Source organism: Dama dama, chromosome 5 (genome assembly GCF_033118175.1).
Source record: "Dama dama isolate Ldn47 chromosome 5, ASM3311817v1, whole genome shotgun sequence".
Taxonomy (NCBI): Eukaryota; Metazoa; Chordata; class Mammalia; order Artiodactyla; family Cervidae; genus Dama; species Dama dama.
Window position 1 is genome coordinate 18,218,641 of NC_083685.1, and position 72,089 is coordinate 18,290,729.

Below are 72,089 nucleotides of genomic sequence, written 5' to 3' on the forward strand. Positions count from 1 at the left end.
TCCAGAGGCCTTCTAGGTCCAGCTCTGAGACTTCAGGTCAGGCCAAAAAATATCTCCAGGTCTCAGAGCCCTGCCTCCCACCCGGTGAACCTAGGAGTCTGCTGGCCAGGGGCAGAGAGAAGTCTGGCAGGGACTAAAAGATATCAGGCTCCTGGGCGAGATTTGAAAACAAAAATTGTCTTTACCTTCATCAGAAAACTGTGCAGTCACAATAAAGAATGAGGATGCTCTTTATCTCTTAGAATGGTCTCTAAGAGATATTGTTGAGTATGAAAAGATGAATTTTTAAAGGATTTTTAAAAAAGCACGTACATGTGTCTGCTCATATATCTAGTCACTATCTCTGGAAGGATGCTGATGGTTACTGAGGTTACTGATTGGGACATCCTTGGTGGTCCAGGGGCTGACTCCACTCTCTCAATGCAGGGGGCTTGGGTTCAAACCCTGGTCAGGGAACTAGATCCCACATGCCACAACTAAAGATCCCACATGCCATAATTAAGACTCAACACAGCCAAATAAATAAGTTAGTGGTGATCATTTTCTCTCCAGAGCGGAAATGAGGGCTTCAGGGGTGTGAAGGAAGGAAATCTTTTCACTAAAATGTTCTTTGCCTCTTTTGAATATTGAATTACTTGAGTACTGAATCACTATCTATTCAAAAATAAATGCTTAATATTTGAGAAGGAAAATGGTTTACCCCTCCTCTTCCATCAAAGGGAGTAAGGGATACCATACTTTTTTCAGAATGATCTATCTAAAAACTAAAGCCAGTTCCATTGCTCCTCTTTATAACCCTTCTCTGTTTAAATCCCTTCAGTGACACATAGTTAAACATATTGTACAACCTCAAAATAAGAATATTTGTTGAATGAGTGAGTAAGTGAATAAATGCATGAATAAAACAAATGCTTTCTCCCTTTATCTTTATGTACTGATACAGAAAAATGTCCACATTAAGTGAAAAAAGAAAGTCACAGAATATTTAGTCAAGAATGATCCTATTTTTGATAATTATACGTAAATGAATTCTACTGCAGTCATATTTACATAAATTATTATATATGTCTGTGCTATAAGTACATATATATTTATATACACATAAAATTATATTGCGTATTAGCATATTCATTTATATATCATATACATTAGTATATACACATATATATATATATAGTTATTAGCCAATAAACAGAAAAAATCTAGAAAGACTCCAAATTTGCTGGTTCGGTATCTTGATCTTAGTGATGATCGGTATGAAGATGGGTAAAAACTCACTAATCTGTACTTAAGAATTGTACGTATTCCTGTATATAGCTATATCTCAATCTTTTAAAAGGAAAAAAAAGACATATGCCCAAATATTATTAGATATCATCTCCTGGAATGGTTGGGATTATGCGGGCTTTGATTTCTAACATATATCTGAATATTTTACAGCAAACACACAATTATAAATCTCTTCAAAATATATATACCTTTAAATTCATATTTTATTTCCAACTCTTTAGTTTAGCACACAAACCCTTTCACTTCTTTAACTGCCTCCGCCCTTCCTTCCAACCACATCAAACTGCTTAAGCTCCCCAGTGCGTCATTCTGTTTCTCACCTTCAGGACTTTACTTTCCTGTTCTCTCTTCCTGAGTTGCCCTCTCCCACGTCCTCAACTCCTCCCACATACCTACCTAAGTTCTTCTAGCCATTTAAGTCTCAACTGAAATGTCACTTCCTCCAGGAAGCCTCCCTTTACCTCACCAGGCTGGGTCAAATTCTCTAGAAACACTTTAGAGTTGCCTCTGTCAGTCTTGACTCACCTGTCCATTTCACTCATCCAACCGTGAGCTCCTTGAGGCAGAGACTGGAGTGATGCGGCCACAATCCCAGGGTGCCTTGGCACACAATTTGAAAATTGCTGCTCTAAACCAGAAACTAAGAGACAGAGGCCAAAACTGCTCAAGAAGCAGTGGCAAGGGTTTGGTGTTTCCATGCTGGCTGAAGCACACTGACAAACATTCAGAGAAAACCTATTTGCAAAGAGAAGAAAAAGAATTAAAATATAGAAAAGAAGTTAAAAGGCCCCACCAGGAGCAAAACAAGAAAGGGCAACCACCTGATGCAGTATTGCCGGTAATTGGACTCCATCATCTCACCCCAGAATTCATGTCTGACATTGAACTCCTCATCTGTTGCCCTAAACCAGTTCCTTCCACGGTCTAACCTGCACTCAGGGACTGGTGGCAGCTCCATCCTTCTAATTGCTCAGGCCAAAACTTTGCATCATCCTTGATGTTCTCGTTCTTTCAAATCCCAAATCCAATTAGTTAGCAAATTCTGTCATCGTTTGCCTTCAACAGATGTCCAGAACTTGAGCATTTCTCCACATCTCCACGCTACTGGCCCAGCCACCATCCTCTCTCCCCCACACTAGGCCACGGCCACCTCACTGGTACCTCTGCTTCTACCTGGTCTGTTCTCAACTCCATAGCCAAAGGGAACGTCTTATAAGTCTGTTCTGGACGCTGAACTCTAATGGCCCCCATCTTGCTCAGAGCCAAAGCCAAAGCCCAAGCCCTTAACATTGCCATGAGGCCCTCTGACTACAAAACCCATTCCTCTGGGTCTTCACGTCACTCCAAGCACAACAATTTCCTCATTGTTCCTCAGATGTGCCAGGCACAGTCCTGTCTCTGAATCTTTGCATTGGCTCTTCTCACTGCCTGAAATATAGTCCCTCAGATAACCTGATGACTGGCTCCCTTACTTCCCTCAGTCATGGTTCAAATGTCACTTGCCAGCATGCTCATAAAACAGAAGCAGTGCCTGCCTCCTCCTAGCATTTCTGGGCCCTTCACTTTTGGGAGGAATCACTGACTCAATGCGCTCATGTACAAAAACGTATATTTAAAGAATTAATTCCATTTATCACCAAATATTTACTGAGCATGTACTATGTCCCAGAATTGAATTGGGCAATGAGGACAGTTTAAAGCTGGCTTTAAAGCTGTGACAACGTTGGCCCAGGAAGGAATTCAGCTCCTTCAGTCTGTGGGCTGCCACGGAAATCCCAGGGGCTGGGCTGCCAGGGCCATGAGCAGGAACGTAGGACGGGATATGGAGGCAACTTGATTTCTTTTTACTTTTTTCCTTCCTTTTTTCTTCTTTTTTTGGTGGGAAGGCTCCTTCATACACTCCCTCAAGTCAGGATTTCCTCACACTCTCCCTCTGCCAGGGCTTCTCACACCCTCCTTCAGTCAGAGCTCCTCACACCCGCCCTCAATCAGGGCTCCCTCACACGCTCCCTCAGCCAGGACTCCTCACACCCACCTCCCTCAGTCAGAGCTCCTCACCCAGGGCTCCCACACACCCTCCCTCAGCCAGGGCTCCTCAGTCTTCCTTCACCTTTATATATAAATTTAGTTAGTCATTTTGGGTTGCGTTGGGTCTTAATTGCCAGCAGGGGCTCTTCCTCGGGCTATTCGCAGGGCACATGTTTAATGGCTGTGGCGCTTCAGACTCGGTGGGCGTGGCGTGTGCGCATGTGCAGTGCGGGCTTGGTCGCCCCGCGGTATGTGCCGTGTTAGTTCCCGAACCTGTAACAGCGCCCGAGTCCCCTGCATGGGAAGACAGATTCTTAACCAGGGCTTCCCTGCGGATGGTGAAGAATCTGCCTGCAATGCAGGAGACCTGGGTTCGATCCCTAGGTAGGGAAGATCCCCTGGAGAAGGGAGTGGCAACCCATTCCGGTATTCTTGCCTGGGGAATCCCATGGATCGAGGAGCCTGGAGGGCTACAGTCCAAGGGGTCGCAAAGAGCAACTAACACACACAGAGAGACCACTAGGGAAGTCCCTTCCCTCACCGTTTTCTAACCTTTAATGTACTTAGACATATGGTTTTCGGGTTTCCCCTTGTACTCTTATCCCAGACTGTGCCAGTGTTCCAGGCAAGGACTAGATTTCGGTAAAGAAATAGCAAATATGGCAAACGCCACCTGGACTGCCCCTCCCTAACGGTGGCAGACTTCAGTATTAGATTACAGTGTTCTTTCTCCCTGAGACCTGGCCTCAGAACTGCTTTTTACACAGCCGTCTGGGAAGCCACTATATGAGAGTTGCAAGGGGACTTCCTTCCCTGTTCTAAAACTTTCTACATGGCAGTCTGCTCTGCACCCCACAGCACTCATCAAGTCTCATTCTTGTCTGGAAACTTTCTTTTTTCTCTTGTTAAGAAGAAACTGCTGATGCTAGATGTTTGTGGAAAGTAGATAAACCCTCAAATGCTGTTTTTGGTGCTCCTAAGAACGTTCTAATGTTATTAAGAGAAAAGAAAAAAAATTAATAAAATAACTCCCCTTTGGGAGAGCAATTATTTATATCAAAAACATTTTTTAATGCCCACTCTTTCCTCTGAAAAGATTAATGTTTTGCAGTAAATCCTAACACAACACACTCTGACTCCCAGCATTTTTTGGCAGAACAGAAAATCCTGATGGCTCTTTTTGTCTGAATGGTTTATTTTCTTTCTCTGCATGGATCTCAGTTTCTCTGCCTTCTTCTTTCTGTTTCTCTCCTGTTCTCAGTCTCTTTATATTCCCAGCTCTGTGTGTATTTGTCTCTCAGTCTCAATCTCCCTGTCTCTCTTTACCTCTGTCCCCCTCTTTCCCAGTGGACTGGCAGCCCATCTCTTATGGGAACATGTCTCTGAATATTTCTCTGTGTGTGTGTACACATGCATGTGTTTGTCTATGTCTATGTTTCTTCCTCTCTATCTCTGTATGTGGACTTACTGCTTTTAGTCCGTCAATTTCTCCATCTTACTCTGTGTGTTTGTGTCAGGCTTTCTCTACCTGAGTCTATCTTATCTTTCGTTCTACCACTTCCTTTGTTTGTGTCTCCATCTCTATGTGAATTTCTCTTTCCCCATCACTCTCTCTTTTTATCTCTCTCCATCTCCTTATTTGAGCTTCCTCTTCCTTTTTCTCTCTTCCTCCCACTGCCCATCTATCTGTCCATCTTTCTCTCTTTCTGTCTTTGTATGTTTGTGTCTGTCTCTAAGCAAATCTCTCTCTCTCTCTCTCTCTCTCTCTCTCTGCTTTTCCCTCTCACCCACTCCTTGCCTCCAGTCCACCCTCAAAGTCTCTGTTTGTCTTTGTCCTTCAATCTCCCTCTCTCTGTCTCTGTGCTTTTTGTTCTCGCCAACCCCTTGCCTCCAATCCACCCGTTTCTCTTTTTCTCCTTCCCCTTTCCCCCTAGAGCCCTGACCTTGGGTGCAGACAACAAGACAGTGAATATAAACTGAAAAGTCACCCAGAGGTTTCCAGGCCACCAGATGTGCACCATATTTAGACAGAACAGCTGGATAATTTAACGACTTCCTTGTTTTCCCCGGAACATGGGCCGCCAGGGCGTTTCAGACAGTGAGTCTGTGTGAGGACGCACAAGTGTATGCACCGTGTGTTCCCTTTGGGACCTTGTGCACACGTCACCATTCTCTAAAAGTTCCCACTCATATCCTTTAGTGTAATCCGAGTCATATTTCTTTCCCCACAACGTCCCTCTTTTTCCTCTTCCTGTGCCATCTGGCTTAGAGACCTGGAGCTGTTTAAGCATCTCAGAGACCTCTCACCTCCATCCTGTGATCCTCATCATGGTCTCGTGAGTGAGGTGTCTGGAAAGAGAAAAGAAAATGAGGTAGGAAGATCTAGAAGAAGAACTAAGGAGAAAGCTCAAAAGAAAACCCTCAAAGGCAGGGCACTGTGTTATTCTTGGTTCCATTTTACAGATGAAAAAGTGGGTAGGCCAACTCTGTAGCCCCAAAGTTCATCAGAACCACTTCTCTAACCCAGAACTGTTAGCTCCCAGCAAACAACTCAACTCCCAGCGTCACAGTCCAGCAAAGCAGGAGAAGACTTAACTGAGGCAGGAGGTGCAGTGGGCATCGGCTCAGGTCTGCTTGCGCGTTGCTCCACTGGAACACAGAAGCTGTGTGGCCTTGGGCAAGCTGCTACAGTTCTGGAAGGCTTCTGTTTTCTCACCTGGAGAAGGGAAATACTAATAGTATCTACCTCAGAGGGATGTTCTGAAGTCTGATGAAATCTAACATGTAAAGTTCCTGAGTGATAGGAAGTACTCAAAAAATGTACATTGCTGTTGTTAGTAACAGTATTAGTATAAAACTGAGGCCCAGGTTCACACAAATTAGTTGATGGTAGACCCAAACTTAGCATCCAGATCCCCCAGCTTTCACACCAGTGTATTTTCACGAAGAGTTTCCTGCTACCTCCCCCCAATTAGAAATCTCAAAAACGTTTTCTGAGCGCTTTCTATGTGCCACACAATACCTTTCACACATTCACTCATTTAATCCTCAGAACAACCAGGGTTCCGTTATCCCCATTTTTATTTATTTTTTAAAATATTTTTTATGTGGACCATTTATAAAATCTTTGTTTAATTTGTTACAATATTGCTTCTGTTGTTTATGTTCTGGTTTCTTGACTTCGAGGCATATGGGATCTTAGCTCCCTGACCAAGCATCGAACCCGCACCCGCTGCATTGGAAGGGCAACTCTTAACCACCGGACTGCCAGGGAAATCCCTCATCCCTGTTTTAAAGATAAAGAGGCTGATTCATGTCAATGTGTGATAGGAGCCACTGCAATATTGTAGAGTAATTAGCCTCCAACTAATAAAAATAAATGAAAAAAAAAAAAAACATTAAAAAAAATAATAAATAAAGATAAAGAAACTGAGGCCCAAAGAGCATTAGGAACTTACCGAAGGTGACACAACTAGTAGATGGTGAGGATACATTCCATCTACTCACCCACCTTCAATCCCCTACATTCACCCTGTTTTCTGTTCAAACTGTTGGAGATGTACTTCAAATCATGCTTGCTTTTCTTTGCTTCTCTCTCTCTCTCTGTCTCTCCTTCTTTCGGCTTTTACTTATGTAAGTAACACATGAACACATTCTCAGGTAGGAAAAATTAGTATTATAGATAAAAGCCAAAGTTTGCTTTGATGTTATCCCTAATTTCCATTGTTGACAATTTGGTGAAAAGACTTCTGGACTTTTTCCTACAGATTTACATACACATTTTACTGCTACCTTTCAGACCTTCCCCACTGGGTCTCTAATACAGTAATTGAGGCAACAAACCTGAGGGTGAAGGAGGCTGAGTTGGGGCTGGAGATAGTCTCACCTTGTGTTTTCTGAAGATCTGTTACATACAAATACGCTGAAAGTTTCTGTCAGATGGTTTCAGCCAAGGTCCCAGAGAACTGGTTGCATAATAACCTTTGTTTGGCTTACACAGAGACCAGAGAAGTATGGCTTATCATTTACGTCATTCACATGGCAGTCATTCCTGACCTGTGGTTCTGAGACCTTGCTATTGCTGGTCCAAACGGAAATGTGCTGTCAATGTAAAACACACACTGGATTTTGTAGCCTTGTTGTTGTGACCCCGTGAAGTACAACATGCCAGGCTCCTCTGTCTTCCACTATCTCCTGGAGTTTGCTCAAATTCATGTTCAGTGAGTTGGTGATGCTATCTAACCATCTCGTTCTCTGCTGTCCACTTCTCCTCCTTCCCTCAATCTTTCCCAGCATCAGGGTCTTTTCCAATGAGTCAGCTCTTCCCTTCAGGTGGCCAAAGTATTGGAGCTTCAGTTTCAGCATCAATCCTTCCAATGAATATTCAGGATTGATTTCCTTTAGGATTGACTGATTTGATCTCCTTGCAGTCCAAGGGACTCTCAAGAGTCTTGTCCAGCACCGCAATACAAAAACATCAATTCTTCGGTACCTAGCCTTCTTTATGGACCAACTCTAAGATCGGTACATGACTACTGAAAAAACCATAGCTTTGACTATACGAACCTTTGTTGGCAAAGTGACGTCTCTGCTTTTCAATACACTGTCTATCTACGTTTGCCATAGCTTTCCTTCCAAGAAGCAACCACCCCTAATTTCATGGCTGTAGTCACTGTCTGCTGTGATTTTAGATCCCAAGAAAATAAAATCTATCACTGCTTTGTTCCTCTTCACTTTCTCCTGTTAGCCTGTTAGAGTGGTATCTTCTGCATATCTGAGGTTGTTAATATTTCTCCCAGCAATCTTGATTTCAACTTGTGATTCATCAGCTTGGCATTTCTCATGATGTTCTCTGCATAGAAGTTAAATAAGCATGGTGACAATATACAGCCTTGATGTAATCCTTTCCCAGTTTTGAATCAGTCCCTTGTTTCATGTCCGGTTCTAACTGTTGCTTCTTGACCTGCATGCAGGTTTCTCAGGAGACAGGTAAGGTGGTCTGGTACTCCTGTCTCTTTAAGAATTTTCCACTGTTTGTTGTGATTCACATAGTCAAGGTTTTAGAGTAGTCAATGAAGAAGTAGATATTTTTCTGGAATTCCTTTGCTTTCTCCATGATCCAGCAAATGTTGCCAATTTAATCTCTGGTCCCTCTGCCTATTCTAAATCCAGCTTGAACATCTGGAAATTCTCAATTCACATACTGCTGAAACCTAGCTTGAAGGATTTTGAGCACAACCTTGCTAGCATATGAAATGAGTGTAACTGTATAGTAGTTTGAACATTCTTTGGGATTGGAATGAAACTGATGTTTTCCAGTCCTGTGGTCATTGCTCAGTTTTCCAAATTTGTTGACATATTGAATGCAGCACTTTAACAGCATCATCTTTTAGGATTTTAAATAGCTCAGCTGGAATTCCATCACCTACACTACAGTAATGCTTCCTAAGGCCCACTTGACTTCACACTCCAGGATGTCTGGCACTAGGCAAGTGACCATACCATCGTGGTTATCCAGGTCATTAAGACCTTTTTTGTATAGTTCTTCTGTGTATTCTTGCCACCTCTTCTTAATCTCTTCTGCTTCTGTTAGATCCTTAACATTTCTGTCCTTTATCATGCTCATCCTTGCTTGAAATATTCCCTTGATCTCTCCAATTTTCTTGAAGAGATCTCTAGTCTTGCCCATTCTGTTGTTTTCCTCTATTTCTTTGCATTTGTTCATTTAAGAAGGCCTTCTTATCTCTCCTTGCTAGTCTCTGGAACTCTGCATTCAGTTGAGTATACCTTTCCCATTCTCCTTTGCCTTTTCACTTCTTTTCTTTCCTCAGCTATTTGTAAAACCTCCTCAGACAACCACTTTGCCTTCTTGCATTTCTTTTTCTTTGGGATGGTTTTGGTTACCACCTCCTGTACAATGTATGAACCTCTGTCCTTAGTTCTTCAGACACTCTGTCTACCAGATTAATCCCATGAATCTGCTGGTCGCCTCCACTGTATAATCAAAAGGGATTTGATTTAGGTCATACCAGAATGGCCTAGTGGTTTTCTCTACTTTCTTCAATTTAAGCCTGCATTTTGCAATAAGGAGCTCATAATCTGAGCCATAGTCAGATCCAGGTCTTGTTTTTGCTGAGTATATAGAGCTTCTCCATCTTCAGCTGCAAAGAACATAATCAATCTGATTTCAGTACTGACCATCTGGTGATGTCCACGTGTAGAGTTGTCTCTTGGATTATTGGGAAAGGGTGTTGCTATGACTAGCATGTTCTCTTGGCAAAACCCTGTTAGGCTTTGCCCTGCTTCATTTTGTACTCCAAGGCCAAACTTGCCTGTTATTCTGGGTCATAACTTTTGCATTCCAACCCTCTATTATGAAAAGGACATCTTTTTTTGGTGTTACTTCTAAAATGTGTTGCAGGTCTTCATAGAACTGGTCAACTTCAGCTTCTTCAACATAATTGGCTGAGATACAGACTTGGATTAGTGTAATGTTGAATGGCTTGCCTTAGAAACAAACTGAGATCATTCTGTCGGTTTTGCAGTTGCACCCAAGCTCTGCATTTCAGACTCTTGTTGACTATGACGGCTCCATTTCTTCTAAAGGATTCTCGCCCACAGTAGTAGATATAATGGTCATCTGAATTAAATTAAATTCACCCATTCCCGTCCATTTTAGTTTACTGATTCCTAAGATGTTAATGTTCAGTCTTGCCATCTGCTGCTTGACCATGGCTTCCCTGATAGCTCAGTTGGTAAAGAATTCGCGGGCAATGTAGGAGACCCTGGTTTGATTCCTGGGTTGGGAAGATCTGCTGGAGAAGGGATAGGCTACCCACTCCAGTATTCTTGGGCTTCCCTTGTGACTCAGCTGGTAAAGAATCTGCCTGCAATGTGAGAGACCTGCGTTCGATCCCTGGGTTGGAAAGATCCCCTGGAGAAGGGAACAGCTACCCACTCCAGTATTCTGGCCTGGAGAATTCCATGGACTGTATAGTCCATGGGGTCGCAAAGAGTTGGACATGACTGAGCAACTTTTACTTACTTACTTAGCTAAGATGTTGATGTTCACTCTTGCCATCTCCTGCTTGACCACATCCAGTTTACCTTGATTCATGGCCCTAACATTCCAGGCTCCTATGCAATATTGTTCTTTACAGCATCAGACTTTACTTTCACCACCAGACACATTCACAACTGAACATCATTTCTGCTTTAGCCCAGCTGCTTCATTCTTTCTGGAGATGTTAGTAATTGCCCTCCACTCTTCCCCAGTACCATATTGGACAACTTCCCACCTGGGAGGCTCATCTTCTGGTGTCATATATTTTTGCCTTTTCATACTGTTCGTGGGGTTCTTGTAGCAGGAATACCGGAGTGATTTGCCATTCCCTCCTCCAGTGGGCCACATTTTGTCAGAACTCTTCACTGTGACCTGTACATCTTGGGTAGCCCTGCACAGCATGGCTCATGGCTGCACTGAGTTACACAAACCCCTTTACCACAGTAAGACTGTGAACTGAAGGGGTTTGTATCCTTAATGCTCTAAAAAGAGTATATAATATTTCAAGAACACTTTATTTGATTACATGTTGAAATGACAATATTTTAGATATATTGAGTTAAATCAGATATACAATTAAAATTAATTTCACCTGTTCTTTTTTAGTTTTTTAATATGACTAATGGAAAAATTTTAAGTTCCATATTGGCTCATATTTTATTTCTAATGGCTAGTATCCTTCTAAACAGTTGCTCAAGGAGACACTCTATTTTTGAGTTTGATTTTTTTAAATTATTTTTTTAGAGTGTAGTTGATTTACAATGTTGTGCTAATCTCTGATGTACAGAAAAGTGACTCAGTTATACACATATATACATTCTTTTTAAAATATTCTTTTCCATTATGGTTTATCCTGGGAGATTTTATATAGTTCTCTGTGCCACACAGTAGGACCTTGTTGTTTATCCATTCTAAATGTAATAGTTTGAATCTATGAACCCCAGATTCCCAGTCCATTCCTCTCCCTCCCCACTCTCCCTTGGCAGTCACAAGTCTTATTTCTATGAGACACTCTATTTTTAAAATTTCATGGAGAATAGTAATAATAGTTCAACTATATCAAGTGCTCATGGGCCAGACTGAACGCGTCCCATCTGTGACTGCATCTCCCCCCTCACAATAGTTCTACAAGGTAAGCACTGTTCTTACCTCCATTTCACAGAGGAAGGAACTGAAGTTCAGAGAGGTGAAGTCATTTGCCCAGGGTCACACAGCCAGGAAGCAGCAGAATAGCAATCTGAACATGTCATTCATGGGGCTAACCCCACACAATGACAGATCCCTTCTGGGAAGGGCTGAGGGTTTGGGAGGAAAACAGACTTTGGCTCAAATCCCAGCTCTGCCAAGTGTCTAATGCTGGGTGACCTTGAAGAAACCATTTCACTCCTTGGGGCCCCATCTTCCGCATCTGTGAAATGCGACAATAATAGCACTTACATTTTATGTTGGGAGAAATTAAAAGGAGAGAACAAAGTCTAAGGCACAGTCTTTTCTTGGAGGTGGAAGGACCAGTTCCACTGACGTTTCAGATCCCAGGCCTGACCATGGCCTGATCCTAGACCTACAACTGGGCTTGTAACCCGAGTCAGACTTTGACAAAGTACCAATAAATATAATCTGGCAAAAATATATGTAGAGTGTAGGTTGACAAGAATCCCACAGCAGCCTCAATCTAAGTTGCATAAGCTTCTTTTCTCCAACCTCTCTTCCCAGTCTCGGGCCTCTGAAACAAACCCTCCCCCATCAAAACTCCACAAGAACAGAAAACCCACAGTTCTAAGTCCTCTGGCTAGAACTCTGAAAAGTCACGACATTTCTGCTTATCTTATCTAGATGCTCCTCCTTGTTAGGCTGTTTGGAAAGAGAAATTGATGCACTCTTCAAAGTCTGCCTGCTCTTGGCTGGACTGGATGACATTTTTAAGGCAAGGAGTCCATCTGACTCCTTGCACACATACATGCATGCACATACGACAACATACACACTTGTGAACAAAGATTGGTTTAGCCAGTTCCCTGCCTAGGTACCCTCCAGGTATTTTCTAAGTTGCTAGTTTCGCTTTCACTTAAAAATAACGTTGATATGTGTAGGCAGTCTGTGTAGTGGTTGGGACTTTAGGCTCTACTTAGTTTGAGTTCCCCACAAAAGAGATTCAGAGGCAAAGATTCTACTGAAAATTGTTTGAGAGGTGGTTCCAGGAAATATCAGGAAGAAAGCAAGGAAGTTCAGTTCAGTCACTCAGTTGTGTCTGACTCATGGACTGCAGCATGCCAGGCATCCCTGTCCATCACCAGCTCCCAGAACCTACTCAAACTCATGTCCATCAAGTCAGTGATGTCATTCAGTCATCTCATCCTCTGTCGCCCCCTTCTCCTGCTTTCAATCTTTCCCAGCATTGGGGTCTTTTCCAATGAGTCAGTTCTTTGCATCAGGTGGCCAAAGTATTGAAGTTTCAGCTTCAGCATCAGTCTTTCCAATGAATATTCAGGACTGATTTCCTTTAGGGTTGGCTGATTTGATCTCCTTGCTGTCCAAGGGACTCTCGAGAGTCTTCTCCAACACCGCAGTTCAGAAGCATCAATTATTCGGCACTCAGCTTTCTTCATGGTCCAACTCTCACATCTATACATGACTACTGGAAAAACCACAGCTGTGACTAGACGGACCTTTGTTGGCAAAGTGATGTCTCTGCTTTTTAATATGCTATCTAGGTTTGTCATAGCTTTTCTTCCAAGGAGCAAGCGTCTTTTGATTTCATGGCTGCAGTCACCATCTGCAGTGATTTTTGAGCCCAAGAAAATAAAGTCTATCACTGTTTCCATTGTTTCTCCATCTATTTGCCATGAAGTGATGGGGCGACCAGATGCCATGATCTTTGTCTTTTGAATGTTGAATTTTAAGCCAGTTTTTTCACTCTTCTCTTTCACTTTCATCAAGAGGCTCTTCAGTTTCTCTTCTCTTTCTGCCATGAGGGTGGTGTCATCAGGGTATCTGAGGTCATTGATATTTCTTGCAGCAGTCTTGATTCAAGCTTGTGTTTCATTCAGCCCGGCATTTTGCATGATGTACTCTGCATATCAGTTAAATAAGCAGGGTGACAGTATACAGCCTTGATGTACTCCTTTCCCAATTTGGAACCAGTCAGTTGTTCCGTGTCCAGTTTTAAGGGTTGCTTCTTGACCTGCATATAGATTTCTCAGGAGGCAAGTGAGGTGGTCTGGTACACAGAATAAGAGGGTACAGAGTCCCACTGTGAGCAGCCAAGGCTCTGGGGGAACACTTGGGACTATGTAGAACACACCTCAGCATGATTCCACCTGATGGGCAGGAGCTGGGGTATCTATCCTCCAACTCCTGTCAGTCATTGGTTGAGGGATGCTCCCCAGGGAATGTTAACTTCCTGGCACTTCTGATTTGCCCCCATACTTGCCCCCATACTGGTGGATGGAGTCAAGTCCAGGTCCTGGCAGTCTGCAGGTCCAGGACCAGAGGGAAATTAATGACTTGCCCAGATTGCAAATTTTAAGGTAATGATCACTCTCAGGGCTGTTCAGGTGCAGGGTGGGAAGTATGAACCAACAGACTGGCTTGCACAGAAAGGATATTAAGAAGACTCAGACAGTATCTGGTACAGGTTGGGAGTCAGACTGCCTGGGTTTGAATCCTAGCTCTGCCACTCAAGGACTACTCATTTAACTTCTCTGTGACTCAGCTTCCACATCTGTAAACTGGGATAATTATAGTACTTACGTCATAGGATTGTGCTTGAGGATTACATGAGTTGATTCACATAAAATGCTTAGAACAAAGTTGGGCACAAAATAAGCCTCCCATAAACATTCACTCTGATGACATTGCAATGAGGGTTATAGCACTGACCTTTTCTGAAAACCAAGGAAACAAGTTTACCTAATAGCTAAGAAAAGATCCTCTGGAGTCAGGCATAGGAGTGTTCAAGTCCCCCATCCACCACTTACTGTGTGATCTTGGGCCAGTCACTTAACATCTCTGGGCCTCAGATGCTTGATGTTTAAAATTATTATTAAATAATAAGATACTTTGCAACTGGAAAAAAGGGTGCATGCAAGATGTTTCTCTAAGCAGTGTGCCTGACTTGAAGTGAAATTGCAATAAATGCTTCATGTTCAACTTTCCATACCAGCAGGGGGTTGCTGCTGTGTTGGAGCAGCCAGGAAGACATAATTATCTTGGCAATATTTACTACACACCTGCAAGTTGCAGGACACTAAGATAGGAAGTGAGGACTCTTAAAAAGAAGTGTTAACACTTGACCCTTCAGGGGGACTGGAGTTCCCTCATCCCTCCCTCAATAGAATCACACATTCACGCCCTTGCTTTGCTCCTCCCTCGAGTCGACAGAGTAAGTTTTCCAGCAGCCTTGAGATCATAAGCCAATTCAAAAGAAAGCAGAGGGCAAAGTTAGAAAAATTTGGTCTTTGATGATTCTGTGGCAACACAAGCCCTGAGCTGCCCACCCATGAACTTACTTTAACGTGAGAGAAAACTGAATATGGGCTGAGTTTCTGGTATATGCAGCCAATATTAATTCTCTGATGTATATCTTTCTTTGTATTTTATTATTTTTTATGCTCTGGGCATGGCAAGGAGGGAGAATTGTGTGATCTGGCAGTTGCCCAGGAAAGTCCTCAAGTCCTGCAGAAAGGAAATAACAATTTCCAGGCTGACTCCTACAGAGTTTTGCTGCCTTGTTCCCAGCCTGGAGTCTAGCCCTCCTCTTATCTCTGTCAGCTGTCAAAGGGATCCAACCAGGTGACTCCTGCTTTCTCTAAAGACGCAAAAGGAGACATCCATCAGCGTCAGATCATGCCTGAAAGGATGAAGCTGCCCTGAAACCACATCAGCCTTCTTCCTTTTCCCCTCTACCCTGACCTCAATGGGCGTTTATTCTATTCACAGTACATCTGTCTATCTTCCTTCCAGGCCCATTAATTAAACAACGGGGCCTCATATCCGGCCTGATTTTTTTTTTTTTTTTTTTTTTTTAGCAAAACACACCAGAACTGCCGGACAATTTTCAGAAATAATCTTCTGACTCAGCCAAAGATAGATGGGTTGGAACTTTGGAGAAAGGAGGCCAACTATTCCTTTCAAGTTTGGCTGCCACCTACTGACTGCCTACTCTGTTTCTCTACCCCTACTTTTTCACCCTTCTTCAAAGAACAACACCTCGATTTTACTCATGACATCCCCTCCCCCCCACTGATGGTTCCTTTGGTCTCAGTTCAGATCAGTTCAGTCGCTCAGTCGTGTCCATCTCTTTGTGACCCCATGGACTGTAGCATGCCAGGCTTCCTTGTCCATCACCAACTCCCAGATCTTGCTCAAGCTCATGTCCATCAAGTCAGTGGTGCCATCCAACCATTTCATCTTCTGTCGCTCCTTTCTCCTCCTGCCTTCAATCTTTCCCAGCATCACAGTCTTTTCTTTGCATCAGGTGGCCGAAGTATTGAAGTTTCAGCTTCAGCATCAGTCCTTCCAATGAATATTCAGGACTGATTTCCTTTAGGATGGATTGGTTTGATCCCTTTACAGTCCAAGGGACTCTTGAGAGTCTTCTCCAACACCACAGTTCAGAAGCATCAATTATTTGGCACTCAGCTTTCTTCATGGTCCAACTCTCACATCCATACATGACTACTGGAAAAACCACAGCTATGACTAGATAGACCTTTGTTGGCAGAGTAATGTCTCTGCTTTTTAATATGCTATCTAGGTTTGTCATAGCTTTTCTTCCAAGGAGCAAGCGTTTTTTTTTTATTTCATGGCTGCAGTCACCAACTGCAGTGATTTTTGAGCCCAAGAAAATAAAGTATGTTACTGTTTCCACTGTTTCTCCATCTACTTGCCATGAAGTGATGGAACGACCAGATGCCATGATCTTTGTTTTCTGAATGTTGAGTTTTAAGCCGGCCTTTTCACTCTTCTCTTTCACTTTCATCAAGAGGCTCTTTAGTTCCTCTTCTCTTTCTGCCATAAGGGTGTTGTCATCAGGGTATCTGAGGTTATTGATATTTCTTGCGACAGTCTTAATTTTAGCTTGTGCTGGAATTCAGCGTGGCATTTTGTATGATGTACTCTGCTTGTAAGTTAAATAAGCAAGGTGACAGTATACAGTCTTGATGTACTCCTTTACCAATTTGAAACCAGTTAGTTGTTCCATGTCCAGTTTTAAGGGTTGCTTCTTGACCTGCATACAGATTTCTCAGAAGGCAGATAAAGTGGTCTGGTATTCCAGAGTCTTTAAGAATTTTCTACAGTTTGTTCTGATCCACATAGTCAAAGACTTTGGTGTAGTCAATAAAGCAGAAGTAGATGTTTTTCTGGAACTCTTGCTTTTTCTATGATCCAACGGATGTTGGCAATTTGATCTCTGGTTCCTCTGCCTTTTCTAAATCCAGCTTGAACATCTGGAAGTTCTTTTGGTCTAAGTGATAGAAACTCCACTTCCTATGACCAGGATGGTCATGTGACTCAGACCTGGCCAATCAGAGCCTCACATGTCTCTGGCTGCAATGACTGCCAACTCAGTTTGGACCACTAAGAGTCGGGCCAGGACTTGTGTTCCATTTGTTAGGGAGAAGCTGGCTCCCTGCTCTGCTGGTCTTGGTGTTATGAGGAAGGGAGCTCCTGGCAGCTGTCTTTCCACCACAGGGCAGTGCTTAATTGAGAGATTGGAGTTAGAACAAAGAGAAGCTGAACTGAGTGATGGTAGGAGAGAGACCATCCCTGATAGCGTCATTTGAGCTCCTGGATCAAGCCACACCTGAATTTTTTTTTAAAAATTGTTCATGCATTTTTTTCATTCACATATGCAACTAAATTTTCTGATTAAGCCACTTGGATTTTGGCTTTCTTGTTCTTGCAAATAGAAGTGCCAATGTTCTATCCCCTTTCCGTCATTATATAATCATATAATATTCTCAGGTGGCTCCCCGGGTGGTGCTAATGGTAAAGAACTGGCCTTTAGGAGACACAAGAGACGTGGGTTTGATACCAGGTTTGGGAAGATCCCCTGGAGTAGGAAATGGCAACCCCCTTTCATATTCTTGTCTGGGAAATTTCATGGACAGAAGAGTCTGGTGGGCTATAGTCCATGGGGCTGCAAAGAGTCGTATAAGACTGAATACATACACGTCCATACATACATACATATAACATTCTCTACAGTTTACTTATTTTTCTTCCCTATTGAATTTTCCTACCACTCCCCATGCTTCTTTTTTGGGGGGGCGGGCGGAGGTGGCCAGGGGTCTGCTTTGCTTACTGCCAGAGCCCTAGAGCCCAGAAGAGATCATGGTACATAGTGGAGGCTCAATACATTTTTTTAATAGAAAAATAAATAGGCCTGAATATATATATATCATTTGCACCTTGCCCCCATTTTGCAGATAATGATAACTGAAGCTAAGAAGCTGAATGTATCCAGAGTGATTGGCCTAATTAATGGACAAGCATTTACATCAAATGATCCTGGCTCAAAGTCCACTGCTCTTACATTATATTGCACCAAAGTTTCCTTCTCATTCTTCGGACTGTATAGTCACCATGACATTACCATTTACTGAACTCTTGCTGCTGTCAGAGAAATTTTCAGCCCTCTACATGAATATCTCCACCAAAGTAGGTGCCATCATTAACTCAGTTTACAGAGAAAAAAAATTGAGGTTAATGAATGGGATTAGTGTGCTTATAAAATGGACCCAACAGAGCTCCCTCACCCCTTCAGCCTTGTGAGGACACAGTGAGGAGACAGCTGTCTATGAAGCAGGAAGTAGTCTCTCACCAGACACCCAATCTGTAGCACCTTAACCCTGGACTTTCTAGCCTCCAAAACTGTGAGAACTACATGTCTGTGGTTTATAAGCCATCCAATCTATGGCATGTTTGTCATAGCATCCCAAACAGACTGAGACATATGTGTCATTACCCTTCAGAACCTTCAAAGGCAGAATTTAAAAGTAAAAAATAAAATTAAAAGTGCCAGGTGTTCCAAAGATTTTTCAAATGTCTTCACAATACTTGCCATATCTTTTTGAAAAATATTTATTTATTTATTTATTTTGATTGCACTGGGTCTTCATTGCTGCAAGTGGGCTTTCCCTAGTTGCAAACGGCAGAGGCTACTCTTCATTGTGGGGCCCTAGGTTTCTCATTTGGAGAAGGCAATGGCAACCCACTCCAGTACTCTTGCCTGGAAAATCCCATGGACGGAGGAGCCTGGTAGGCTGCAGTCCATAGGGTCGCTAAGAGTCGGACACGACTGAGTGACTTCACTTTCACTTTTCACTTTCATGCATTGGAGAAGGAAATGGCAACCCACTCCAGTGTTCTTGCCTGGAGAATCCCAGGGACGGGGGAGCCTGGTGGGCTGCCGTCTATGGGGTCGCCCAGAGTCGGACACGACTGAAGCGACTTAGCAGCAGCAGCAGCAGGCTTCTTATTGTGGTGGCTTCTCTTACTGTAGAGCGTGGTCTCTAGGTGCACTGGCTTCAATGGTTGCGGTGTGCAGGCTCAGTAGGTGTGGTAGGAGGGCTCAATAGTTGTGATGCATGAGCTTAGCTATCCCGCGGCATGTGGAATCTTTCCAGACCAGGGATTGAACTCGTGTCCCCTGCATTGGCAGGTGAATTCTTATCACTGTGCCACCATGGAAGTCCCATACCATATCTTTATATCCTCTATACTATTACACATTTAACATGTTTAATCAACTTGCAATTTTAGTATTTAGAGTCTATTTTAAACAGGAAATGTTCATAATTGGAAAACAAGTATCATTTGCCATAAATAGAAGATAACGATAAATATATATACTTAAATTCTAAAGGGATCTTTTCACACCTAAAGGCTGGACTTGAGGTCTAATTTCTCTTTATTAAAAAGAGTTGACAGGGTTAGGACTTATTAGGACTATCTGAGACTTTCTCCTTAAGATAATCATTGCTCCTAAATAAAATATTAAAGTATATTAAAAAGTAAATAACTGCTCTAAACCAAGGGTTTTCAGACTGAACCATGGCCTGTCACATGTTTTTGTAAATAAAGTTTTATTGGCACATGGCCACAACCATTCATTTACGTATTGTCTAGGATGCTTTCATGTTACAGTGGCAGAATTGAGTAATTGCAACAGAGATCATTTGGCCCATAGAGGCAAAAATATTTACTGTCTAGCCCTTTGTGGAAAAAGTTTGCTGACCCCTGCTCTAAATCACATCACACTCGAATTCTTTGGTGTGGATTTTTATCACCTTTTAAGGGAAGCAATTCCTTGGAATAAAAAGCCCACAGCAGCCTGAAAAGGCCAAATGCCATCCAGTTTGTGTGGAAGCAGGCTCTTTAGATGTAAAATCCTCCCAGCTTTCTAAAGGCAACAGCCAGAGACACCTTCCCTATTGAGAGAAGAGCAGTGGTCAGAGCCCCATGCTTCTCACTCTGAGCCAGAAGTGGCATCTTCCTATGGGTTTCGCTGAGTGGTGGAATTATGTATGACTTTATCCTTTCCACATGTCTGTATTTTCCAAATATTTGAAGCTGTATTAGTTTGCTTGGGCTTCCATAACAAAGTATGGTGGTTGAGACAACCGAAATTTATTTTCTCACAGTTCTGGAGGCCAGAAGTCCAAGATCAAGATGTCACTAAGGTTGGTTTCTCCTAAGATCTCGCTTCTTGGCTGTTGCTGGCCGTCTTCTCCCTGTGTATTCTCCTAGTCTTCTCTGTGTGTGTGTCTGTGTCCAAATTTCTTTTTCTGAGGACTTGCCTCATGGTTCAATGGCTATGACTCTGAGCTCCCAATGCAGGGTGCCCAGGTTCAATCCCTTCAACACATGGATTTTGGGAAAAACAATTCAACCCATAGCACGTGTATTTGTTGCATTACTTAAAAATGAGTAGTAAATTGCTAAATTTTTTAACAGGTGGACTAACAATCATGGCCAACAGTTTAGCTTGGGACTTTTTGTATGTAAATAATGTATGTCCAAGCTCCAGGAGTTGGTGATGGACAGGGAAGTCTGGCGTGCTGCAGTCAATGGGGTTGCAAAGAGTCGGACACAACTGAACGACTGAGCTGAACCAAATATTTTAAAAACACAAACAGTGCAAAGGATGGCAAGGGAATGTAGATACCTACTCCCACTCAATCTCACTCCTTGCTGTTGACAGTCTCTTGCATATCCTTCCAGAAACATCTTCTATCATCATGCTTCTTATTTTGCACAAACAGGATTATGTTTTATGTACTGCTCTGCAACTTGCATTTTCACACTGAACAATAAATAAACCATTGTCTTTTTTCAAAGCATTGCATATGTCTTGCACTCCCAACCTCCGTCTCAATGCCTGCTTCCAAAGAACTCAACTTGCAAACAAGTAACTTGGAAGCGAATCTCAGACAGCATGTCATTTCACCCATAAATATTTCAATAACTACTACCAAAGATCAGGACTTTGTTTTTACTTTTAAACACAACCACAAACAAACAAATAAAATCAGAGTAAGAACAGAAGTGAAGGTTTGGGGAAGAGAGTTAATCATTCTTTTAATTTTTATTTCTCTTGATGATATTGTAATGCAAATTTGAAACTCTGGAAAACTGAATCAGTAAAGAGCCACTTGGTCCTTATCTGCATTCCTACCATCAAGACAAGCAAGATTTTTCAAGCCCTGAGAATTACTTTGGTGTTATTCCTTCCTTGGTCTATAAAACGGTGAGGCCAGAGAGAGTGTTGGGACCCTAGGGACTGCTTTCTTACCCTGCAGAAATGGACACTCTAGGGCCAGGAAGAGGCCTGCTCTGTTACGTGAGTTTCAGAGAGACAACCACTGTTCCTTACTGTCCCCAGGTGCTGTCCCCTGGACCTCAGCTTATCTTGTGATGTGAGGTAAACAGCAACTTTACAACACACTCCTCCTCAGAGTAGAGTGCTGTGTTAAGCACTTACCTGCATCATTTCATTGAATCCTGCTCTCAACTATTATCATCCATATTTTGCATATATATTAATAATAGTTTTACCAAGTCCAAGCTTACACTGCTTTCCCCAGGACAGGTGAATACACTGAGATGAGTTGTTGGGGCAAAGAATAACAATTTTATTCAGAAAGCTAGCAGACCACAGAGATGGCAGACTAGTGGCCCAGAGAACCATCTTGCCAGAGTTAGAATTCTTTTATACTAAGATGGGAGGGGGCATGACTAGTTGCAAATTGCTGGAATTTTTTGTTCTTACAGCTGTACGCTAGGTCTGATCACAAAATTCCTATAAACCTCCAACCAGACAAATATTATTCTCTGTTCTGCAACTTTTTATCTCTACATGAATGGAAAACTGTTATATACCTTTGAAGGTCAGAACCTTGAGAATGGGCTGTCCTATGTACTTCAGCCTATAGGCAACATTCTTTTACAAAAGGTGCAGAGTCAGCATGACTAAGCACAAACCACAGAGCACAAAGTTTAGAGCTAAAGGAATAGCTTCAATATGGAGTCAGGTTTGTTCTTCTCTGTTACAGTAGCTTCAATTTATTTGTGTATTTGACAAATTTTTACTGAGCATCTTGGACATGGCAGACACCGGGTATATAGTGGTGAACCAAGCAGACAAAAATCTCTGCCCATGTGGAGACAGAAAATAGACAAAGACATAATACAATGGCAGACAACTGAGAGTGGCATGGAGAAAAACAGAACAGGGTTAAGGGGAGAAAGGGTGATGAAAGAGTTGAGGCTGTTTTAGGTAGGTTGGTCAGGAAAGACCTCTGACAAGGTGATAGCTGAACAGAGACTTGAAAGGAGTGAGGGAGCAAATACCTGGGGTAAAGCATTCTAGCCAAGGGACAGTTTCAGGATGGGAACATGCTTGGGATGTTTGAGACATAGCAAGGAGGCCAGAGTGGTTGCCAATGGTGGGGGGTGGGGGACGGGGGGCAGGGGGGGTGCGAGTCTTAGACTAAAGGTGGTATGATGCCCGGCCTGGCAGCCGTGGTGTGTCTCAGGCTTATTCATATGAACTCCAAGAGCTGGCAACCCTGGATATCAGGGCTTTTTGTTTTTGCTTGTTTGAGAGCAGACACACCACTTCCCAGCACACTACAGTTTGTAGGCAACAGTCAGGATTTGGATTTTATTCCAGGTTTAACAGGAAGCCATTAGAGGCTTCAGAACAGAGAGAGGCATGATCATACTTCCGTTTCTAAGAGCTGGTTCACCTGCTGGGTGGAGAAGAGACAAGAGCAGAAATAGTTTTAAGTCTTTCAGGCCAGGGATGATGGTGGCTTGAACTTGAAAAGGTTGTATTTGGGATGCACTTGGATTTGCTGTAAATGAGGAACATGGAGTGTGAGCGAAAGAGGGACAGAGACAATGATGCACCAACGTGTAACGTGGTCTTTCTGTGCTCTGGTTATCCACAGCAGCTTAACAAAACACCCTGAAACCTGGTGACTTAAAACAACAGCGACTCCAATAAAAAGTTAAAAACAGAAAAACAATAGCGATTGTTTACTTAGCTCACAAATCTGTGATCGGGCAGAGCTCCATGGGAACAGCTCATCTCTGCTCAGGAGTGCAGAGAAGGGGCTGCTGGAAGAGAAGGGGGCTGGAAGGACTGCTTGATGCTGACTGATGGTGGATACTGGCTGTTAACTAGGACCTCACCTGGGGCAGCAGCCAGAGCACCTACCTGGACCCTCAGCATGTGGCCTTAGCCTCCTCAGGCACAGTGGCAGGGTCCCAAGAGAAAGAGAGGGCCAGGAGTGCCATTCTACCTTTTCCCTGCAGCTTTATCCAGATATTATTGACCTGCAACATAAGCAAGTTTAAGGTATACAATGTGAAGATTAGATGCATGTATATATTGTAAAATGATTACCACCATTAGATGAATACGTCTATCCCTTCATGTAATTACTATTTTGTATGTGTATAGTGATGGCATTTAAGATCTACTATTTTGGAACTTCCCTGGTGGTCCAGTGGCTGGGACTCCACGCTCCCAAAGTGGAGTGGGGTGGGGAGCCCCAGGTTCGATCCCTGGTCAGGGAACTGGATCCCACATGCCATAGCTGAAGATCTTGCATGCTGCAACTAAGACCTGGAATAGCCAAATAAATAAATAAAAATGGAAAAAAAAATTTTTTTTTAAAGATCTATTCTCTTAACAACTCGTGTGTGACACAGTCTTGTGAATTATAGTCACCATGCTGTATGTTAGATCTCCAGATCTCATTCCTCTTATAGCTGGGAGTTTATAATCCTTGACCAATATGTCTCCATCTCTCCCACCTCCCTCCAGCCCCTAGCAACTGTTCTGCTCTCTATTTCTATGAGTTAGGCTTTTGTAGATTTAGCATTAAATCGAGAATATACAGGATTTGTCTTTCTCTGTCTGACTTACTTCAGGCCAGGAGAGAGTAGGACGGTATATATTACCTTTTGAGACCCAGCCTGGGAAGCCACATAGCATCACTTCTGCTGCAGAGAGTCCCCCCAAACCCAAGGGGGAGGGAACCTAGATTTCATCTTTTGATAGGGGAGGGGTAGGGTTCTAGAAAAGCGAGTTGGACCAGAAATATCGTCACGGACAACTTCAGAGAATACAACTCACTACGTTATGTTTCGAGTACCATGCTAAGCAGCCCACGTATATCATTTCATTCAATACTGCACTATCCTCACTTCACAAAACTGAGGCTTACCCATGTCACTTGCTCCAGGCTATTCAACCACTAAGGAGAAAGAGCTGGAGTCTGATTCCAAGTAACAGGGAAGCACTTGACGGAACAGACTTGGAAGTGGCAGAGAATAGCCTTTGGAGCTGAACCCCAGAGAGGGGGCAACCAGCAGGGCAAAGCTGGCTGCTCTGAGCCCACTCACAGCACTTCTGTCCTTCCCAGGGTTAGACTTTGCTTCCCAACTGGCTCTAAGGCCACAGCTCTACTGTAATGTCAGGGCTGTGAAGAGAAGATGAGATTTGAACACTTGTGGGCAAATAAGACAATTTGCTATGAATCAGGCCCTGGGAGCCTGATCTGGTTTGGTTCAGGAAGGCCTCTAAACCTGGATGCAGCTTCCTTCCTGGGCTGGGTAGGGGCCAGTGCACGGGCAGATGGAAGGACTGGTGGAAAGCTCTTTCAGAAACTGTCAGTGTGTGTTTCAGAGCCTCAGCAAGGGAGCTGGAGGGCCGGGCATTCCAGGCCACACAGATCTGAGATCCCAGGCTTCCAAGCCAAGCCAGCAGCCCCTTTACCATAATCAATATTTCTGAGAAGAAAAGGCCAGCTCAGGGCAGAAACCAAGATGGGCCCTTGGGACCTCTGGTTTCTCTGCCCAGTGGCCCATCATCACCTTCCGCTGCGGGCAGCCTTCAGTGGTTTTCCAGAATGCTGCTGAGGAAGCAGGGACTTGGGGATGTGATACCAGAAAAACTGCCAGAGTAACACAGTGGGGGCGGGAGTGTGTGTGTGTGTGTGTGCACTGTATTTATTAGTTTTTGTTTGTTTGTTTTGTGATTCCCTTTTCTTTTTATTAAAAGAGATCTATCTCTCTCTTTTTTTTTTTGGCCATGCTGCACAGCATGTGGGATCTTAGTTCCCTAACCAGGGATTGAACTCGTGCCTCCTGCATTGGAAGAGTGAAATCTTAACCACTGGAACTCCAGGGAGTCTCTGTATATTTATTGTTTATTAAACCATCTCAGACATAAACATTATCAAAAATTTTCCAAAATCTTGAAACCACCCAAGTGCCTGCTAATAGGTGAATGGATAAACATATTGTTACCTATTCATACTGAGGATACTGCTCAGAAATAAAAAGGAATGGATTACCAACACACACAATAGGTACCAGTCTTAAAAACACGATGTTGAGTGAACGAAACAAGACACAGAAAGAGCCTACTCTGTATGATCCCATTTATCTAAAACTCTAGAAACGATCACTGTAATCTATAATTGCAAATAGGAAATCAGTTATTGCCTGCAACTGAGGTTTAGGCGTGGAGGGAGATTAACTCCAAAAGGAGGAGCGACTTCTCTGGTGGTCCAGTGGTTGAGACCCTACCTTCCAATGCAAGGGGCTCAAGATTCATCCCTGATCTGGAAACTAAGGTCCCACATGCCACAGGGTACCATCAAAATTAAAAAAAAAAGAAGAAAAGAAAAAAAGGGGAAGACTTGGAGGAACTTTTGGGGGGTGATGGAAATGTTCTCTATCTTATTGGGGAAAAAGCTACATGAGTGTATATATTGATCAAAATTCATTAAACTGTAAACTTAAAATGGCTGTGTTTTATCATATACAGGGTGTACCTCGATGAAGCTGACTTTAAAGACTAATATAACAAACTCCCACATAACCACCTTCCAATACAGGAAAAAAAACATCAGAAAAAAAATTGCACCCCCTGTGTACCCCTCCCCAATCACCTCTTTTCTTTTTTCCTCCTCAGTATGATGTGTTTCATGAATGTCTTTATATTTTCACTACGTGGAAACATGTTTCTGAATGTTGTATGTTTCTTTCTCATGTGACTTTATACTTTTACTGCATGGGATATACTCCTAAACTGGTATATTTCAAAATCAATTGAAAGGATCACAGCTAGCATTTCAATAGTAAGGATAGGAGAGGATTAAAAAATAATCAGAGCATATGACACTTAGTAAGGTAAGGATGTCTTGTGAAATTTTTGTAAAAGTTTTACATCTGTATATATGTGTACTGAGGGTTGAGACATAATATATCTTTCTTACAGCACACTGTGGCCTCCAAAAGTTTGAAAAACACTGTCCTAATATATAAGATAATATTATATTTTTTGTCATTTTAACTTTTATGTAAATAGTATGGTACAGTTCTAACCCTTCCCCAACTGGCATTTGTTTGCTTGACATTAGCTTCCAGATGTATTCATATTGATACATGTAGCTTAGTTTCCTTCATTTCCATCACTGCATAAACATGCCACAGGTTATTTTTCCATTCTCCCATTATTGGATTTTTTTCTTTTGCCAAATGGAGCATTACCAAAAAATGCTGTCACTATCACCACCATTTCACTTTAGGAAGGACATTGTAATATAAATAAAATTGGGAAGTCCTACTATCAGAGTCAAAGATGATCCTTTTAATGGAATAAATCTGGCTTTATAAAAATGTGCTTGAGGGACTTCCCTAGTGATGCACTGGTCAGGATGTGGAGTTTCACTACTGAGGACCACAAGCCACACACAGACAAAAAAAAAAAAAATGCATTCCATTTGCCCCCTGGGAGGGGGGGGTGAGGTTGTTGTTATTTCCTTGTTGATTGTTAGTTTGTTCAGGAAATTTATAAAAACACAATCACCTATACAACAAGCTTTGCTGGGGAGAGGGGGAGGAAGCAAGTAGAATGGAGAAAGGGTTCAAATGGAGTCTCAACTGTAATGCTTTATTCCTTTTGTTAACTAAAAGAAAAAGTCCAAATTATTCCCACTCTTGTTTCTCTTTGAAACGAATCTTTTGCTTTTATTACTATAACACTGGGATTCGCCTGGGGAGGGATAGGCAAGTGTTGCTTCAATTTTTTGAGGCCTTGTGAGATAAACAAGGCCATTTTTTAAAAAAGCCTAAAGTTAAATATGGCCAAATGTTAGTGTTTGTTAACTCTGGAGTGTGAACAGGATAATCTAAGCTTTGGTCTAAGCTTTCAATAGTTTGTTTAAAATGTTTCCATCATCAACAAATATCAGGAAATTTCCAGCAGAGTTAAGACAGCTAAAAGACAGTTTGGTCTTTGTCGCATAAAATCCAGAGCTGCTAGCTTGCAATCCCTCTGTGATGTTGGTGAAGTCATTTAACTTTACTGAGTCTTGTGGCTCTCGTCTGAAAAAAAAAAAAAGGGCTTGGTCAACCCAAATGTCCATCAACGAATAAATGGATAAACAAAATGTGGTCTCTCCATACAATGGAGTATGATTCAGCGATAAAAAGAAATGAAGTACTGACACATACTACAGTGTCGATGAACATCAAAAACATGATGCCAAGTGAAAGAAGGCAAAGAAGGTCTCGTGTATAATTCTATTTACATGAAATGTCCAGGATAGGCAAAGACAGAAAGATAGAAAACAGCTGAGTAGTGCCAGGAGCTTGGAGGAAGGAGGAACAGGGAGTGACTGCTAATAGGTACAGGGTTTCTTTTTGTGGTGATGAAATTGTTTTGGACCTAGATAGGACTGTGATAGGTAACACAGTCCTAGATAACACTGTGAATGTACTGAACACATAACAGAATTGTACACTGTAAAATGGATAGTTTTATGTTATGTGAGTTTCATCTCAATTCAAAAAGCAGGGGGAGAGCTTGTTCCTCCAAGAGTTATTGAGGATGAAATTAAAAGGACACATGTGCAAAGCTCCTAGCACTGTGCCTCCATCATTGTTCAGAGCCATCTCTCCCATAGTGGGTAAGGTGAGGCTGGACTGATTAAGCTTGTATCACCTACTCAGTCAAGTTAGTGGCTAGCTCAAGGCCACACAATGAGTCATGTGTGGACTCTGCACTAGAACTTGACTTTTCCGACCTGTGAGTACTGAGCAAGTTGTCTCCATGCTGCTTCTCCTACTTTATACAAAAATGGCACTTTACTGTTTAGAAAATATTTTTCCCCATGTGGTTTTCTAATACCCCTGACTTCAGAGGTTCAGTATGGCAGAGTGCTTAAAGGGTATGGCCCCTGAGCTGGGCAAATCTGGGTTCAAAACCAGGTTCTGTCAATTCTTAGCTGTGTGTCTTTGGGCAGTCATCTCTCTGAACCTTGTTTTCCCCATCTATTTATGAAGAACAATGACTTAGCCTGTGCATTAAGTGAAAATAAAGCTGGAAGATACACAGTTGAAGCAAGAGTTAGGTCAATGCCTAGCACATAGTAAACTCTGAACTGTTGTCTAGTTGCCAAGGTGTGTCCGACTCTTTTGGGACCCCATGGACTGTAGCCCACCAGGCTCCTCTGTCCATGGAATTTCCCAGGCAAAAATACTGGAGTGGGTTGTCAATTCCTTCGCCAGGGGATCTTCAGACCCAGGGATCGAACTCGTGTCTCCTGTATTAGCAGACGGATCCTTTACCACTGAACCACCTAGGAAGCCCCAAACTCTATTAGTATTGGCAGTTGAGGGGCTACTCTGGCAAAGCACTTAACACATAGGATTAAAACTGATAGAAGAGGACTTCCCTGGTGGTCCAATGGTTAAGCATCTGCCTTGCAATACAGGGAACACAGGTTTGATTCCTCATTGGGGAACTAAGATCCCACATGCCAAGGAGCAATTAAACCCACAAGCTACAACTAGGGAGTCCATGCGCCACAGTGAAAGACCCGGAAAGAAATAAAGAACCCCGCATGCCGCAACTAAGATTCAACACAGTCAAGTAAATAAATAAATACATATTTTTTAAAAACTGACAGAAGAACAAAACAACTTCAAAGTCACTTTGCCACAGGCCCCAGATGCTGCAAAGTGGTGGTTCTCATCTAGGAGTGGGAGGGTGATGTTTGGCAGTGCCTGGAAATATTTTTGAATGTTACTGTTGTGGAGAGGGGGTGTGCTTCTGGTATCTGGCGGATAGAGGTCAGGTATGTCACTAAACATCCGAAATGCACAGGACACCCCCACAATAGAGAACGATTTGACCCAGAAGGTCAGCTGTGTCCAGGCTGAGAGACTCTACTCCAAAGTGACCTTACTCTTGCCAGACATAGTTCCAATCAACAGTGTCAACCACCCTCCAAATACCAGGATAACTTGCTACTTTCCCAACCCAGAGTGAGTCATTTTGTGAAGCTAAGGAACATTTAGCAAGGCGATAATCACCCTAATTTCTCTGTTGGGTAAGTCCAGATGGAAATATATTTGGAGCCTTCTCAAACACAGAAACATCCAACACCAACATGAACTCTATGAGGGCCAAAGATGGTTTGAAAGATCCATCTTAATCTCCCTTTCTTGAAGGCTTCTGGGAGCATCCCGAAGAATCTGCTCTCCTGATTCTGCATGAAGGGCCTGAAAAACAGAAATTGGCACACAGTAAGCACTAAATAAATACTAGCTATTATTATTATCATCATTATCATCATTGTCCTCATTATAACTATTATCTCCCAAGGTACATGGGAAGGTACATGCCAATAACAGCCTTCTTTAAAAAAAAAAAAAATTTATTTGGCTGCACTGGGTCTTAGTTGCAGCATGCAGGCTGGATCTCTAGTTGGAGCACGAGAACTCTCAGTTACATTATGTGGGAACTAGTTCCCTGAACAGGGATTGAACCCAGGCCCCAACACTGGAGGGCACAGAATCTTAGCCTATGAACCACAAGGGAAGTCCCTTACAACAGCCTTCTGAGATGGGTGATATCGTTCCCATTTTGTAGATGGGGAAACTGAGGCTCAGAGCAGTGAGTGATGCCACATTTTTCATCATCTTTTCCTTGATCTCAGAGCTTCCACTCCTATGGTCTGTTCTCCTCACAAACACCAAAGGGATCTCTTAAAAATGAAATTAGACCTTATTTAGGAGAAGATGCTCTCTGGGTAATAATGTTACATGATGTATTATGATCCAACATTTCTTTACGATTTAAATATCTTGAAAAATTAAGGGCAAAGCCATGATATCAGAAACCAACACAACATTGTAAAGCAACTATACTCCAAAAAAATTAATTTGAAAAAAAAGTAGGCAGTGGCCCAATTCCTGGAAATCTCCGCCCCTTCCCCAAAATAGTTGAAATAATCCTCCCACTCATTAGCCTGTGAAATTGCCCAGCCCATAAAAACTAACCACACCATATTTGGGGGCCTTTTGCTTTCTGAGATGGCCCACACCCTGTATGTATTTCTCCCAAGTGTGTTCTTGCCTTTTGAGAGGGACAAAATTCTGTCTATGAAATGTGTATATCTCTAAATAAATCCATTCCTTACCTTAAAAAGAAAAAAGCCATGGTTTTGTAAAATGTTAGCATTAAAGGCAAACCAAGTGGAAAGGAATATGGAAAATCTTTGTACTACCTTTACAACTTCTCAGTAAATTTAGGATTATTTCAAAATTTTAAAAAACTAATCAGATCTTGTTATTCCTTGACCCAAAACCTAGAGACCCCTCCTAACACTCTCCCTCTCACTCTGCACTCCAGCCACTCTGGTCTTCTTTCCATTCTTTCAACACTGGAAGATTGTTCCTGCCTCAGGGCCTTTGCACTTGCTGTTCCTTCTGTTGAGAATACTCTTCCCCCAAATGTAGTTCTTCCCATAACTTTCTCTTTCTTATCCTTTAGATTTTGACTCAAATCTCTAATCCTGAGTCCCTCTCCCATGTGATCACATGACCATTTCTAATTCTCTCATAAAACTGGATTCTCTGAAATTATCTCCTACACTGGTTTCTCTGCTCCTCTCTGTCTCCTCCACTAGACTGGGACTTCCATGGGGACAGAGACTATACTGCTTGGCTCACTGCTGCCTCTCCAGCTTCTCTCACAGAGTAAGGCCTCAGAAAACATTTGCCCCCTCCCCAAAAGTGATGAAGAACTGCCTGCCAATGCAGGAGACATAAGAGATGAGGGTTCAAGCCTTGGGTTGGGAAGATCCCCTGGAGGAGGGCATGGCAACCCACTCCAGTATTCCTGCCTGGAGAATCCCATGGACAGAGGAGCCTGGAGGGCTTCAGTCCATAGGCTCGCAAAGAGTCAGACACAATTGAAGCGACTGAACATGCATGCATGCACACAAAATAAACTGTGTCTGCTGGTAATACCATCAAAATAAAACTATGAATTTTGTCAAACAGCTTTCATGCATATTTTTTCCTATGGTTTCCTAATTTGTTCAAGATTTCCGGGATATCCCGGCAGGTCCAGATCTGCTGGCAAACTGCATCAACATTTCTTTGTATCACTTAACAACAAGCCCAATGCTTAATAAATTGGGGGAAGGAATGAGGAAGGATTCACCCCCAGTGTTCTAAAACAGAATCCCGAATTATTGACCTGGGGCCAAACGTAGTTCATGGATATGCTTTGGAAACCTTACATAGTGTTTTAGAGGAATTTGAGTTCATGATCAACTTTTAAAAATTGGAGCATTTCACATCAAACTCCAGATGCCCAAGTTCTCCTGAAAACTCAAAGGACCTGGCCTCACTGGGCCCAAGTTTCCCACTGGGTCCCCAGGGTCCCCATGGACTAGAGTTGGGGTGTGTGCTCCTCAGTTTATCACAGTCCCTATCCACCTGGCTTGGGCTACGTAGGTGGTGTTCATGGTAAAGAATCCATTTACCAATGCAGGAGATGCAAGAGATGCAGGTTTGATTCCTGGGTCGGGAAGATGGATCAGGAAATGGCAACCCACGCCAGTATTCTTGCCTGGAAAATTCCATGGACAGAAGAGCCTGGCAGGCTACAGTCCACGGGGCTGCAAGGAGTCAGACACAACTGAGCGACTGAACACACACACACATCCACATCCACCCAGCTTATTTCCTTCATGCTATCAGCCTAATCCCTTTAGGTACTAAGATTCCCCCTCAAAGCCTAAAGTATCCTTAGGAATACTGTTAGTTTCAAATATTTTCACTTTAGCCCCCCTCTTCAAATCTTACATGGAAGTTTAATACCTAAAATAGATAAGAGTGATTACAGTTCATTTTGATTGAGTGCTTTCTGCATGCCATCGTTCTGCTTTGGTTGACTCAAGGGCTTGGGGACGCGAATTCTACCAGCTCTCCATCATTTTCAGCAGGCCCTTACAAAACCTCTATGGATCCAAGGAAGACAGTTCAAAAAGAACATTTTTTTTTTTTTGGCCTTTCTGCATGGCATGCAGTTCCCCTATCACGGATAGAATCTGTGCCTCCTGCAGTGGCTCCTCAAGAGTCTTAACCACTGGACCATCAGGGAAATCCCCTCAAAAGTATATTTTAATCCATGCTCCTCACTATAAGCAAACTAGAGGAGGGAAGAGACACTCCACCAATTGGAACAGTAGCCTTTCTGGCAACTGTTTGTCTGCTAGTCCTGAGTGTTGACAGTGGCAGGAAAAAAGCCAATAAGGGGATCTGTTCTTTTCTTCCAGAGTTATTTACTGCTTTCCGGGAGCCCTTCAAGCCATGAGGGCTCATGCCACTCTCAGGCTTAGAACTAGCTAATTCTCTTAGACATGTTTCAGCAAATGTCTGGAGGGAAGTTGCCTGGCAGAGAATGGTTTGAAGACAGAGGCCCTCCCCATGGTCCCAGTCCAGTCGGAAGTTTTCCTCCAGCCCTGATGATGTCAGCAGATGTGAACACACACGCTACTTTGTCTATGGAAATTTTATGGCACTCATCGTCCATAGAGACTCTTTAAGATCATTCCACTGAGTCCCACATTTATGTACCTAGTGTGCGCCAGTGTTGCGCTAGGTCCTGGGGATTCGCAGTGGGAATTTACTAAATATGAACAAGGGCTTTGGTTTCTGACTGTTGCGAGTTCCAGCTCTAGCTCTGAAACTTACTAGCTGTGTGACGTTAAGCAAACAACCTGGCCTCTCTCTGTCTCACTTCATCTGTAAAATGGGTGTGACAGGAATAGTACATACTTCCTAGGATTGTCTTGGGGATTCAAAGAGAGAGTTTTTGACACATACAAAGAAAAGGAGTGCAGTGTTTTGTTTTGTTTTTCTCCTCTGGCAGGCTTCAGAAGATGATATTTTTTTATTTGTGTTTATGTTTTCTGTCTGGCTGGCTTACTAAATGACTCTCCATGAGAGAAAAGCCTTGTCTTTCTTGTTCACCCCTGATTCTCTCCGAGGAACAATGCCTGGCACAGAGGAGGTGCTGCATAAATGTTTGTCTGCTGAATGAATCGCTGTCTTTCATATTCCTGCTTTAATTGCCATTCCGATGATGCGCCTTGGAGGAGCCCAGGGTCTCCTGGACTCCGGGGAGAGCCAGCATGACCTTGACAGCCAGCTGTTCACAACGGTGCTGTGCATCAGCTTCGAATGTCGCCAACTGGGCTGTGTGCCCCGGGCTGACAAGTGACACTTGTTTGTCCTCTGGTGAGTAGCGTTACAGCACGGGAGGGTAAGTTGGTGACTGGGGAAAGCTGAGTGAGCAGCTGCTCCAAGCAGGGGGAACTCTGAACCTTAACGCCTCCAAGCCAGCAGTAGGGAGGCCTCGGGTCCATGTGGAAGGAGCCTGGGCCCCACCACTTTTGGGCCCCGGGGGGACCACCGGTTTTGAGCTTGGATGCCCGGGTGGCACAATGATCTAGATGGCATTTCGGGCTGGGAATTCGTGCATTTTGTGTGCCTTGAGAAACAAAATTAATTTCTCTGGCGGGAGCAAACTGTGAAGTGCTGCAGGAAAAAAGCAGTTAAATGAAAAGGTCAGGATCCAAGAGAGCAGATGTGTTTGCTGAGTGTAACTGCACTTTCAAACCCAGCGAAGACGACACGCAACCCCCGGAGGTGGCACATTTTGGAGGGATCTCCTGGGGAGAGATTATTTGGGGAGGCTGAGAAGCCAAGGGAAATTGACCAAAGTTTTCCGGGGTATCTGCAGAACTGGGGACCCGACCGCAAAGCCAGCGAGTGCAAACTCGCCCTTCTCTTCCGGCCTCGAGCTCCGACGCGCGAAATCTGCAAATTCTCCTTTATCTGCTGCACTCGCTCGCTCATCTTCGTTCTGGCTGCAATCAGGGTAAACCGTTCCGATGATTATGTAACTTCGCGAGTTCAAGAAAGATAATCCAGAAAGAGATGATGAAATTTTTTTGAGGGTGGATTAAAAAGAATTTTTCCCCCAAATGTAAGTTACAGAGTGCACAAAAATGTGCATACAAATACCCATATTTCCACCACTCAGAATAACTTAACATTTTTATTTATCTGGGAGAGGACTTTTTAAATTAGCCATCAACTATATCTTTCCCTTCCCCCCAAATTCTAGCAAATTTGAAGCCAGAGAGTCAACCTACTTCTCTTTATTATTTCACTGTTCACCTCTACCACAGATTCATCTTAAGGGGATACTCCAGGACACCCAAATTCCCTCCGTGGGCTTTTCACATGGCCAAGTCTGCAAACACGGCCGCAGTGAACAGCGTCCTGCGGAGCCCGCAACCCTCGGGTGCACAGCTGCATCTTCTTCCCCATCCCCAACTCACGCGTGCAACTTTGCAACTCACGCTCCCGCCAGAGGGCCTATTTGCTCGGCCCGCTTGGCGGAAGGATTCCGCGCGCGAGTGCATTTACTCCCAACCGTCTCCTCCCCATTCCCGCGTTCTGGCCCCGCCTCCTTTCCTCGCCCTGGCCCCGCCCCCTCCCGGGTGCCCTATGGCCCATAAAGAAGTCCCGGCCGGGCCGCTGCACTCCCCCGCGCGCATTCGTGCGCCGCCCGAGGCTGGCTAAGAAGTCGGCGGCCATTTTGTTCTTCTCGTGGTTCCAGTGGGGAGAGAAGGAGGAAGCAGGGAGCGGGGCGGTTGGGGGGGACCCACCGCGGCTTCTGCCACCGCCGCCACCACCATCTCTGTGCTCGTGGCGTGGGAAAGGAGGTGTGAATCCCGGGCGCGAGCCGGCGGCGGCGCCGCTGCGGGAAGGTCGGCGGTGGGAAGGCGATGGCGGATATAGATAAACTCAACATCGACAGCATCATCCAACGGCTGCTGGAAGGTGAAGGGGGCGGCGGGCGGCTCCGGAGACTCACGGGGGAGGGGGATTTGGGAGGCCTGTTGGGCATGCTGCGCCAAGACGAGTGAGCCCCGCGAGTTCGCCCGCGGGCCGGGGACTGCCGCGGGAAGGAGGTTGCCCGGGGTTCCGCACTTGGCCCAACCCGCGGACCCTCCTGGCTCCGCTCATTCATTGCTTGAGGGTGCAGCCTTTCTCCTGGCCGTGAAATTTGAAAACTCCGCTCCCCACCCCCACGTTTCCGGTACGTTCCCCGGTGCGCCCGGCACTCCGGACCAATCTTTGGAGAATATTGGGGGCCCCAGTCCAACCTACTGAACTGCTCGTTCCGAACTTCGTGGTTCTCGGTCTTTTGGAAAGCAATATGATGCGGATATGGATTTCACCAAGCTTGAGGGCTTCTTTCCTAGCCTGCTTATTTTTATTTTTTTGTGAGGCTGGGGTTGAGGGCCCCGTTACTTGTTACTTGGTAACGAACGTTCATTTGCAGGGGGATGTTGAAACCCATCTTCTCCTGCCCTCCGAGATATTCTTTTTAAGTTGTTTTTATCCCGGGGAAGTCTCCGCGCTCTTTTCTGAACATGTCTCTGAATCGTGAAACCGGCAGTGATGACAGTTTCGTTAGGATCTTTCCAATGTGCCAAGCTCTGTTAAGTGCTTCGCGTTCACTGCGTTTTGTTGTCTTTTAGTCGCATCAGACTTTCCGATCCCATGGACTTAAGCGTGCCAGGCTTCCCTGGCCTTCACCATCTCCCGGAGCTTGCTTAAACTCATGTCCATTGAGTCGGTGATGCCATCCAACCATCTCGTCCTGTGTCGTCCGCTTCTCCTCCTGCCTTAAATCTTTACCAGCATCAGGGTCTTTTCTAATGAGTTGTCTCCAGCACTTTGCGTGCATCGCATAAATCATATTAGCCATCGCTTCTAAAGCGCTTACTGTGTTGTCAGGCATTTTTTGGAGCTCTTTACACAGATTTCATGTAATACATGAGGTAGATGCTATTATTTTTTTCCTGACCAAGACCTAGAGAAGTGTAGTCACTTGATCAAGGTCACACAGTTAGTGACAGTCAAGTTTGTAAACCCAGGCAGCCAGTCATTGAAGTCACCCTATGTGTGAAAGAAGGGGGTGTCCAGTGGTTGAGCAAAGGTTAAAATAAATATTTAATTTTGACTGACCTAAAACTCCTGAGGTGTCTGGCGATTGATTTCTATTGATGTGGGAGAGGGATGAAGTTCGAATTTTAAGGAGAGACGCTGAAATAAAATCACCCCTCACCACCCCTAAATTCTAGAGCACATCTATTAATAATAACATCTAATTCCGAACTTTGAAAGAATTCAGATCCCTTTCTTGAGTGTTGGATAATGTAGATTTGGCAGAGTTTTAACTGCATTTTTGCCTTTATATTCTAAAATATTGTTGGACTGTAAATGCTCAAAGATGGAGTCTAGCGTAAACAATTGGACAGCTCTGGTGTTAGAATTTGCAGATCTTTTAAGTCATGAGAATGAAACTTCTGAAAATATGTTTTCTTAATGTGTGTTAAGGTTTTTTCCTTTTATAGTGTCTCAAAAGAAAAACTCATTAAATGAGCCCCTGAAATATCACTGCCATTGTGGGTGTAAACCTTGTTCATTCAATACCTGCCATTTATTAGAAGAATCACACTTTTAATATTAGTTAATATAGTTCTTTGGTTTATGTGAGGCAGCAGTGGGTCAGAAACGGATTAAAACAATTTGCTGTAAGAAAAGAACTTAAATTTTTTTCATTCAAAAATTGTAAATTAGCTTCTGCATGTCTACGCAGGGACATGTGTGGCAAGTTAAGAGTGGGCTTTATTTCTTTGAGAAAGCTGGAAAAAATGGAAGCTGTGGATTAGAAACAATTTTAAGATTAGTTAAGTCTTAGTTGTGGAGTCGCCCATAACTCTTATATTCATACAACATCTTGTTAATTTTAATCTTATTTTTTAAATTGTGCTAAGAAATTTGTGCTGATTAACCTGGATCATTTACAGTGAGATCAGTCATTATTTCTTAATAGTTTCTATACATGTTATACTGGAAAACCAGATTTTTTTAACATTTCGTTTTTTTCATTGAAATTAGTAAAGCAGTGCGTTTTCATTCTTCGGGAATAAACTAGCTGCTCAACATTCTTAATGTTTTTTTTTTTCTCATCAATGTTAAATTGGCAGAGAAACTATTGAAAATGATCTATTGAAGATATATATCTGTATATCTTTCCAAGGTAGAAAATGCTGATAAGTTTTGTGATTATTATTTTTTTTTTTTTTGTAGTGCCTCACAAAGTTTCTCCTTTGGAAATTTTCATTAAGAGTTAAGTATATCTAAAGATTGAGGGAATGTGAGTTTTATGACCTTGTTGGAATTTTTTACATGTTCGGAATTGTCTCTTTTAAGGTGGCGGACTGTACAGGCTAGTTGAGAAGTAGCTCAGTGATAGTACTAAAAAGACCATTCAAAAGTGAAGTCTTATCTAACGAAACACCATGCTTTAGCTTTTAGTCATTACAGCTTTGCAGTTCTTTTCTACTCTTACCTTGGGAAAATCCCAAGGACGGAGGAACCTGGTAGGCTACAGTCCATGGGGTCGCAAAGAGTTGGACACGACTGAGCAACTTCACTAAGGAGGCAGCATTCTGCCACCCACCTGGGAAGGTCTGCCTTGCAGGGTGATAAAACCCTGAGATTGTCGCTCTCGTGTTATTCATGTTCACTTGCTTAAATAACTGCACCGTAAAACTTCGGATTTAGAGAATAAATCAGCTGCTGATTTGTCTGGTAGTCCTACTGTGTTGGAGAAAAGTGAGATTAGAGTCAGATTAGCTTTGTAAGTGATCTCATACAGAGAATGATTGATGGCTAGCCATTTTCTTGCAGACAGTTGTAACTTCACATCCTGCTTTGAGGGAAGCATCTCACCTCTGAAGATGGCGGTTGTCAAACTGCAGGACTGTGTCAGGCTCTGCACAATTGCTTGATTTGCATTAGTGATTTAAATATGACTTCTGTCCTGTCCCTCAGACAACATTTACGAATTTAATCCTCTAATTTGTAAAAGTAATCCCTGTGTTTAGCTTTTTGATGTGAAATGAAACATGTTTGTATTGTAATGTTTAAAAAAGACAGTGGTCCCTGGTCCTGAAGATAATAAAGGACAAACATAATGGCACAAGAAAAAAATTCTTAAAATGCTGACCAAGGAAGACAAAAATAATCTTTCTTAAAGAATGAGTTTACACATCAGATCATTTTAACAGACGCTTTTCTTGTGATCAATGATCATAGGGCATTTTGTTGATAAAGACAGTAATCGTAAACTTGTGTGTTACTAATACCCTTAATTTCCAAGAAGCCTGTATTGTGAGGACCTCCCCCTCCCCTCCCACATGTCAATTGTATGCTGCATTCTCTCCTACAAGTAAGACCAGAAAGGTCTTAGAGCTGTGATCTGCCACTTGCACCAACCCTAATCCAAGCTGGGGAAGGATTATTCTCTGTGCCCGCAGTGCCCCCTCGCCTGTCAGTAGCAGGAGGAAGCAGTGAAGTCTAACAGGATGGCGTGTGTCATTCTGTGGTGCTTGAGGGGATGTAAGCCACGGGAGCAGGCAGGCTTTCCTCCTCCAAGCTGGGGGAATGGATGCCAGGCTGCACCATGCAGTAACAGCACATCCACGGTAGAGGTTGGTGAGGTTGTTCCGTATCAGTGAAACTGCGGTCACGTGCCCTTGCTGTTCAGTCTGCCTGAGTAGGTGAGGGTTACTGATCTTGAAGCAGGGAGATGATACACAGACTTGGTCATTTCACTCAATTTACTCTCGAGGATGTCAGTAGACCTTGAAGACTGGAATGTGAAGGAGATAATATCGTGATACGAATCACTGTGTAAATGAGGAAACTGGAAAGTCTTAATTCAAGAACAATTTACAGAATTCTGGGGCAAATTTTTTTATGTTTTAGGATCAGACCACTGTATCCAAACCATGTAAGAATAGATGATTTACTTAATGGTCTTGATGTTTTATCTGAAATCTCCAATTTCACCTCCCCTGGGGCTTATTGGCATCCCTCATCTAGAGGAGATTGTCTGTTACTGATATTAAGGCTTATGAAAATGCCACTCAGTACAAATGTAGGGTCAGATGTCAAGTCTCATCAAGCGTAGGTGGTTAGACTGTAGAGTTAAAGATTTTTCAATAAATTGTCTTCACTCTAGGTGTAGAAAACTCAAGGTTCTTCATTGAGAGCAATAGACAGTGTTTTGCAGCTACATCCTGATTCCATATATGCCTTGAGAAAATTGGTGTCACCTTTAAATGCCCAAAGTATCACACCAGCAGTTAGCAAAGTCAAGGCGGGGAGAGGGTGGCTTAGAAATTCAAATGGCCAAAAAGTAGGCGTCTTCCTGCTGGTGACTTTGCAGGAAACTGAATGGTTCTTGAGTGACATTTTCGTGGCTTACAGTTTTTGTAGAAAAGACCTCAGTTGTTTGTGGGAAAGTTTTGATGTTACAGATCCTCACTGTTTTTTGTTTGTTTTGGTTTGAGGGTTTGTTTTCCTAAATTTGTCAAATGTTGTGAGGTTATTGATTGTCACTAAAATAAATATAATGTGGCATATTGTTAAGATTACCACCTTTTTAATAGGATTATCTTATTAGCAAAATCTCTGTTGACTTATTTTTATACTGGTTGTGCCAATTTTAGTTTTAAAACTTGATTATAATTGAGCTGAGGCTTTTTGGTAGGCATGCTATTCCTTTTCTATGACCTTCTTTCAACAGTTAAGGGGCAAGAAGAATACATGCTTATCCCTCATAAGTAATCCCAAAGTAGTCTTAAGTTATTTCAAGTTTTTATCAGTTTGTTTACTGTAAAATTGCATAGGAGTTTTTATCATGTGCTCATGTGAATGATTTGCCAGATAAATAAATGATGATGTAAGTTAGAACAGAACAGTCTTTGCTGGTAACAGCCATGATGCAGTTTTCTGAATCTGCCATTTTAGCCAGATAAAAGCTTTTACTCAAAAGTTGCACATTTGGGAATTCCCTGGCCATCCACTGGTTAGTAGGACTCCAAGCTGTCTCTGTTGAGGGCAATCCCTGGTCAGGGAACTAAGATCCCGCAAGCCTCAAAATGCTGCAAAGAAAAAAAGAGAAGTCATGTGCCTAAGACCTAAGTTGACCATTTTAATGTATCAATCACTAACCTGTATATGTCCGCTGTGCCTACTGATTTTATTTCCATACAATACCTAGCACCTGGACTTATGAGAAACATTCTACCTGGAAAATGAAATTCTTTTTTGTTGGAATATTTTGGATCTCATTGGCAATTGTTGAAATAACTTTATACGACGTGCGGTTTGAACTACTACTTAGGAAGATATCATTAGGAGACAACCCGTGAACTAACTTCCCACCTTGGGTCGCTTGTTTACATCTCTTCCGTCATGCATGGCACAATGAGGGTTGAAGTAGGTAGTGTTGCTGCTGCTTAGTCACTAAGTCCTAGCTGACTCTTTGTGACCCCCTGGACTGTAGCCTGCCAGGCTCCTCAGTCCATGGGATTTCCCAGGCAAGGATACTGGAATGGGTTGCCATTTCCTTCTCCAGGGGATCGTCCCAATCCAGGGATCGAACCCAAGTCTCCTGTATCTCGTGCTTGGCAGGTGGATTCTTTACCACTGAGCCACCTGAGCAGGACTGTACTGTTTGCATTTTTTCTTTGTAGCTAATAGCGATAAAACAGATATGCAAGCCTTTGTCTCTTTAATGGTGTTGAAGATGTTGTCCCTAAGATAAACTTTTAGTTTTACTATTTTTATAGAGGGGTAATTCTCGGTACAGAATGTATAATAATCTGCAGTTACCTAGTTTGTCTTACCTTCTACTAGAATGTAAACGTCTCAAGAAAAGGGACAAAGTTCTTGTCTCAAGTAGATTGCATCATTTAATTTTTAATGCTTCCTGTTTGTAAGGATGCCTTATGATTTTTATTATCTCGTATCAAATTTTTCTTAAGCACCAATGACTGTATAGAGGTTCAGTAGTTTGTCCTATAAAATCTCTTGGTTTAGAAGTATAATGAAAACAAATTCTTTCCTTTTTAACTTTTTCATCTTTGTTATTGCTTATGAACTTATAAAATGGCAAAAACAGTTGTACGCTAGTTTACTTTCATTGTTTTTTTACTAAGTTTCTAAGTTAATGCCATATATTTTAAACATATTTTGAAGATGAAGAACAAATTCTTAAATGCGAGGGTGATCTGGTGGAAGCACCATTTCAGAGCTAGAGTCAGTTGGGGCCTGGTGTCCTCCTTCCAAGCTCTGTGACCTTGGACCACATCACTGAGCCTCTTCCAGCCTGTAACACAGAGAAGTGCCAGTGGCTGACTTCACGGGATTGTTGTATTGAATGGCCCTGTAGTAAGTCAAGCGTCCTAGTGCAACAGTGCCCAGCACATGGGAAGTGCTCCACAGGGGTTAGCTGCAATAGTACCTGATTCTGTGTGATGGACACTGAAAACAGTGAAGTAGGTTTTTTATGCTGTCAGCTAATAGGCCATCTCTAAGAAATGCCTGCTGTGTTCACTCAGGCTGCCAAAACCCATTTTGAAATCTTTATTTTCTGTTAGATACATTGTTAAGACGAATCCTAAATTTTCACAACTAGAAAAATAGTACAAGAATGATACTATTGCTTTGTAATTTGAAAACAGACACAGTTTTTCTTCTTATTTTTTACTAATCAATGTATAGTCTGGGGTGCATGCTGATTGTAATGCCACAAATTAACTAAGAGATTTATTCAGACTTCGTTCATGCAACAGGTTTTGAGTACCTACCACGTACTGGCTGTGGGCATGTACACTGCAGGGCTAGTGGTATGGTCCTGAGGTTTACATTCTACCAGGATGAATAGATGGACGCGAACTGGCAATTATAATACAGAGTGTGTGCTGGTCAGTGTTGGGAGAGCATTTCAGAAAACATAAAGCCGGCTTGTTAAGGGGAGAGAAGATGGCTAAGAGGGGTTTTCCAGAGTGAGGTGATATCTAAGCAGTCTCGAAAGATGAGCAGGTATTTGCCGGTTGGTAGATGGTTTTGACGGAGTCTCTGTTTATATAATTTTAGTTCTTGAGCTAATTTTTGGGAATTTAAGAAGCTTTGTGACTGTTTTTAATGAGCACTGTTTAGATATAAACTAAATCTTGATTTGTTCTGGAAGAATTGTATTTAATCCTCAGTCCACATTAGGAACACTTTTAAATTGTTAGTGTTGCATGGAGCTCTGCCAGGTACTGTGTGATGACCTAGAGGGGTGGGATGAGGCTGGGCGGGTGGGAGGAGGTAAGTGTATACCTATTGCTGATTCATAGTATTGTACAGCAGAAACTAGTACAACATTGTAAGCAGTTATCCAATTAAAAATAAATTTTAAAAAGTTGTTAGTATTGTTCTTTACTAATCTCTGCTCTGATACTTTGGGGACAGTCAGATTAAGAAAACTAAAATTATCGTGAACTATGTCTAAAGGTTGTAGTGGGAAGCCTCCAAACCAGTAAAATGTGCATTAGCAGCATTGATTTAATCTGATAGTATTCATATTAAAAGTATGGCTTGTGTTCCCTATAGGTATAAGTCTTCTAAAAGACTTCCCTTACAAATGTGGGCCTCTGCTGAAAAAGATTCCCTTTGAAACCAGAAGCATTTAGGAGTCCCCTAGCCAAAAATAAAGTTTCCTGTTGGGCAGTCTGCCCAACCTTCTGGCTGACTTGTAGTAAAATCACTAATGATTGGGGTTTTCTGGCCAGTAAAGCAACGATCCCACTATCTTTCCACTGGGAGGGTTTCTTGAGTTCTCTCCTATGTGTATGTCTAGAAAGAAAAAATTACTTTGGTTCTGGAAAAAAGTTGGTTTTGTTTCACAAACAACTCAGTTGCTCTTGTATTGTGTATGTGTCCGTTTACTGTAGTCCCTCAAAGATTATCCTTACTATGCTTTCCCTTTAGTTGCTTCTTTAATATTTTAGTCGTTTCTTAATATTTGATCAGAATGAGGCTGGTGGTCACTTAGTTCAGTTACGTGTATGTTTTGGAGTCCAAAGAGGTGATTTGCTCAAGACTGAAACCAGTACAGAAACCTTGCTTCTAGTTGCCAGTCCAATATACTCAACATTTTTTTTTTTGCTGTACCCTCTAAGAGTTTGACTCTTCCCCCTTGTCATCCTTTCTTATTTATTGTCTTTCATTGAAAAAAATAACACCTTTCCATTTCTGCTCAACTTGTTTCCTCAGAGAATTTCATTTCAGTGGCTATTCAGTCTGAAGGAGGGCTTCCCCTAAGACAGTATTTTTCAAATTTGGGCACAGCCCAATTTAACGGGGAAAAAGAATACTCAGCAGATGCCAGGGTTTTTTTAACTTGCAGTTTTTATTACTCTGTAATGTTACTTAGATATTTACAGAACAAAGCTAGATACAAACCAGCTTAAACATATTGCTGTTGTTTAACATTAGGCTAGATGATTTTGAATTTGAATATAAAGCCTTCAAAACTGATAAAGTTTAAATTGACAATATTGATTTAATCTGCTTATCACTTTATATTGGGTTTAATGGTGGAAGGATGTAGGCTTAGTTCTGTACTTGGTCTGGTTCTGTGTTTTTGCTTCAGTTCTAGTTCAGAGAGTGCCTCCTTTCATGAATCTTTTGTATAAAATAAGTGTTAAGTTTTTTTTCTTTTTATAAAATAAGTGTTAAGATTTTTATTGCGACCTGATGATAATCAGTCCCCATATTTAACCAGACCCTGGCACTTCATAAGGGGCTTCCTTGGTGGCTCCCCGGTGACTCAGACGGTAAAGAATCTGCCTGCGATGCAGGAGACCCAGGTTTGATTCCTGGGTTGGGACCATCCCCTGGAGAAGGGAATGGCAACCCACTCCAGTATTCTTGCCTGGAGAATCCCATGGACAGAGTGGTCTGGTGGGCTGCAGTCCATGGGGCTGCTGAGAGTCAGACAGGACTTAGAGACTGAGGAGCAACAGCAGCCGCTTCATAACTGTAAAATTAAGGTAAAGTTAGTAATGCAGTGCTGCTTGTTATTTATTACCCTGGAGAAGGAAATGGCAACCCACTCAAGTATTGTTGCCTGGAAAATCCCATGGACAGAGGAGCCTGGCAGGCTGCAGTCCATGGGCTTGCAAAAGGATTGGGCACAACTTGATGACCAAACAACAACAGGCAGTGCAGTGCTGTTTGTTATATATTTAATTAATAACTCTCTAATCTGTCACAACTAGAGTCAAAACAGAATTTCATTTCTTACTGCTACCTAGCTGCTGATAAATGAATTATTATAAGTCCAGAGGATATCTTGTGCTTCACTTTGATAGTGAGTAGAACCCGCGTGCTCTGATGTGATGTGTGCTGTGCCATGATCTCGTCCTCCTTTTTCTCAAGTTTTACCTGTTCCAATTACTAGGAAACCTTTCTCACAGCACACACTGACATCCTTTGCCCTGTATAGACATGAGTGTATTCACAAATTCAGGCCTAGAAAGTTGCATAGCAAAATACCCACAACAAGCATACACTGTGTTTTAATGAAAAACAGCACAGTAAGTTTTTTTCATAAGATAAATCTGGGACCATGGAGAGAGACCTGTGGTCCTCTGAAAAACACTGATTGGGACGGGGGAGATCCTGAGCATTTCCAGTCTCATATTTTAAAACAAGGAATTGTTAGAACTGACTCAGTAGCATGACAGTCTCTAAGACGTCCTGCTTTACAAATACTAGTTCATTTATAAGGCTGGAGAAGAGAAGATGACGGGAGGCAAAAAGAGCTGATCTGGTGAGAGGGCTGTAGGTGAACAAGGCCAGTTGTTAAGTGTCCTGAAACAAAGCCTAGTCAGAAAGTAGTTAAACTGAGTTTTTGTCTCCTCTTTATGTAAAGCTTGTGCCTTTTCATATATGTTTAATTTTTATATGAAATCTTACTTTGACTTCACTTGACTAAATTGGAGTTTTTCTCCCCCTACAGTGAGAGGGTCCAAGCCTGGTAAAAATGTCCAGCTACAGGAGAATGAAATCAGAGGACTGTGCTTAAAGTCCCGAGAGATCTTTCTCAGTCAGCCTATCCTGCTAGAACTTGAAGCACCACTCAAGATATGTGGTAAGTTTTGGTGCACTGTTACCTTTGGTTATGTGATTAATTGACTGAGTCAAGGGTATATATAGATGGTATATAGATGATGTTATGTTAGCCAATAGAATCATGTACTATTTATGAATAACCTAGAATTACATTACATAATTGTAGCTTTAGAATAAATACCTCTTATGGACCTAGTTTACTTAGATGTGCTTCAAAATTGCTGAAAAATTATTTTGCTAAAGAAATACAAACATTGCAGAAGAAAGGAACGGAAACAGAATGGAGAGCTAAGAAAAGGCCTGAACCTATATATAAGCTTAAAGCAAAGGAAAATACTCTTGGGCATTATCTCGCAGGTAGACATTGAAAGCCAGATGTACTGGTGGGTGTACTGTGTGTGTACCTTTGTTCACATGGGGTCAGGGCTTGTTAAGAGTGCATCACTTCTGCTGGCACGGTCCCTAGAGACTGAGCTGTTGGATATCTGATATTGATCAGCCAGCCTGAAAGGGAAACCGTGTTACTTGGCAGGAAGGCCTGCCTAGCCATTAATAATCTGTTCTGCAAAATAAATTATTAATTACTTGAGTTTTGTGTATGATTCTGATATACACATACACTTAAAATTTTCACTAAGCTTTGTTGGACTAAATACTACACAACAGTCGAAATTAGTTTTATGTGCGTGGTTTGAACTATACGAATGAAGACACTGTGTAATAAAAATTCTTGCTTCTAGGTGATATCCATGGGCAATACTATGATTTGCTTCGACTTTTTGAGTATGGTGGTTTCCCGCCAGAAAGCAATTACCTGTTTCTTGGGGACTATGTGGACAGGGGAAAACAATCACTGGAGACTATCTGCCTCTTGTTGGCTTACAAAATCAAATATCCCGAGAATTTTTTTCTTCTCAGAGGAAACCACGAATGTGCCAGCATCAATAGAATATATGGATTTTATGATGAATGTAAGTACTTTCTACGGGAAGATTTACTTATATTGAGATACGTGGTCATAAACTGAACATGTTTCTGTTAGGATTTGTGAGAATTTACATGTAGTGTTGTCATTTTTCATGCTTACTATTTTGTTAACTAGTTTTTGTCCTGGCTTCTTTCTTGTGGTAAAAAAAATTAACATTCATTACAGTATGATAATGTCCTGGATTCTTGTATGATGTGATGATTAGATTAGGAAATGGTGATAACAGTGGTGATTTCTTTTAAGGTAGTTGTTGTGAATAGTTGCAGATAATTTAATTTTTAGTACAACTCTGAGAACCTGTCCAAATAGATAGCTTTGTTTCTGATAACTTTATTGAGATAAAATTTCATCCATTTTAAGTGTACAGTTGAGTGAATTAAATAAAATACGTATAGAATTACGTAGCCATCACCACAGTCCTATGTAAGCACTCAGCTACTTTCTGTTTCTATAGGTTTGCCTCTTCTAGACGTTGCATATAAGTGGAAACTTGGAATATACAAATAAGTTTTGTAATTTGTAATATAGTTCTTTTTCATTTAGCACATCCACACCCAAGAAAAACAGTACTCACTATCTGAAATTGTGCTGAAAGGAGAAAACAGGGCAGCAAGGGGAGCTAATTAAAAGTATTTGTATAATTTATACATTGTTTGACCCATTTTGAAGGTGCACTTTGAGTTGATAATTGACAGGAGCAAGATTCCCAAAGCCTTGAAAATAATCAATTTCAGTGGAGTTTTTATTGATGCTGCTGTTTAACTAACTATAAATTAAAAAAAAAAATTTTTTTAATCCTTATCTCCATCTTCCTTTTGTATTCATCATTTCTGTGAGTGGGAGTGGTTAAGGAATTTGAATTACTAGCACTTGCCAGTATAATTATAACAAGACTGGTTTTGTCTCTGGCCATACCCTAGACTATAATCATAACCTACAGTCTCTCAAGGTGTGGTGTTATTCCATCTCAGTTTCATTTAGATCTGTTCATCTAGTTTATTGGTTAGAAGTACATTGCTAGAAAGGTTACCTTCATAAACTTAGTCCTCGTACTCGCAGCCTCTCCCTTGACTGTATGTATGTATGTAGTCCAAGACCCAGCTCATAAGATGAGGTAGGAGAAAATTGACGATACTTCAGTAAAATTGGAGAAAAAAAAAGAATGAGGTGGGCGACTGGGACAACTTGAGTTGGGCAAGAAAGATATTTGACATTGACAATGAGTCTTATCAGAGAAGTGCTAGTAAGGCAGTCACTATTTAGGTAATGAAATGAGAGGCAGAGAATTTTATAACATTGTGTTTTAGAAATTTGTTACAGGTACTGCTGTTTAGAACAGTTTGCTTTTTACATAGCAGTTAGCCAATATTTTGATGTTTTATTTGATAAAGTTCAAATTCACACGATTTGTTGTGATATACTTCCTAGTGTGTTGGCTACATCATTTTTGGTTTCCTTTTTATTAGAAGCCTTAATGATTTAGAAGGTCAGCATTGATTAGTATCAATTTTGACTCTTTGTCTTCAAGACTCATGTAATGAATGACCTTGTACTCCAACTTTCCCCTCTCCCATCAGGCAGGTATAGTTTGCCACCCAGTCTGTGGGCCTGAAAGTATCCTGACATAGGTGGCTTTCAGTGGACGGTTTACCAACTTAAAACATTGATAATTTTGTTAAAATTATACTATATTGAAAATTTGTATTCAAATTTACATTTCCATGAAGGAATTTAAAAACCAGTGCTTAACGTGATAGACTTATTTCCTAAGTGTAACAAGCACTCTGTGCTACCATTTCCCCCATTCCCCCTGCCCATGTTATTTTTTTTTTAATTTATTTATTTATTTTCATTTATTTTTATTAGTTGGAGGCTAATTACTTTACAGTATTGTAGTGGTTTTTGCCATACGTTGACATGAATCAGCCATGGATTTACATGTATGTGTTCCCCATCCTGAGCCCACCTCCCACCTCCCTCCCCATCCCATCCCTCTGGGTCATCCCAGTGCACCAGCCCTGAGCACTTGTCTCATGCATCCAACCTGGACTGCCCCTGCCCATGTTATGACTGGAGTCCTGGAAAAGCTGAGGTATCTGTTGGATAAAATGTGAATGTGTGTTACACTTTTCTGATGCCAGAGCTGTCTGGTCTGTAGTAATAGGAAACTGCATTAGGGGTTCTGGCTCGGAATCTGAGGATTTGGAAGCTTGAAGAGACCTTGGAAGTTATCCAGGAATCCTTCTGGAGCCAGATGCTCCTGGCGGTCTGAGGTGGCCTTAGGGGGGAAATGTAGAGAGGAAAGAAAGCAGCAGCCCGGGACTAAGTTAATAAGATGCTCAGGCAACAAGAGGAAGAATCTTAATTTTTGATGAAGAAGCCGACAGAGTGAGTTGTGAGTTGTTCTTGGTTGCCTTTGGAAATAGGAACCCACCTATGGTTTGAGAGTGGACAGAACAGACTATATTGCAAACAGAGTTGGTGCTGTTAGATAATTGTTGAGGCTTAATGATAATCCTTAATCAGTATATCTGGAATTCTGTTTTCAGACCTTCTATGGAATTTTAAAATAGTGCATATGAAACTATAAGTTGTTGCTTATAAATCACACATCTCTTAAATATTACATATATCTAATTCTCTCTTTTTTAATAAAAGCATAGTTTTTTAATATTGCCTTGGAGGACTTATCCTGAGAGTATGTACCTGCAGAACACCAGTCTCTTGTTTAACCATCCCAAAATTTTCACAGGTAAAAGAAGATATAACATTAAACTATGGAAAACTTTCACAGACTGCTTTAACTGTTTACCGATAGCAGCCATCGTGGACGAGAAAATATTCTGCTGTCATGGAGGTATGTGTGCTGATTTTAATTCCACGTAGGTTTGGATTCTTCTAAAGAGTATACACTTTGACATTGATGAATTAACATTCGGTTGACTTCCTCTGTGAGGCGACTCTCCTGTACTGCTGTGTTACACCAGGAGGCCACTCTGGCACATCCAGGATCATCCAGATTCAAGTCCAGAGTATGCAGTTGATTTGTTACAGAGAACTCTAGGCTCTGTAACAGCCTTGAAAATAGAGTAGGAAGTATTCTCAAATGTAAAGTAAACAGTGAAGATCCTCTAGGATACTGAAAATGTGAATATACTTTCCCTTGGACTGTTTTTGATCCTTTCAGAAATTTCTCTTAGATGTTAAAAGTTATTTTGCTTGGTGGTTGTACTTTATATGATGTAATTAAAATAGTAATTGCAGAGAGGATATCTTTTCATCTGTGTCAGAAGTTAGACAACCATCAAAAAGCCAGCTCAACTATATTTTAATAAAACCACTATCCTTGCCCTCTTTATGTACTTATATACTGGTTTTGGTAGAGTTGGACATGTGATTTCTAAAGTCAGATTGAGAGCCAGTTACATCTGAGCTGGTTTGACTTTACAGTCCTTGGCCAGTGCAGGTTTCCTAGAAAGCTTCATCACCTGAGTGTCTGCATCTTCTACGCCCAGTGGTCATTAGGTCATTAGGGTGCTCTGAATGTTGAAGTAACTTTCCTTGTCCTGTTCAGGCACACACTGCCCCACAAGTTATTGCATGTAACAAGTTCCAGTGGGCCACCCCCCCCCCCCCCCCCCCCCGCCGCGCCCCTCTTTAACAAAAACTAATAAGATAACCAAAGATTTCTTTGGAAGTTTTTGTAAGTCATTGAGTCTCTCTGTAGAGAAAGGGAAATGTTAAAGTGCTAACTTCCCTTTTAAAATTCTGTTTTCTTCCATTTTGGTTTTTTTTTTTTCCCCCCTCATTTAATAGGTTTATCACCAGATCTTCAATCTATGGAGCAGATTCGGCGAATTATGCGACCAACTGATGTACCAGATCAAGGTCTTCTTTGTGATCTTTTGTGGTCTGACCCCGATAAAGATGTCTTAGGCTGGGGTGAAAATGACAGAGGAGTGTCCTTCACATTTGGTGCAGAAGTGGTTGCAAAATTTCTCCATAAGCATGATTTGGATCTTATATGTAGAGCCCATCAGGTATTGATTTTGAATTTTACATGTACACTTAAGAGCATGTGTGTGAGCACAGATTCTCCTTGTTGATTTTGGTGGGTAGGTATTGCTTATTTATACAAAATGTCTCTGGAAGTGACCTACAGGATATCAGGCTCAATGGGAAACTGAAGAGTGGTTTTACTCACCTAAAATTTGCACCTATTCACATTGAAAACATTTTCTCTCCAAGGTGGTTGAAGATGGATATGAATTTTTTGCAAAGAGGCAGTTGGTCACTCTGTTTTCTGCGCCCAATTATTGTGGAGAGTTTGACAATGCAGGTGCCATGATGAGTGTGGACGAAACACTAATGTGTTCTTTTCAGGTAGAGGATGTTTTCAGCATTGTTTCCTTTTATTGTGTCTGCATTTTATTGATTTTTTAAACAGTGCTAATTTCTGCCTATATTCATTTATGTAGAGTAGACTGAAAATTTTTATTTTCCCTTAATTGGTGTTCTAGTTTAGTAATGAGTGAATTCCTTTTAAAGGAGTGAAATGATTGTAGAACTTTTGCCCCAAGTATTGGATTTAACTTAAAATCATGGTACATTACTGTAAGTCTAAAGCTACAGTGTTAGTACAACGTTCAGCTAAAATTAAATCACCACTTGCACATGAAAGTAGTAGTTACTGCCATGTACCAGATGTGCCATGCGATTACTCAGTTCTCCCACCACGTCTCTGTTCCTAAAAACCCTCTGTTGATTGACCATGACATCATTTGGCCTTCACTTGGCGCAAAAGAATCATTTACACATAGTTCAGTTCAGTCGCTCAGTCGTGTCCGACTCTTTGCAACCCCATGAATCACAGCACGCCAGGCCTCCCTGTCCATCACCAACTCCCAGAGTTTACTCAAACTCATGTCCATCGAATCAGTGATACCATCCAGCCATCTCATCCCCTGTCGTCCCCTTCTCCTCCTGCCCCCAATCCCTCCCGGCATCAGGGTTTTTTCCAATGAGTCAACTGTTGTCATGAGGTGGCCAAAGTATTGGAGTTTCAGCTTCAGCATCAGTCCTTCCAGTGAACACCCAGGACTGATCTCCTTTAGGATGGACTGGTTGTCACGTAAAAGTGAAGTCACTCAGTCGTGTCCGACTCTTTGTGACCCCATGAACTGTAATCTACCAGGATCCTCCGTCCATGGAATTTTCCAGGCAAGAATACTGGATTGGGTTGCCATTTCCTTCTCCAAGTCATGTAAAGCCTACTGCAATTTTTTTCTCATTCAGTCACTATGATTAAACTTACATGACTTCAGGCTCACCCAATCATAAAACAAAAACACAGCCACTGAAGTCAAATCATCAGTTAACTGAATTTTAAAAAGTTTTTTTGTTTTGTTTTGTTTTTTTAATTATCAGGGAGTTCTTGCAACCCCCAGAGATTATGACATGATCCCCTAGGGGTTTGAGAAACACTGTTCTAAAGAACTTTACCCCCTGTGTCAGAAGGGATACCTAAAGGTGTGACTTCAAAAAACTGTCATTTTATCCAGAGGCGAAACAATTTGTTCAGATCATGTATCATAGCAGTTCATAAGAGTGTTTATTACCAAAATGTTTGTCAGCTTGGTTTGTATTAATATGCCAGTGGAGCCTTCAAAGTTGTTGGGGCAATTTTAAACAAAAAAACTTTCTGAACAAAAGATTTGAGTGAAATGTAAGACTTGATGTTAAGTGTATTTCCTAAAACGCGTTGTCTTCTGAATCTTTGCAGATTTTAAAGCCTGCAGAGAAAAAGAAGCCGAATGCCACGAGACCCGTCACACCTCCAAGGGGTATGATCACAAAGCAAGCAAAGAAATAGATGTCATTTTGATACTGCCTAGTTGGGACTTGTAACATATAGTACATAACCTTCATTTTTAAAACTGTAATGTGTATTGGTCAGCTTGCTCAAATAGTGTTTGTGGGGCTCCCCCTTCCATTTTTGACTTAATGAATGGTATTTGCTGGTTATAACAGCAAATGATAGATTCTCCACTCCCAAGGAAAAATGTTTTGTTTAGTTCCCTGTTCCTTTTACAAACAACATTAATGATGGTGTTAAAGCTGTACACTCAGGACAGTGTCCCCTGTCTAAGGGGTGAGTGTACAACTGATCTTTTTTTAATTCAGTAGAGCCCATGAATAATGTAAATGCTCATTTTCTTTAGGATATAAAGAGAGCCCTAGGGTGCTCAATCTGTACATGTTGTTGTCATAAAATGCATACTGTTGGATACAAACCACTGTGAACTTTTTTGTTTCAAAGGGATTGCTTTTTTTTTTCCCCCTCGTTGTCTTACCATGTACAAACTAGTTTTTATAGCTATCAACATTAGGAGTAACTTTCAACTTTGCCAGCATCACTGGTATGTATATTTAATTAAAGCACACTTTCCCCTACAGTATACCTAAAATGACGATTAAAGCCATTATTTTAAATGTTTGTGACTCTTTTCCTGAAGCCAAAGTTTCTGTTGAAATATATATTGACACTCCCCTAAGTAAGTACAAGGTGGCATGGTTGTGTACACCTGTCACCTTTATGGGGATTCAAAAACAGGTTTTTGAGTTTGAATAGCAGTTAGTAACATAGTGCTGTTTAAGCTATTAATGATTAAAGTTAATTACATTTTGTACGATTTCCATATAGTCTATTCATTAAGTAATCTTTTTACAGTTACATCAGGCCTGAACCCGTCCATTCAGAAAGCTTCAAATTATAGAAACAATACTGTTCTATACGAGTGACCGATTATGCATTCTTTGGCCTACATTCTTTATTCTGCGATGAAGTTGAGGCTTATAAGTCAAAACAAAGGAACTAACTTATTATCCACCAGTTTATACAGAACTCACAGTATCTATGACTTTTTTAAACTAAGATCTGTTAAAAAGAAATCTGTTTCAACAGATGACCGTGTACAATACCATGTGGTGAAAATTAATTCAGACTTATTAAATGATGAACTTGTTAAATCCTCTCAGTGTCAGTTTGTCAGCACAATACACACAGGAGAACTGTTGATGGCGTATTGAATAGATTTTAATGAATAAATTGCTCTGGAAACCACGCAGTTTCAATTTGGATTTGTCTTCCTTCAAATAGTCTGTCTTCCAGAGATGGAAGTTATTGGATATAACTAAGTTTCTGAAGTAGAGAGATGAGATTGAACTATATTGGGAGGTGTGGGACTTGGTGAGTTGTGTGACATCATCTGTATCCATATTTTTTGTCTGAGTTTATTTGAACTTGGCAATAAAATTCAAGAGCTACTTTTTAAATTATTCTAAGTCAACCACCAGTGTTTTTATACACAAACCTTTGCTCTTTTCTCTTCCCTGATTCATGTGAAACACAAGGTTGTGTCCTACATTTTTCACAAGTGTGTTGAATGCATATTAATTTCTCCGTATATTAAAAGTGGATGGAGAGCATGTTATTTGAAAAGCACATTCTTCTATCAAAAACTGGTTGTCTCTTAGGGAGTTGGAAGAGGACCACCTAGTGGGGATTGTTTGAACCAACATTTGCTTGTGGGAGAAAAGAGCATAGTTTGTACTGCGAGCCCTGCCCCTGAGGCAACGGCAGTGTCCATGCCCCAGTGTGCTCTTGGGTGACCTCGTGACTTCTAGCTCCTTCCAGCTCCTTCCTGCTCTACATTTGTGACAAATTGAGAGTTTGCTATTCTACTTAAGATACTCTCCCAGGTCTCTAATGGAAGAAAATGAACAACAAGTTGTATCAGTTTCATGAATCTGTAATCTGTGCCTTGGACATTATCAATTGTATCACTTCCAGGATTTCAAAATCCTATAAGATTGTAGAATTGAGCCATTTGTCACTCATTGGGCTTGGGTTATAAAGTGTGGAGTGTAGTTCGTAGCTCAAAATTCTTCTGAAAAGAAACACAGCACTGGTTAAGTAGAGAACAAAATCAACCTTTGGTTTTAGGACATGAGATCTTAGGAGAGACTCAGATAACTTGAACTTAGTATGTGAAGACACAACTTCAGATTTTGCCTTGTAGATCCCAGTCTGCACTAACCTTACTCTCTCATTTGTCCTTATCGCCATGTGCAGCTCAGGGAACCATCTGCCTTTTTACAGAATCAAGATCCCGGCTCCTCCTAGCTATGTGATTTGAGTGAGTGACTTAAATGCAGTGTCCCTAGCTATAAAAACAGGGACAATATCTAATATCTCTCTCACAGCGAATCACTAAATGAAGTAATGAGATCTGTTGAGAAGAATGCCTGACTCAGTATTCAGTAAATATTTACTATTTGTTACCTTATAATTAGTCCCAGTTGTTTCTTACGTTTGAATATCTCAATTGGCTGAGTTCTAAGAACCATCTGCCTTTTGTGTGTAGCCCCTATTAGGACCTGATACTGAGCCATGGCTAGCTAATAAGCATTTCTGAGCAGTGATTTCATACAGGATAGATATTTTCAGCAAATATGAAAGAAATAACTAGGAAATGACGTTGTTGCAATTATTAGTGTAATTTTTTCCATTCTAGTTTTAAGTGGTTATAAAGTATTTCAGCTCTCAAGATGACAACACCATTACAGAACCATTCAGATAGATAGGTATTGCCATCCTTATTTAACATGATACACATGTTATACATGATATGATATACATCCAAATAGTTAACATGATACTGTTTGAACTCATATCACAGAAATAACTGATAGGTATCTTCTGTACTACACTTGCCCACATCAAATATATCATCTTGTTTTTCAAGCCCCTTGATTTAAGACTAGAGGCTTTAAAAGTAACATACACACATGGAGTATGAGGCATGGGAGCTGAGGACAAATGAATGCTAATTCATGAAGGCACAGGATTTAGGCTGGTGGGAAAGAAGAGAACCTGCGGTTCCCAATGTGGAGCTATGATGAAAAGTTGAAAGAACACTCAGTTTGTGCGAAAGTGAAGATGTAGATCAGCCAGTACGACTACAGCAAGGTGAGCATCTTGGTACCCAGGTAAGACCAAAGAGCCATTGTAGGGAGGTGCTGCATGGAAAATGTTAGGTTTATTTTGACAGAAACAGACCCTCCAGGTAAGGGATCTCATCATCGTAGCATGAATGTAGTAGAAGAGAAGGTAAAACTGGTGGTTGGCATGAGGGCAAAGAATGCTTTGTTCATGTCTGGTTACAATAGAAGATACTAAAAAATGCTCCTTCAAAAATAGAGAAGGGGCCCCTAGGGCCCAGTGGTAAAGAATCTAGCTGACAGTGCACGGGATGTGGGTTCCATCCCTGGTCTGGGAAGATCCCACATTCCCTGGAGCAACTAAGCCTGGAAACTGCAGCTGCTGAGCTCATGCTATAACTACTGAAGCTGGTCCACCCTGAGCCCATGCTCTGCCACAAGAGAAGCCCTCGCACTGCACCTAGAGAAAAATCCTCAAGCAATGAAAACCCAGCACAGCCAGAAATAAATACAATTTTTTAAAAAATTAAACTCATTTAAAAAATCAAAGAGGTTTCAAGTTCTGTGTGCCAGCTTTGCACATCAGCTAGTTTGAGTCCACAAGGGTGGTTCTTCATTTCTTTTTTTAAAGTTATGTTAGGAAAATTTGAACAGGTATAGGCAAAAGCCAATTTTTGTTCATCTTTGCTGGATTAAGTATGTGAACTGATAAGTGAAAATGAAGATGTACTATCAGTGCCTTCAGCCTCAACCCAAGAAATTGATTTACTTAAATTTTCTGCATCCATGAACTACTACATGATTAATGATTGTGTGAACAGAAACATGACTGCTACCCATTTGATCAGCAGTTAGCTCCCATCACCCAAGCAGGCATGACATTTGGATTTATTGCAGATACTTGAGTCATTTCAAGTACAGGTAAGCATTTTAGTTGTGAGAATTATGTGCGTTGCCAGTTATTTGAATTATATGTTACAGAATAAAACATCAGTTAATTACAATCAGTCTTGTAACCAAAAAGTTAGAACCAAGAAATTTAGCAATAATTATGTAGGGAAATAGATTGTTACCTAGGTAAGGATGAACTTTATATTCAAGCTAACAGATTTATAAGGCATGCAAAACTGGAAATTAATCAGTGTAGCAATCTTTTAAATGCTTTTAAAATCTTGATCTTACTGTTTGAGGGTACAGCACTCAACTTAGTTGTAGTACCAGCCAAACAAATGACTTCCACCAGCTTCAGGTAGAAGTGAGCATCTGCTCAGTATTAAACAGATGTACAGATACTGACCGTAGGAGCAGTAAAGCAGATGATGTTGCTGAGTATCATTCCTGCCCAGTATCTAGAAAATTCCGACACTTCTAATAATTTAAAACTTAGATTTTCAGGGCATAAATTTCAGATTCATCCTTATGTCCCTAACAACTACTTCTCTAGTGGTGATAATTTGACTGTAACTAACTACTGAATTTTAATAATCATTCAGCCAAGATGTATATTTGGTGTAATTGTAGAAAAATTACTAAAAAGAAAAAAGGAAAAATTACTAAGCAGCCACTTTAAAAATGTGCGTTCCTTTTTTTCTTCTAGCCACCCAGTTAGCACATTATCAAATACTGTGTTTCCCAGGGATGACCAACCCACACACCAGTTGTTAAGGGCTGATGAACAAGAGAACAGTAACCAGTCATTATGTTCTGGGACAGACTGGCAGCCTGACCTTTCCAGCAAAACCCTGGTGAGTTAGGTAGGTGCTGCAGGAGAGAGGGTGTGATTAGGGATGTTCTTGCTGAGGTTGGCAGAAGTTCAAGTGCCATCTGCTGAGTCGAATTCTATACCTTTTATTTACCAAAATAAGCCACTTCCGAGGGTTTGATGTCCCACCAACAAACACCAACCTCTTCTTATGTTTAGGTTTAATCTTTCTGAGTAGGGGAGTTGACTGTAACAGGTCGTAGACTTGATTCCCCAGTCAGGAGGCTGTACAGTGTAAATAAGATGCACGGGTCCAGTGTGATGGATCACAGGTTGATGGTTTTTTGCTCACCAGCTTTGCTTGGATTGATTTGAGGTCTGTTTCACGTTCCTCTTGCTGTTCTAGAACCATTGGGTATTTCTAATGATGGTGGACTAAGGAGAGGAAAGAAAACCAGTGATCCTAAGGTTTGCTGCAGTGCAGATTGCTTATTGGGTGCACATTTTGGTCACCATGATTTATTTTGATAAGATTATTTTTAAAATCCATAATCTTGCTCAGGTTAACACAATTTCATTTATATACAGAGTTGAGAAAGGTGATCAGCATTCTCTTCCAATTCCAGGAAGCTAAGATTCCTGACAGTGCTGTTCAAATTTTTTGCCAGGTGGAGCCCTTCAAACAAAAACATCAAAGGCGGCATATGTAAAATGAATAAAATCAGAAAGGCCCTGTTAGAAGCAGAGGCTTATCATTCTACCTACAGGCCTGTAAGCATCAGTAGCATGTCAATATAATCTTCTACTGTTGGAGGTTTTCCAACTTTGTGAAGCTATATCTAAGGTCTAATTAGCTACATAGGCTTTGGGTAGAAACTCAGAAACAAGTTAACCGCTTTCAGAGTGATTTAGCTGCCTTTCATTTCTTAGTGTTGCATTATGGGACATAGTAGATCAGGAAAGCATTCTACAGATCCTAACAAAACATCGTTTAGGAGACCAGCGTATTTCACTGGGGGTGTGCCAGTGCCAGTTTTTTGCATCTTGAGCGAGTGTGTGTCCCAAAGTGTGTATATGATTGTTTCCTTGATTTTCTTTATTGTGCATGTCCCTGAACAGTATGTTAAATTTTTGCCAATTTTTGAACACTATTCTTCTGTAAATGGTTTCTTTCACCATATTTTGTTTTAGGGATTTATCCATGTTGATTCCTGTTTTTTGGAGGGATGCAGTGGAGGGTTTTCCTCCTTTCTTGCTTTTTTCCCCCCTCCACTTTTTTTCTGTTTGAAGTTTTATCCTTTATAATTTATTGTTACTGTTCTTTTAGTGGTGATTCTAACAAATTTAATTTAAATTACTAGTGTTAGTAGTTATCTTTGCTCTTCCCATTCTCCTTTGGAATTTATAGCAAGATGTGTCTTAGGCCTTATTTTTCCATTTAACCTCTCACCTTTTTCCATCTCTGACACTTTGCTCTGCATTCTCAAAGATGGCTTCAGCTCTGTTTTGTAGTTTACTCATTTTCTCCTCAGTCATGCCTAATCTATCTAAAACATCCACTGAATTCTTTATTTTAATTACTTTTATTTCAAGTTGTGTTTTTATCTGTGGGAAGTCTCTGCAGGCTGAGTTGGAGTTCCTCTAGAGAAGATAAGAGTTTGCCTCTCTGGGTAGACTGGGGCAATAACAACATAGAATCTTTAAATTCCTCATTTGATGTTTTTCACATTATATAGGTATTATGAAATTAAGCTAATTATGAATTTGTAGGAAAGAGCTTTTTACTCCCCTCTATCCAAAGCCAGGGTCAAGATAGGCAAACTTCACCATTTTCTGCCTAAAAGGGTATTTCCTCTTTGTTTTTAATGCCATATACCCAGCTGTAATTGGGGTCTACTATAATTAGGTTAAATCAAGTGGGGATGCCTCCATATTTCATCAGTGTTGTAAAGTTCAGTTCAGTTCAGTCGCTCAGTCGTGTCCGACTCTTTAAAACCCCATGAACTGCAGCACACCAGGCCTCCCTGTCCGTCACCAGCTCCTGGAGTTCACCCAAACCCATGTCCACTGAGTCGGTGATGCCATCCAACCATCTCATCCCCTTCTCCTCCTGCCCTCAATCTTTCCCAGCATCAGGGTCTTTTCAAATGAGTCAGCTCTTCATATCAGGTGGCCAAAGTATTGGAGTTTCAGCTTCAACATCAGTCCTTCCAATGAACACCCGAGACTGATCTCCTTTAGGATGATCACCTTGCAGTGCAAGGAACTCTCAAGAGTCTTCTCCAACACCACAGTTCAAAAGCATCAATTCTCCGGTGCTCAGCTTTCTTTATAGTCCAATTCTCACATCCATACATGACTACTGGAAAAACCATAGCCTTGACTAGATGGACATTTGTTGACAAAGTAATATCTCTGCTTTTTAATATGCTGTCTAGGTTGGTCATAACTTTCCTTCCAAGGAGTAAGTGTCTTTTAATTTCATGGCTGCAATCACCATCTGCAGTGATTTTCGAGCCCCCAAAAATGAAGTCAGTCACTGTTTCCACTGTTTCCCCATCTATTGGCCATGAAGTGATGGGACCAGATGCCATCATTTTAGTTTTCTGAATGTTGAGCTTTAGGCCAACATTTTCACACCCCTCTTTCACTTTCATCAAGAGGCTTTTTAGTTCTTCACTTTCTGCCATAAGGGTAGTGTCATCTGCATATCTGAGGTTATTGATATTTCTCCCAGCAGTCTTCATTCCAGCTTGTGCTGCTTCCAGCTCAGCGTTTCTCATGATGTACTCTGCATATAAGTTAAATAAGCAGGGTGACAGATGGTATGCAGCCTTGACGTACTCCTTTTCCTATTTGGAACCAGTCTGTTGTTCCATTTCTAGTTCTAACTGTTGCTTCATGACCTGCATACAGGTTTCTCAAGAGGCAGGTCAGATGATCTGGTATTCCCATCTCTTTCAGAATTTTCCACAGTTTATTGTGATCCACTCAGTCAAAGGCTTTGGCATAGTCAATAAAGCAGAAATAGATGTTTTTCTGGAATTCTCTTGCTTTTTTGATGATCCAGCAAATGTTAGCAATTTGATCTCTGGTTCCTCTGCCTTTTCTAAAACCAGCTTGAATATCTGGAAGTTCATAGTTCACGTATTGCTGAAGCCTGGCTTGGAGAATTTTGAGCATTACTTTACTAGTGTGTGAGATGAGTGTGATTGTGCAGTAGTCTGAGCATTCTTTGGCATTGCCTTCCTTTGGGATTGGAATGAAAACTGACCTTTTCCAGTCCTGTGGCCACTGCTGAGTTTTCCAAATTTGCTGACATTAAATGCAGCACTTTCACAGCATCATCTTTTAGGATTCGAAATAGCTCAATTGGAATTCCATCACCTCCATTAGCTTTGTTCATAGTGATGCTTCCTAAGGCCCACTTGACTTCACATTCCAGGATGTCTGGCTCTAGGTGAGTGATCACACCATTGTGATTATCTGGGTCGTGAAGATCTTTTTTGTATAGTTCTTGTGTGTATTCTTGCCACCTCTTCTTAATATCTTCTGCATCTGTTAGGTCCATACATTTCTGTCCTTTATTGAGCCCATCTTTACATGAAATGTTCCCTTGGTATCTCTAATTTTCTTGAAGAGATCTCTAGTCTTTCCCATTCTATTGTTTTCCTCTATTTCTTTGCATTGATCACTGAGGAAGGCTTTCTTATCTCCCTTTGCTATTCTTTGGAACTCTGCAGTCAGATGCTTGTATCTTTCCTTTTCTCCTTTGCTTTTCGCTTCGCTTCTTTTCACAGATATTTTTGTAAGGCCTCCTCAGACAGCCATTTTGTCTTTTTGAATTTCTTTTTCTTGGGGATGGTCTTGGTCCCTGTCTCCTGTGCTATGTCACTAACCTCCATCCATAGTTCATCAGGCACTCTATCAGATCTAGTCCCTTAAATCTATTTCTCACTTCCAGTGTATAATCATAAGGGATTTTGATTTAGGTCATACCTGAATGGTCTAGTGGTTTTCTCCACTTCAATTTTTTTTTTTTTTTTTTTTAAAGGCATCCTTCTAATAGAATAGATTCCCTTCCTTGAGTAGGTTCTGGGCTTTATCCCCTTCCCCAGCACCCCCAGAGAGTCATAAAAACTGAAGTGGAAGGGTTTTGGGGTGTTGAAGAAGCCTTTAAGACAGGCTTCCCAGGTGGCTCAGTGATAAAGAATCTGCCTGCCAGCACAGGAGACATGGGTTTGGTACCTGGGTCGGGAAGATTCCCTGCAGTGGGAAATGGCAGCGTGCTCCAATGTTCTTGCCTGGAAAGTTCCATGGACAAAGGAGTGTGGCGGGCTACAGTCCATGGGTTCGCAAAGAGTCGGACACAACTCAGCACACACACACTGCTGAAGACAAAGCCACCTTGGTGCCCACCTGCCTCCCAAAGTTCAAGGTTCCTCTTTGCACTTTGCTTAGGTATCAGTCTGCTGATCTTTCCTGCCAGTCCTATAATTTATTGTTTTAACATAGTTTTTACATTTCATTTAGCATTTTAGTTATTTTAATTAAGAGGATCTTTCAGGGTCTTTCTCCATCCTTTGTTCTCTCCAAGTCCCTTAACTCATTTCTGTTTCAGTAGTTGCTCTAATTAAGTTGAATCCCTGGCATTGTTTTATTAATTCAAACATAAATATGTAAACCCAGAGACTTCAGTAGTTGGGTGCCTGTCAGATTTCTCTTTGATCCTGGATGCCACTTCAAGTGGGATTTTTTTTTACTTTAAATTGTTTGAAGTTACCACCTGCAGATCCTTTTAAGATCAGAATTTGATGTAGGAAATAATTTCCTGGGTTGGGTATATCACTGCTGTCTTAAAGACCCTTGTTGATTTGCTGTGCCGTTTTCCTTCTATCAGAATTTATTATACACTTGGATTCCACACCAGAAAGTGAAACGACTGTGGTGGAAAGACTCTAAGGACTTAGGCCAAAGAAGTTGAGCAGCAATACCAGGCAGCAGAGGTTGGTCTCACTCCATAATTCCCTAATTCAGCCCAGGGGGTTGTTGATCCGGGTCTATGAGTGCCCTGAAAGTCTATGCAGTAAATTACTGTGAGTGTATATGTGAATTTTCCTAAGGAAAATGCTTTCCTAAGGAAAGCATCATCAAGTTTGCATAATTTAGAGGGGGGTGAGTAGACCCAGGTTCTACCTCAGACTTCATTTGGCTTGAAGGTGGCCATTCTCATAATGAGTACTTGAATTCTAGAGCCTTTTTAAAATACAAAGATAATTCTCAGACCTAAAATTTAATTCTCCCTCTTTTTTTCTTTTTTAACTTCATGTTTTGAAATGGTATTTATGCACTCTTGTTAGTAATTATCTTGCTCATGGTTTCTTTGCCAAGACTAACAGAAATCCCACTGGTAATAACTTTGGTATTTATGTTGAACACATCTGTGTTCATTTTTATGAAAAACAGTAGAATCATACATCTTCCAGCCATAAGGGAACTTTCTGAGTTGTTAATAGTTTCTTTACAATATAGATGGGTGAGATTCAATTTAGGCTTTCTATTCCTTCAGGAGTCATTTATTGCAAAGAAGTAGAAAAACTAACTCAAAATTACAAGGTTTTCTGTAAACTGCTGCTCCAGCTAGTTCTTAACATAAACAGAGGTACCCATTTCTGTAATGAGTGTGTGGATATGTGTGGCCTTGAGTCAGTTACACTAGCTCCCAAGTTTGCAGAAGCCCACATATGCAGCAGCTTGCAGCTCTTCCCCTTCCTGAGGGCTGGAGTGGCAGTGGTTAAAGAGTGGACTCTGCAGCCGAGGGTCAAGATGGGAATCCTGGCTGTCACTGCAGATTGTGTGGTCTTGATCAGGTCATTTAACCTTAGTGCCTCAACCTTTCCTGGGGATGGTAACTTACATCCATGGTTGCTGTGAAGATTTTAAGCAGTGATACGTGTGAAGAACTGAGACCCAGAGCCATAATAGCTATATGGTAAATATGAGGCATTACTATTATTATTGGGCTTCCCTGATGGCTCAGATGATAAAGAATCTGCCTGCAACGTAGGAGATCTGGGTTCAATCCCTGGGTTGGGAAGATCCCCTGGAGAAGGGAATAGCTACCCATTCCAGTATTCTGGCCTGGGGAATCCCATGGATAGAGGAGCCTGGCAGGCTGCAGTCCATGGGGTCACAGAATCGGAAAGACTGAGCGACTAACACTTTGACTTTAACTATTATTACTGGGCTGTTCACTGCCACCAAACCAACTGGCATTAAATGAAAGGTATAAAACAATTAAAACCAAGAATTCCATCCACATCCCCTACCATCATATAGCTGGTAACCAAAAATGGAATTACTTTGCAAAATGCACTGTTGAGAAATTCTGTTCCATGAAGATCCACAAGCTCTCTGTACATCACATGAAGCCAACCAGTTTCACAGTCTCAGCAAAGCAAATACAACTAGTTAACTATCTTTTTAATATATGGAATGCATGTAAGACATTTTCCAAAATACTCTGAAATGTTCAAGTTAGACCACCCATTCTCCCTGACCCCTCGGCCACCCTCCCCAGGTGAACCTATTCCTGTTTTTTGTGCACTTTTCAGGAATATGCTTGCATATGCCAGCATGTATGAGTATATATCTTATGCCATCTTTTTTTTTATGTAAATAGTATTGGAACATTGTTTTCATTATGGTAGACTTTTTCATGTTAGTACATTATACAGCTACATCACTTTGCCGTTAAAGGTTCATCTAGTCAAAGCTATGGTTTTTCCAGTAGTCATGTATAGATGTGAGAGTTGAACCATAAAGAAGGCTAAGTGCCAAAGAATTAATGCTTTCGAATCATGGTGCTGGAGAAGACTGTTTTTGAGAGTCCCTTGGACTGCAGGGAGATCAAACCAGTCAATCCTAAGGGAAATCAACCCTGAATATTCATTGGAAGGGCTGATGCTAAAGCTGAAGCTCCAGTACTTTGGCCACCTGATGCAAAGAGCCGACTCATTGAAAAAGACCCTGATTCTGGGAAGTACTGAAGGGAATAGGAAAAGCGGGCAGCAGAGGATGAGATGGTTAGATAGCATCACCGACTCAATGGACATGAATTTGAGCAAACTCCTGGAGATGGTGGGTGACAGAGAAGCCTGATGTTCTGCAGTCCGTGGGGTTGCATAGAGTCAGACACAACTTAGCGACTGAACAGCACAGCTACCACATTCTTTGAACTCAGCCCCTGATTCTAGTTTTTCAAAAAGCTTATTAAGAGAATATTCTTCCTCCCTTTGTTGAAAATAAAGAAGTGTGAAGTCAGAAATACAATAGTAAATTGTGGGGAGGAAAACCCTATCACAGTCAGACACAGGGACCCTGATTTATGCCAAGAGAACAGACAGTATCTACCTGGAAACATTTATTGTTTTTAACAAGCCACATTTCCAGCTCTGGTTTGAAAGGTTGTTGCTGAGCCGTGGAAGAAACTGGGATTCTTGGCCTCTGGAGAAGAGGAATTCAATCCGGGGCCAGTCACGGGGCTTGATTACTCAGAACTTTTGTGTGATAAAGTTTTATTAAAGTATAAAAGAGATAGAGAAAACTTCTGACATAGACATCACAAGGGGGCAGAAAGAGTGCCCCCTTGCTATATAGCTTCTAGCAGGCGGCTAATTAGAGAAGGAAATGTCTCAAAACTCAAGAGTGGCACCAGGCCCCTCACCCACAACATGTATTTTGATATAACATTGGCACAAGGTGAGTCATCCCGGGCCATAAAATGAATATGACATGAACCTTGAAGAAAGGCAGGTTTCCAAGCAAGTACATAGTCTCAGCATAGCTTAAGAGAATATTTGTATGAGTAAAACATACTGGTTTGTCAAGGCAGTTCTGAGTCTTAGGCAAACCGACTTGAAGAAAGTCAGAGTCTAGGGTAAATACATAGTTCATTAACATAGCTTAAGAAAAATATCTTCATAAGAAAAATGCATTGGTTAGCTCAAGGTTTGAGAAAAGTTAAGTTGAGGTGGAACCAGGTGTTGTCATGGCAACACAGAATTTTAAAAGAAGCCTCCTTTTAATTTTGTATAAAGAAGGGGAAAAAATCTGACACTTGTAGTTTGTTTCCTCCTGCTGCTTCAATAGTACCTGAACCATGAACTTCCAGATGTTCAAGCTGGATTTAGAAAAAGCAGGAACCAGTGAAGGAGGAAACAGACAGAAGAGGCTCCATCTTGAAAGCAGGACTCCATCTTGGGCCGGACTGTGGACTTCGAGCTATATGCCCAGTATCTATGGGAATGACATACCAACTGGAAAACCAGACCCCCTAGGGCTCATACCTAGACTCTCCGTCACCTAAAAGAATACCCTAATTATCTGTGTAACCAAATAGAATCATAAATTCTATTATGCTTATTGGGGTATGATCACAGGCCTATTGATAACTGTCCACTGTTAACTATCTAGGCTTAAGGCATATGAATCACAGATTAACTTTGATTGTATCTTTCTTTTCCTTTGTTCAAACTAGTTCCAGGGAATTTGGGGAGGTGGGTTTGGGCATGTACACTTAGAGTATATAAGGTTTTCACAAAAACTGGTTGGGGTCCTTGGCTAAGGGGAGACTCTGCCTTGGGCCCGCCGGTGTAATAAACTGCACTCCACTATCTGCATTGTCCTTCTGAGTGAGTTTGTTTCCCAAAACATGTGGCTACAACACCACATGTTGCCAACATCCGCTGGATCATCGAAAAAGCAAGAGTTCCAGAAAAACATCTACTTGATGCGAAGAACCGACTCATTGGAAAAGACTCCGACGCTGGGAAAGATTGAAAGCGGGAGGAGAAGGGGACAACAGAGGTTGAGATGGTTGGATGGCATCACTGATGTGATGGACATGAGTCTGAGTAAGTTCTGGGAGTTGGTGATGGATAGGGAAGCCTGGCGTGCTGCAGTCCACGGGGTTGCAAAGAGTCAGACACGACTATGTGAACTGAACTGAACTGCCGCTTAAGAGAGAGAAAAAACGACTGACGCAGCCTATTTCCTCAGTTTGGAGACCCCTAGCCTTCCTGCCTGTTACCCTCTCAGGTTCCTCAAGTGCAGGTTAAGGAGTGCCTTCTGAGTCTGTGTCAGAAGACTGAAGTGAGCTCAGCGAGCCCCAGTATGGCTCTGGGATTGTGCCAGATGGACGCAGTAGGGGCTGCACCCCGAAAACCAAGTGAGGGCTGGGCACCTCCAGATGTGGCAGCTCACCTCTAATGATAGGTCATTAGCTCCTACCCTTGTGCCCATGAACCCTAGAGCGTCTTGTTCAGATTTTCTCGTTGGTTTTATGTAGTGGATAATGGCCCCACCTGTGGTTAAAAAAAGTTGTTTTTTTTTTTTTCTGAAGGTAAAAAAGAATAGACAGTGAAAGGTCTCCTAAGCCTCAGTTTTCCTTGTCACAAACAACAAATCTCCAATCCTGTATATTTGTAAGTTGATCATCATTTCCTTACACTAATTTTTAACACACTTCCATGTCTTGATTGATGTAAGTGTATTAACCTGTGGTGGTGGTTTAGTTGCTAAGTCGTGTCCAACTCTTGTGACCCCATGGACTGTAGCCTGCCAGGCTTCTCTGTCTGTGGGATTCTCCAGGCAAGAATACTAGAGTGGGTTGCCATTTCCTGCTCCAGAGAATCTTCCCAACCTAGGAATCAAATCCGGGTCTCCTGCATTGCAGGCAGATTCTTTACTGACTGAGCTACGAGGGAAGCCCATATTAACCTGTGATCAATAATAAATCCTCAATATCATCTTATAGTATGTGTTCATATTGCTCCCTTATTCTTTTTGGAGCTGTTTGTATATATATATATATATATATATATTTTTTTTTTTTTACCATGTTTGATTTAACCCAACTCTAGTGGATGGGCTTTTAGGTTGTTTGCCCCTGTTTGCTGCTATACTAATGCTAAATGAGTATCCTTGTCCATACTGAGGTGTACACACGTTCAGCTCCTGTGCTGTCTGTTGAATAAATTCTGTGAAGTCAAAGTGTTCATCAGAAGAGGAGGTCAGGTTTTTCAACTTTTCATTCTGAAAAACAATTTCAAATCCATAAACAACTCGAAGAGTACTGGACTCCCATGTAGCTGTCTCTCAGCCTCCACAGTCAACTTGGAGCCACGCTGTGTCATTTCAGCTTTACCCCCCTAACATCATTTTGAAGTAAGTCCTAGGTACCATATAAACATTTCAATGTGTACCTCTAAAAACTGGCTTTTTATAAACGTTACTATAATATTGTTATATGTAATACCCAGTCAGCATTCAAATACACTGAAATCCATAATGATACTAAAACATCAGGAATTATAAACCATCCGTACTCTAACACTATCATTTCTTCTTCGTTAGAGTATGTCTCTTAGAGCAACTTGCCTTCCTCTGCTGTTTGATTACTCTGAGTTATAATTGTGTGCAGGAAAGTCAGGGTAAGTGCTTGGCTCTTTACCTTTATTTACTTTTTGTTTGTTTGTTTTTAAATTTTTGTCTGCGCCTCGTGGCATGCCAGATCTTGTTCCCCAACCAAGGATTGAACTAGTGTCGCCTGCAGTGGAAGCAAGAAATCTTAACTGTTGGACTGCCTGGAAAGTATTTACCAGTTTTCACAATAAATGTGTTCCCTAGCATCCTCTCAAAGGTGACCAGAGTCAGGATTTGTTTTCTCTTGCTCTGTGTTAGTATCATTATGAACTTGTGGGCTTCAATCCACATTTTTGTAATTCATATTCTCAAAGTTTACATTTCACCATCCTCAGCCAGTCAGAGCCTCTTTGAGTTTCCCCGCATCCTTTTGTTTTTCCTGTGTCCTTTTGACATGAATACTATGGATTTCCTTGCCTTCTGCTCTGATGAGGTTCTAAGTGCATTTTGAACTTTTGTTTATTTCTCCAGAGCCACGACTTCCCTTCAGTGGGAAATCGCTTTTATTTTCAAAGTTAGGGTTGGTGTGCATTGCCACTGAGTTAGTTTGTAGATTTCGTCAGTGAACAAAGCTAGGAAGTTCTTATTTTTAAGAAAAACTAAGTCATTAATTCATGCTGATATTTCCAATCCAAATTTAGGATTACATAGATTTTACTTCTTTGATTTAACATTTTGTCTGTTTTCTCTTATAACAAAAATATGAGTCCCCAGCAATGGTAACATGATTATTCGCTTCATCCTGTATTACATATAGTAGTTTCAGGATAATAATATGAATATTATTAACAATATGAGTACTAAGAAAAGATCCGGCAAGTGTTTGGGTGATGCCCATGGTTTCTTTGATATAAAACCCAGTGTCTGTCCTCATGTTGGCCCTCATAGTGCCCCATACTGTGTGTGCCAGGCACCACAAAGGGCAGCCTTCCCACGCCCAAAGTAGGTACTCAGATCCCCATTTTACTGATGAATGAGGAAACTGAAGTACAGATTGTTAGTAAGACAAATGATGTGGGTTTTTGTGTTTTTTTTTTAATGAAGATCAGCCAGATACAGAGTAGGCAACATTTGTCAAGTGAATTCATGTTACATATTTTACCAGGGTTGCAAAAGGCTGTCAATTCATTAGTACCTTTCTTCATTCAGGAACTGTAGCAGTTACTTTGCACTGGACCCTGGGAAGGCAGGAGTCCTGCCCTCGCAGAACTCACAGTCTGCTGGGAGAGACAGGCATTAAGCCAAGCACTGACCAGTGTGGATCGGTGTGAGGGGGGAGCTACCAGGGCTTGGCCTGCTCTAGGGGCTGAGGGACTTTGCTGAGGAAGTGTCATTGCAACAGACTTGAGCACAGGCAGGCACTGGCTACACCCAGATGGCAGGCCGGTGCTTCCACAGGAGGGAGAGCCTGGTGCAGGAGAGGAAATCTAGGCAGGGCAGCAGGAGCAGAGCCAGAGGGATGCAGACGAGGCTCAGAGGAGCAGGGCCCAGGCTAGGCAGGGAAGGCCTCCTTGGCCACAGGATTTTAATCCCAAGAGCAAGGGAAAACCAGTGAGGGTCTCTGAGCTTTGTGACTCAAGAAAAATACTTTATTCCTTAATCTGGTGATGAGGACATGGCTGTTTTCATAGTCTCCTGTTTAGTTTTTTTAATGGCTGCGATGCTTTTTTTATGAGGTATAATTTTGTGAAAATCACTTTCAGTACTGGGTGGGGAGAGCAGGTCTGAGAACAAGAAGAGTGGAATTGGAAAAACTGCTGGAAGCAATAGGTGGTGGCAACATGGCCCAGGATGGTTACAGTGAGGACGAAGAAGAGGACAGATGCTAGGGAGGAGAATAAGAGGGGGAGAGAACTTCCAGGAAGTTACCAGGTTGAGGCAGGCAAGGGCAGCAAAGAGGAATCAAGACTCCTTGTATAGCATGAGTAAAAAGGTCACGTGCCCAGCATGTAAAAAGTTCTATTTTCATTCTAAAGACAGAGCAGGTAGTATGGAAAGGTGCTTACTAATGGGGACTTTGGGACAGAGAGGAGCTGGTTTTAAATTCACCAACAGAGTGACATTAGGCAGGTCAGCCAGCCTCTCTGAGCCTCCATTCCTTTCCTTAAAGATTGCCAGTGGTTGTGAGGGTTACATCAGGGTGCACACATAAAGCATTCCCACAGCATGGGTGCTGGGCACCCATGAAACAACCAGTCAGGGGAAGGGCTCTGTTTGGCTGTTACTGGAAATCTAGACTTTTTTTTTAGTTGCACCATGCAGCTTGTGAGATCTTAGTTGCCCAACAAGGAATGAAACCCCTGCCCCTTACAGTGGGAGCAGAGTCCTAACCACTAGACTGCCAGGGAAGTCCTAAAGGGATTTGTTTTAACATCCAGGTTGGTGGCAGGATCTTTGTTGGATCCTAGGTCACCTGCTTCAGCCATTGGTTCTCAAATGGGGGTGTCACAAGAACCCCTTGGAGTACTTGACAAAGGGCAGAGTCCTGGACCTTGCCAGAGATTCTGATTTGGAAGTTAGAGCCCAGGAAAGTGCATCTTCAGTAAGTTCAGTGTCAGAGTGATGCAGATACTGGGAGTTCCTGGACCACACCTGCAGGAACTCTGCTGTGAGCCCTACTGCTTTCATAAAGCACACAGATACTCCCCAGCTTCTCCTAGCTGGTGATCCAAAGGGATCTGACATTTTCTTCCTCTGTTAGTTGACACTGACAGGAATGCCAGTCAGACTGGCTGTAGCAAAAAAGAAATGTTTTGGCTTGTGCAACTGACATGACCAGGGTGGCTGTGAGCACACCTGGATGCAGGGCCTCACGTGAGATCAGGATGTGGCCTCCATTTTTCCATCAGATCCCTCTGCTGTCCTTCTCTGTGTTGGCCTAGTCCCAAGCAGGCCTTCTCCACATGCCCCACCAGTCCAGGCAAACCCACCATTGCAAATAACCATCTCTGCAGGGGACTTCTCAGTGCCAGCCAGAGCCCACTCTGGAGCCCCAGTGACCTGCATGGGTTTGGTTTCTCAAGCCACCTGGATTGAAATTGAGGTGGCAGACATTACCTGGAGGAGGGAGACAATGCTGAGCAGGGACACACTAGATAAACCACCACCCTACTCTGGCCAGAAATACGCCCCAGGAAACGAGATGTCTCGCAGGTAGTGAGCTCGCCATTGACCGAGATAGTCCAGCTGTAATCAGGGAGTAAGCACTTTGTAAAATGCTACCCCGAGAAGATTTTCTTTCCTCTAGATCTCAGTTTTTACAATGTCCATCTTTCCCCTTTTTTCAACCAACCAAGCTTAATACCACTTCCCCCAAGAGGCCTGTCGCCGTCACCCTGTGGCCCTGCTTTCCTCTGTGTGACTGTAGCCACAGCTCTCTGAGGTACAGAGTGGGTTCGCGTCCTGTATGGCTGGGTGACCTAGGACAAGTGACTTCACCTGTCAGAGCCTTGTTTTTTCTCAAGGATTACTGGCAGTTTCCCAAGTCCTCTCTTCTTCAGCAACCATAGACTTTCCAGCTGGGCTCAAGGTGCCCTGATAAGGACTGCAGTTCCCAGGTTCCCTTGCAGCTGGGTGTCCTGGGACGAAGGCCTCCCCATGAGTTGCGAGCAGTGCCGTGAAGCCGCTCTGACGAGATGGCTGGCACACAGCCATCTAGTGTCCCTTTCCTGTTTATCCTCCATCCTCCTGCCTGAAGTGCAGGCGCTGCCGTCTTTGACATGAGGAAGGTGGAGCAGCGAGCCGAGAGGTGCCTTGTGGAAAGGAGGCACCTCCAGCCTTTGGCCTGTTTACGGCACTGTTACTTCGGACTTTCTCTGACAGCAGAAGCTCATCTCGAGTCATCAGAGCTCCTGCCTCACGGGGCTGTAGAGGTTAAAGGAGGAGCTATGCCCGCACAGTGTCTGACACATCCCAGTGAGGTGTTTACAGCTGCCTCCCGCACGCAGGGTGGGCACCGTAGCAGAGACCTCCCCTCTCTCTCCCTCAGCTCCTGGCCTGGTTTCCTTGGATGCAAATGAGAGAAAGCAGCTCAGGCAGACCAAAGCAAGCAGGGAGCTTATTGGGAGACAGTGAAGCACCCACTGGAAGGAAGGGAAGGCTGGAGTACACAGGCACCCACCACCCCAGAGCTTCTCCACCGCAGACCCCGCCCTCCCTGTGAGCCGTCTCTCTTTCTCCCATTGGCGCCCTGTGGGTCACGTGCCCACCTCTGGGCTAGATGAAGGGGACACCTGGAGCAGTTCCATCAGTCTGGACCCAACAGGTGAGTTAGTTCCCTCAACAGTAGAACACTGAGCAGCATCTAAAACCCAACAAGTATCCAGGTATGGACAAGGGCTGGATGTTCTTGGCAATAAGTAACAGAACTCCTCACCCAAACAGTTAGTGAAATGTGTCATCTGTCAAAAGTGGAATGAGTAGATACGGTGACTCAGCAGCAGCATCAGGGGCCCGGTGCGTTCCACTCCCTCGCTCTGCTCTCAGACGGAGGGCAGGAGTGCCCTACAGACCCTAGGTCCAGATCTGAACCAGAGGGAGGAGAGAGGCAGCAGGTTCCTCCCGCGGTGCTCCTGGAAGGA

At 42.1% G+C, this 72,089-nt stretch overlaps 1 protein-coding gene across 1 annotated transcript; it reads left to right on the forward strand.

Moving 5' to 3' along the window:
- The first annotated feature begins 34,857 nt into the window (after positions 1–34,857).
- PPP1CC (protein phosphatase 1 catalytic subunit gamma) lies at positions 34,858–53,442 on the forward strand. The gene is made up of 8 exons (XM_061141919.1): positions 34,858–35,119; positions 45,219–45,350; positions 46,072–46,302; positions 49,072–49,176; positions 50,136–50,359; positions 50,568–50,702; positions 52,102–52,162; positions 53,050–53,442. Exons 1-8 carry the CDS (start codon positions 35,065–35,067, stop codon positions 53,118–53,120), a joined length of 1,014 nt encoding a protein of 337 aa, XP_060997902.1. The 5' UTR covers positions 34,858–35,064; the 3' UTR covers positions 53,121–53,442.
- Positions 53,443–72,089: the final 18,647 nt, after the last annotated feature.

Excerpts from the sequence above, each read along its gene's own strand:
- PPP1CC (XM_061141919.1), top strand. The coding sequence starts at position 35,065 with ATGGCGGATATAGATAAACTCAACATCGACAGCATCATCCAACGGCTG. Across the intron at positions 45,351-46,071 it reads AGCACCACTCAAGATATGTG|GTGATATCCATGGGCAATAC; the intron begins GTAAGTTTTGGT and ends TCTTGCTTCTAG. Across the intron at positions 50,703-52,101 it reads CACTAATGTGTTCTTTTCAG|ATTTTAAAGCCTGCAGAGAA; the intron begins GTAGAGGATGTT and ends GAATCTTTGCAG.